General features: G+C 36.6%; 3 protein-coding genes across 11 annotated transcripts; all 3 read right to left on the reverse strand.

Moving 5' to 3' along the window:
- Nucleotides 1-16387: 16387 nt before the first annotated feature.
- Nucleotides 16388-34007, reverse strand: LOC142225882 (uncharacterized). Of its 9 annotated transcripts, XR_012719481.1 has the most exons (4): nucleotides 33160-33970; nucleotides 27995-28163; nucleotides 27892-27935; nucleotides 23866-27788 (listed from the first exon to the last, which is right to left on the reverse strand). XR_012719481.1 is itself a non-coding variant. In XM_075295735.1 (3 exons), exons 1-3 carry the CDS (start codon nucleotides 33968-33970, stop codon nucleotides 17127-17129), a joined length of 843 nt encoding a protein of 280 aa, XP_075151850.1. In that variant the 5' UTR covers nucleotides 33971-34007; the 3' UTR covers nucleotides 16388-17126. The 9 variants fall into 9 exon arrangements, 3 of the variants coding, with proteins under 3 accessions (XP_075151850.1, XP_075151847.1, XP_075151848.1); XM_075295735.1 differs by lacking the exons at nucleotides 23866-27788; nucleotides 27892-27935; nucleotides 27995-28163 and adding an exon at nucleotides 16388-17227 and having other exon boundaries at nucleotides 33160-33819; nucleotides 33889-34007; XR_012719480.1 differs by having other exon boundaries at nucleotides 23866-27935.
- LOC142225881 (uncharacterized) lies at nucleotides 18295-21327 on the reverse strand. Its single transcript, XM_075295731.1, has 2 exons — nucleotides 21037-21327; nucleotides 18295-20861 (listed from the first exon to the last, which is right to left on the reverse strand). Exons 1-2 carry the CDS (start codon nucleotides 21325-21327, stop codon nucleotides 20733-20735), a joined length of 420 nt encoding a protein of 139 aa, XP_075151846.1. The 3' UTR covers nucleotides 18295-20732.
- A 3522-nt stretch (nucleotides 34008-37529) lies between the features above and the next one.
- LOC142225883 (uncharacterized) lies at nucleotides 37530-39687 on the reverse strand. The gene is made up of 3 exons (XM_075295736.1): nucleotides 39601-39687; nucleotides 39212-39437; nucleotides 37530-39155 (listed from the first exon to the last, which is right to left on the reverse strand). Exon 3 carries the CDS (start codon nucleotides 38698-38700, stop codon nucleotides 38191-38193), a length of 510 nt encoding a protein of 169 aa, XP_075151851.1. The 5' UTR covers nucleotides 38701-39155; nucleotides 39212-39437; nucleotides 39601-39687; the 3' UTR covers nucleotides 37530-38190.
- Nucleotides 39688-72089: the final 32402 nt, after the last annotated feature.

A 72089-nucleotide genomic window follows, 5' to 3' on the forward strand; every position in this document is an offset into this window, starting at 1 on the left:
GTACATTGAGAATAGAGGACGCTCAGATAAAACAATTTTGCATTTTGACATATACGCCGAGGTGGAAATGAGCCTCATTTGTTGTTTGTTATTGTTATTGCTAGAAAAGTACGTGGAAATGAGCCTCATTTGTTGTTTGTTATTGTTATTGCTAGAAAAGTACGCGAACAGACCTATTGTTGGTTTTGACAAAGGTCAACGTCGATATGTCAAACGCCAACGCCGTCAAAGCATCACTTTTAAACGAAAACACGAGACAAGCCGGGAAAATGGAAAAATTTTATAATTTTTTTATTTTATTATATTATATTTGGTAAGCATTGTTATGTATAATATTGTATTCCTTTTAAAGTCCTTTTGTTTTTAACAATTTGGTTTAATAATTTTTAGATTGGAAAATTACTATTATACATTGATATATGGGAGCAACCGTTGTACAATGGTTCATACCCGCTGTGCAGACAAACGGTTATGGATTCAATCCTAGTTTCGACCAAACACCATAAAGTTTTGTAATGCTGGTGACATTTCTGAGTGTTTCAAAGCTACTCTAAAATTTTCGTCGCAATGGGAAATTATGTTCAGGCTCAGCTATAAAAAGGAGATTCCTTGTCTTTGAGCTTCCTACATGGAATCGGGTGGCACTCAGTGACAAGAAAGAAGTTTCGCACTGCTGTATCATAATGGACTAAATAGTCAAAGGGAACCTGAAATAACAGGCTACCACTATAGCTAACATAAACTGTACCCGAATGTATCACAATTGGCAAAGTTCACCTTAAATGTGAGTATTAAAACCAGGATAACATTACAACGTTGCTATTTTAGCTAAATAATGCCACGGCCTTAAGAGAATAATGTATGCTTTTAGTATGAATCAATTTGATTTTTTGCTAAAAGCACCTATGCTATTGGCCAACTTTCATGACATCGTTCAACATAATTCCTATAAATAACAAGTATATACGGCTGTAAGTTCGGCCAGGCCGAAGCTTATGTACCCTCATTCATCTAAACACTGCCATTCATAATCGAATTATTTAAGGTGCGGTAACGCTTGCCGATGGCAAGGTATCTTAAAACCTCCTAACACCATCTTCTAAATTGTATGTAAGTCCATACGTGATATATATTAAATCAAAAACGATCGGTCCAATACGTATATAATTCAGTTTGACAAAGTAGACATAAAATTTTGACAAAATTTTATACAGAAATAAAATTTTAACAAAATTTTCTATAGAAATAAAATTTTGACAAAATTTTCTAAAGAAATAAAAATTTGGTAGATTATTTTTGGCTCTAGTGGCAACCATGTTTATGAACCGATATGGACCAATTTTTGTGTGATTGGACCAATTTTGGTATGGTTGTTAGCGACCATATACTAACACCACGTGCCTAATTTGAACCGGATCGGATGAATTTTGCTCCTCCAAGAGGCTCCGGAGGTCAAATCTGGAGAATGTTTTATATGGGGGCTATATATAATTATGGACCGACCTGGCACGGTTGTTAAAGATCATATACTAAAACAACCGGATTGGATGAAATTTGCTTCTCTTTGAGGCTCCGCAACCAAAATCTGGGGATCGGTTTATATGGGCGCCATATATAATTATGGACCGATGTGGACCAATTTTTGCACGGTTGTTAGAGACCATATACCAATACCATGTACTAAATTTCAGCCGGATCGGATGCAATTTGCTCCTCTTTGAGGCTTCGCAAGCCAAATCTGGAGAATGTTTTATATGGGGGCTATATATAATTATGGACCGATATGGACCAATTCTGGCACGGTTGTTAAAGATCATATACTAACACCATGTTCCAAATTACAACCGGATTGGATGAAATTTGCTTCTCTTGGAGACTTCGCAAGCCAAATCTGGGGATCGTTTTATATGGGGGCCATATATAATTATGAACCGATGTGGACCAATTTGTGCATGGTTGTTAGATACCATATACCAATATCATGTACCAAATTTCAGGCGGATCGGATGAAATTTGCTCCTCTTTGAGGCTTCGCAAGCCAAATCTGGAGATCGGTTTATATGGGGTCTATATATAATTATGGACCGATGTGAACCAATTTTTGCATGGTTGTTAGAGACCATATACCAACATCATGTACCAAATTTCAGCCGGATCGGATGAAATTTTCTTCTCTTTGAGGCTCCGCAAGCCAAATCTGGGGATCGGTTTATATGGGGGCTATATATAATTATGGACCGATGTGAACCAATTTTTGCATGGTTGTTAGAGACCATATACCCACACCATGTACCAAATTTCAGCCGGATCGAATGAAATTTGCTTCTTTTTTAGGCTCCGCAAGCCAAATCTGGAGATCGGTTTATATGGGTGCTATATATAATTATGGACCGATGTGGACCAATTTTTGCATGATTGTTAGAGACCATATACCAACACCATATACCAAATTTCAGCCGGATCGGATTAAATATGCTTCTGTTAGAGGCTCCACAAGCCAAATCTGAGGGTCCCTTTATATGGGGGCTATACGTAAAAGTGGACCGATATGGCCCATTTTCAATACCATCCGACCTACATCGATAACAACTACTTGTGCCAAGTTTCAAGTCGATAGCTTGTTTCGTTCGGAAGTTAGCGTGATTTCAACAGACGGACGGACGGACGGACGGACATGCTTTGATCGACTCAGAATTTCACCACGACCTAGAATATATATTCTTTATGGGGTCTTAGAGCAATATTTCGATGTGTTACAAACGGAATGACAAAGTTAATATACCCCCATCCTATGATGGAGGGTATAAAAATAGTTTACAAAATAATTTTTTTTTATATAAAAATATAAGGATATCTCAGAAACTGCTTTATTAAAAAATCTTTAACCTCTATTTTCGAATTCAGGAGATGAAAATACGTAAGATGCAAACTCTCATCAAATGTAAATTTTAGTGTAACCTAGTGTAATTGAGTTGTTATTCAACCGTCGAACTGAACGGACGTGTTTTCTAATAGCGGAGTATTTCATCGTAATAAGTACTTATTACGAATTTCACGTGTGGTGGAAATAATAAACCACCATGCAGCGAAATTCAAAGTCATCCACTGGGTTGCTAACTTCAGGGCCCAGTGGACGGGTAATGACTGAAGTTATAAATTTGGGCAGCGACCAAGAGTCAGGCCCAATTAGTCGACCTGTAGACGGGTCGACTGGCGGTGACACTTTGACAAGTCGAACCTTTTCTAAGGTGACGACATCAAAAGGAGGCAATCCCTCTCGAAAGAGATTCAAGGAACGAAGAAATGCTTTGTTTATCCTAAAGAAATTAGGATCAGTCCACCCAAGCACGTTGTCGGCTAAGCAAAGCGATTCCTTAAAATGGGCTCAAGGAATTCTTGAAGCTGGAAAAAGGGAACGATCACCGGATGAGCTGCCATCGTCTAAACGGGATCAAAGATCGTTTGCCTCAGTTGCAAAAGACAGCCTTGTGATGGCTATTATTAATAAAGGAGCATTGGATGGTATGATTCCAAGGCAAAAATGGGGGGAAATTGAGAACGCGATGTCTGGTGTCTACTCAGAGGTGCGAAAAAAGTTTCCCGGACCAAGTCCTTGACGGCAAGATGCTGGATGGTATCAAGGACGATATAAGTTAATAGCTTTTGCAGATCAGAGGTCTATGGATTGCTTTAAAGCTGCATTGATGCTAATTGGTGAAGTTTGGGAAGGAGCCGCTTTGGAGTTAGTCGATAAAAAAGACATACCGGCTAAACCTAGAGCACATGCATGGATACCGACAAACCCTCCTGATCCTGAGTCAATACTAGAGAGACTAAAAGAATGTAACCCAGATCTTCCAACCGCCGATTGGAAGGTTGGTCGTTTGGATGAGGTGGATGGACCAAGACGACATGCGCTGTTTATATTAAACATAGAGTCGCTGCCACATCTAGCCCAGACCCAAGGACGCGTAAGTTATGGCTTTCATGATATCCATATGAAGGTATACAACATGCGGTGTTTATATTAAACATACGGTGTTTATATTAAACATAAACATATAATTGCTAAAAACGAACTAAACATGTTTCTGCTTCCTTCATTGAGCAATGCAGACACTGTCGTAGCCAGTCTAGAGATATCCACATGCAAATATTGGGTATCTTCGGTCTACATGGGACATGATAAGGAGATGCCACCCTGTGCCGTTAAGACCTTAGTTGAGGAGTCACTAAAAACAAAGACAAAACTCATTATGGGATGCGATGCAAATGCACATCATAGTATTTGGGGAAGTAGTGATACTAATGCAAGGGGAGAGTCGCTAATAGAGTTTATTTTGCGTACTAACCTGGTAGTTTGCAATAAGGGAGATGCACCAACCTTCGTCACCAGGAACAGACAAGAGGTATTGGACGTAACGTTGACCTCTCCGGAACTGAATGATAAGATATCTGAGTGGCAAGTTTTGAGGGAACATAGCTTCTCAGATCATCGCTACATCAGTTTCAGATTGGCTGTTCGTACTTCAAAGACCATATTTCCGCCAAATGTTAGGAAAGCTGATTGGAATAGGTATAGGGAATCGTTCAATTTGATGATACCGGAAATGCCGGAGACAAATATGAGCACTGTGCAAGATATCGAACACGCAGTGGAGCGGATTACGAATGCCTTCAACATTTCACTGAAAGCTGCTTGCCCTAGAGGAAATCCAAGGGGAAAAATCGGCCGCCATGGTGGACTACGGAGTTAAGTAATATGAGGAAATCCTGCAGGAAGTTCTTTAACAAAGCAAAGTCCACAAGAGCTCCGGAGGATTGGGACACTTACAAGATGAATCTGAGAGAATATAAACAAGAACTGAGAAGGTCTCAACAAAACTCTTGGGATGATTACTGTAGCAGTATTGAGAATACGTCAGAGGCTTCCAGACTACGGAAGGTACTAGCATCCACTAACACCGCTCCAGGTTTCATTAAAACATCGGAGGGAAATTGGACAACGTCCAGTGAGGAGACGTTGGAGGTACTTTCGGACACACACTTCCCTGGAAATCAGACGGTTGAACCATGTTCCGGCGGTGTAACAGAGGCTCGGCGATCATTTCCTATCGAGGAAATTGTGTCGGAATCTAGAATAAAATGGGCTTTAAATAGCTTTGGACCATTCAAATCCCCCGGACCTGATGGAATTACTCCGGCGGAGTTACAGGCAGTGGTTGAAAGAATTATCCCCTGGTTGACGGTGATATATAAACAATGTGTAAACTTAGCATATATTCCAGAAAAGTGGACGGAAACAAAAGTCGTCTTCATACCTAAAGCAGGAAAAGCCTCTCACTCGAGTGCGAAGGATTTCCGACCAATCAGCTTATCCTCATTCCTACTTAAGACCCTGGAGAGGATGATAGACATGTATCTTAGAACTAGCGTGGATTCAAGTTTGCTCTCGAAACGACAGCATGCATACTCGAAGGGCAGGTCTACTGAGACCGCATTGCATGAACTGGTCAGCTTTATTGAAAGCTCACTATCTGTCAAAGAATACACTATCGTGGCGTTTCTAGACATCGAAGGGGCGTTCAATAATGTCCATCCGAGCTCGATATTAAATGGACTGACAACTCTGAATGTTGATCCAGGTATACTTAGGCTGTTAGACGAACTTCTAATAAAGAGACGTATTTCAGCCACACTAGGGCAAGCAAACATACAAAGGTATGTGAACAGAGGCACTCCCCAAGGAGGAGTTCTATCACCTCTTCTTTGGAATGTTGCTATAAACAACCTTCTGGTTTCTCTAGAAAAAGAAAGGATAAAAGTGGTGGCATACGCAGATGATGTGGCGCTAGCAGTCCCATCCACAATCAGAGATATTATACAGAGAGCTCTCCGGATGACTGAGGAATGGGCGAAAGTTAATGGTCTTGGTGTAAATCCAGCAAAGACAGAAATAGTCATGTACTGCAAAGATCGCAAAACTCCCACGGTTAGGCCCATTTCCTTAGGGGGTACTGAAATTCCCTTTGGTGAGTGTGCAAAATACCTTGGCGTTATTTTGGATAGGAAGCTGAATTTTAGGCTTAATAATGAAGAGAGGACGAGAAAAGCCACGGTAGCTTTGTACTCGTGCAAAAAGGCAATAGGGAATAAGTGGGGACTAAGACCAAAAATTGTGCATTGGCTATACACGGCAGTGGTTAGACCTATAATGCTATATGGTGTTGTAGTCTGGTGGCCGGCACTTCAGAAACCGACTTGTTTAGATAAAGTTCAGCGTATGGCGAGCTTATGTATCTCAGGCGCATTTAGTAAGACAGGAACAGACTCCCTTAATGTCATGCTACATCTATTGCCTTTAGACATTTTGGCCAAACAGTCAGCTGCAACAACGGCTGTGCGGTTGCGCGAGCTATCGCTGTGGTCGGAAAAAATGTACGGTCATAGTTCGGTCCTCAAAGTAATGCCAGATGTGCCTAACGTAGTGGATTACACCCTGGCAAAACCACTTTTCGACAAAAAGTTTGAAACTCTAATTCCCAACAGTGAGGCGTGGTGTACACAGACCCCGGGGAATAAAAGATATATAGATTTCTATACTGATGGCTCCAAATTGAATGGACAAGTGGGGTTCGGAGTATATTCTAAAGATCTGGAAATTCGAATAGCGAAAAGATTACCTAATCACTGTAGTGTTTTTCAGGCTGAAATATTGGCAATAAGAGAGGTGGTGAATTGGCTGAGAAGTAATGTTCCAACAAATATTGGCATTAATATATACTCAGACAGTCAACCTGCAATAAAATCCTTGGACTCTGTGTTCCTTAACTCAAAAACGGCCATAGACTGCCGCAAATTTCCCAACGAGATGGCTGATCAGTACAATATTCACCTAATATGGGTGCCTGGTCATAGGAACATACCGGGGAACTGTGAAGCAGATGTGTTAGCAAGGCTAGGAACTACCTTACATATTCCAGGGGAACTAGAATCTGTTGGTATGCCTCTGGCCACCTGCAAGCTCTTACTGCGTGAGAAGGCTGTTATGATGGCATTTAAACTTAAACCGCACACTAGATATGCTAGTGTTCTCAAGGCGTCAGATAGCACTCCTAATATCTGCTATAACGGGTCGCTGCCTGATAGGCGAATTTGCAAAAACTATAGGTGCGAAGTATAATGACTATTTTATAAGCTGTCATGACGTGGAGGAAAAGGAATCAATTAAACACCTCTTGTGTGAGTGTCCTGATTTTTGTGTAAGGCGTAAGCGAATTTTAGGAGCATACAGCTTTAGATTACTGGCTGACCTGGAAAACGTTAACTTAAGCAGTTTGTTAATGTTTTTGGAGCAATCTGGTTGGTTCCACAAAAGTAAATAATAGAGAAGGTTCAGTGGTTAAGACTAGAAGTGCCCATATGTAACAGGTACTTTTAGTTAAATGTGGTATCACAATGGACTGAATAGTCTAAGTGAGCCTGAAATTTAATCGGGCTTCCACTTTAACCTAACCTAGCATTAGGAAGGAAATCGAATTATCAATGCAAAAGTGTTTACTAATAATGTTTAAGATATTTAAAATTTTGTTGTTTGTTTTTTTTTTTTTTGTTCTTATTTGTTGATATGTTTAATAAGATTATTATTTATCAATTGGTATTGTAATGTATTATGTAGTGTAGTGTATTATTATATATTTTATTTTGATGAAAATGAATAAATTATACAAAATGCATAGAATTTTGGCTTTGACTTTCAATTTTAAGTGGGGATATCATTCATACAAATTTAGGTTGAAAAGTATTTGCAAAGATGTTAATTTTGAATTTGACTCGCATCGAAAATTGTTTGACAAATTATTGAGTAGCGATGCATTTCAATTTGAGGATAACACTTGAGATATTATTGCTAATGTGTTGAATTTCACAGTTGAGGGTAATGTCTGTTTTTTGTTGAGAACGCGATTTTCTCAACAATTTCTCAACTTGAATATTACCCTAATCCTTTGAAAAAATGTTTGAAAAATTGTTGAAACTTAGCATTTTTCAAACGTTTGTGTTTATTGGGTTTGCGGCGTGGGCTTTTGACATATCGAGGTTGACATTTGTCAAAACCAACACTAGGTCTGTTCGCGTACTTTTATAGCAATAATTATCCAATAAAAACTTGCAAAAGTGTAAAGGCGCATTTTACTCTCTTTGCTGAAAAGTACGCCAATGCAATCCAGTAACTAGAGAAAACCCATCTTAAAATGTAAATTAATAAAAAGGGTAGCTTGTTCAAAAATGTTTTTGCATAATCCAAAAATATTAATTGTTTTTAACGTTTCAAGTTTTATAATGTGTACGATTTTACTATTGTCCATTTGACTGGAGAGACTTTATAATTTTATTCGGATCAGCAGAAAATTTCTGCAAACTACTGACTTTTCTGCAGTATGTCTGCTGTTCCAAAATAACCGATTGTTTGCTGTTTTAGCAAAAAAACTGTCGATGCATCAATGATGGCAAACGTAAGGGAGAACAACATCCATTCTTATTCTTTCACGCCGAAAGAACTGAAACAGACTTCAATAGTAATTAAAGGTCTCACATCTAACACTGATATTGGTGAAATTGTATCTGAACTGAATACTATTGTTCCGGACACTGTGGCAAGCGTAGCCAAATTCACTACCTCAAATTCCATTAAGAACAATATTGATACCGGACTTTTTCTTGTATCACTACTTCCTACAAACATTGAGTGACGTTTTTAAAATAAGCGCACTACAAAATCAAATAATTTAATGGGAGAAACCTAAACAAGTATATACGGCCGTAAGTTCGGCCAGGCCGAAGCTTATGTACCGTCCATCATGGATTGCGTAGAAACTTCATCTAAACACTGCCATCCACAATCGAATTACTTAAGTTGCGGTAACCCTTGCCAAGGTAACGCTTGGCAAGGTATCCTAAAACCTCCTAACACCATCTTCTAAATTGTATGTAAGTCCATACGTGGTATATATTAAATCAAAACAGATCGAACCAATACGTATATAATTCAGTTTGACAAAGTAGACATAAACTTTTGACAAAATTTTCTATAGAAATAAAATCTTGGTAGGTTATTTTTGGCTCGAGTGGCAACCATTATTATGAACCGAATAAAATTTGAACAAAATTTTCTATAGAAATAAAATTTTGACAATGATGAAAATTTTATTATGAACCGAATAAAATTTTAACAAAATTTTCTCTAGAACTAAAATTTTGACAAAACTTTCTATAGAAATAAAATTTTGACAACATTTTCTATAGAAATAAAATTTTGGTAGATTATTTTTGGCTCTAGTGGCAACCATTATTATGAACCGATATGGACCAATTTTTGTGTGATTGGACCAATTTTGGTATGGTTGTTAGCGACCATATACTAACATCACGTTCCTAATTTGAACCGGATCGAATGAATTTTGCTCCTCCAAGAGGCTCCGGAGGTCAAATCTGGAGAATGTTTTATATGGGGGATATATATAATTATGGACCGATATGGACCAATTCTGGCACGGTTGTTACAGATCATATACTAACACCATGTTCCTAATTACAACCGGATTGGATGAAATTTGCTTCTCTTGGAGACTTCGCAAGCCAAATCTGGGGATCGGTTTATATGGGGGCTATATAAAGGGTGATTCTTTTGAGGTTAGGATTTTCATGCATTAGTATTTGACAGATCACGTGGGATTTCAGACATGGTGTCAAAGAGAAAGATGCTCAGTATGCTTTGACATTTCATCATGAATAGCCGAACGATCTGCCACAACGTCGAATTTTCAGTGAATGGGCCCTAGAAAAGTTGGCAGAAAATCCGCTTTTTTATCGACAAATTTTGTTCAGCGATGAGGCTCATTTCTGGTTGAATGGCTACGTAAATAAGCAAAATTGCCGCATTTGGAGTGAAGAGCAACCAGAAGCCGTTCAAGAACTGCCCATGCATCCCGAAAAATGCACTGTTTGGTGTGGTTTGTACGCTGGTGGAATCATTGGACCGTATTTTTTCAAAGATGCTGTTGGACGCAACGTTACGGTGAATGGCGATCGCTATCGTTCGATGCTAACAAACTTTTTGTTGCCAAAAATGGAAGAACTGAACTTGGTTGACATGTGGTTTCAACAAGATGGCGCTACATGCCACACAGCTCGCGATTCTATGGCCATTTTGAGGGAAAACTTCGGAGAACAATTTATCTCAAGAAATGGACCGGTAAGTTGGCCACCAAGATCATGCGATTTGACGCCTTTAGACTATTTTTTGTGGGGCTACGTCAAGTCTAAAGTCTACAGAAATAAGCCAGCAACTATTCCAGCTTTGGAAGACAACATTTCCGAAGAAATTCGGGCTATTCCGGCCGAAATGCTCGAAAAAGTTGCCCAAAATTGGACTTTCCGAATGGACCACCTAAGACGCAGCCGCGGTCAACATTTAAATGAAATTATCTTCAAAAAGTAAATGTCATGGACCAATCTAACGTTTCAAATAAAGAACCGATGAGATTTTGCAAATTTTATGCGTTTTTTTAAAAAAAAAAGTTATCAAGCTCTTAACAAATCACCCTTTATAATTATGAACCGATGTGGACCAATTTTTGCATGGTTATTTGAGACCATATACCGATATCATGTACCAAATTTCAGGCGGATCGGATGAAATTTGCTTCTCTTTGAGACTCCGCAACCCAAATCTGGGGATCGGTTTATGTGGGCGTTATATAATTATGGACCGATGTGGACCAATTTTTGCACGGTTGTTAGAGACCATATACCAATACCATGTACCAAATTTCAGCCGGATCGGATGCAATTTGCTCCTCTTTGAGGCTTCGCAAGCCAAATCTGGAGATCGGTTATATGGGGGCTATATATAATTATGGAGCGATGTGAACCAATTTTTGCATGGTTGTTAGAGACCATATACCAAATTTCAGCCGGATCGGATGAAATATGCTTCTGTTAGAGGCTCCACAAGCCAAATCTGAGGGTCCCTTTATATGGGGGCTATACGTAAAAGTGGACCGATATGGCCCATTTTCAATACCATCCGACCTACATCGATAACAACTACTTGTGCCAAGTTTCACGTCGATAGCTTGTTTCGTTCGGAAGTTAGCGTGATTTCAACAGACGGACGGACGGATATGCTTAGATCGACTCAGAATTTCACCACGACCCAGAATATATACTTTATGGTGTCTGAGAGCAATATTTCGATGTGTTACAAACGGAATGACAAAGTTAATATACCCCCATCCTATGATGGAGGGTATAAAAAAAGAACTGCAATTCTGGGTACAGATGAGTGAAATGCGACCAAAATCATAACCCAGGTGAATGTCAGAGAAAAAGAGAGGATGATAAAGAACCGTTTTGAATTAACTGCAAGGAATCGGGACATCCCGCAAACTGGGGAGCCTGCCCCACTTACAAGAAATACACGGCAGCCAGAAAACATAGGATTGCTAAAGCGATAGAAGAACATTCTATCGCAATGTCCAAAATGCAGTTGGTGCATCAAAAATCATCCCTGAGCAAAGTTTTACAAGTCTTTCCAATTCACGTACTATGCAAAGTCATACGACACATAAACCCTCTATTATTGAGCAATTCATGAAACTGAGTTCACTTTTCCTCGAACCAGAAGAATTAACAATTGGACACGAAGTAAACATATTCCTTTCCGAATACCCAAAAATGCAGAAAGCTGAAGCCAAAACTGAATTCATTCGTATTCTTAACAAAATTAAGACTATATATGGACAGATTGACCTTAAGAATACCCTATTACACAACAAACTTGACACTGGTTGCATTCAGGAATGCCATCTGAAAAGAAATTGAAGAGTACAATTAAATGGATATAATTTTATATATGATAATTAACCATTGGGTGCTGCTATTGTAGTAAAGAATACATTTCACTATGAGAAAGTTTATTTGAATGATTTTGGTTTCAAAACCACCTTCAGAAAAGTTGAATCATCATGCAATAGTATGAAGAAAATATATCTGCTTGGGTCTGTATATATTCCCTGTAATCACCCAGTTCAGGCGTTAGAATCTGATTTGGAAAAATTATTCAATTTTTGCCAGAATTTTGATTCATTTATTCTTGGCGGTGATCTTAATTCAAAAAATCCCGCGTGGGGCGATGCCGTCGAGAACTCAAATGGTAAAATTCTGCTCAACTGGCTGGAAAATCACACATTGGATGTCGTTAGATTATGTGATTCTTCGCCCTCATATCCGAATGGTCCGCCTTATCTTGATCATTTTTCAGTTAGTTCTCATCTGATCAGTGGAAATGGAGCAAATTATCAAATTTCAACCCTAAATATCATCATTCTCAGATCATTTTCCACTTAAACTTACCCTAATACTGGAGCATAATGGTCTTCTATTAGAGCTCCAATTACCATTAACTCTTATAAAAATACAAACAGGGACAATTTTCGCCGAGATATGGATCTTTCTCCTATTCAATTAATGCCTCAACAGAATAACAATTTGAATAATGCCGAAAGTGATAACTTAAATAATTGAAGAATTCAATGAAAGTTACAAAAAAATACATAATTCTCACTCTCAACAAATTCAAATCACTAACAATAAATTCCCGTAGTCGGAAGGAACAAGAAAACTTTTCAAAATTAAACATAACTGGCAGAAACAATTGGAAAATATTTTTCACCGCACTGGAAACAGATTGAGTAGTGAGTATACCATTCTCTCGAAAAAAAAATCCAGCTATTAGAAATAATAATAAAGGAATCAGTTAATATTGAACAAGCTGAAAAATTTAACAAAAAACTACAAAATATCAAACCGTCCGTCTGTTTCAAGGAAATCTACCAAATAACGGGAAAAATAAAATCCCCCTTTTGCAATCAAATTGTTAGCAATAACAATATTTCCACAAATCATAGGTTAGGTCAGGCAGCACGATTAAGTTTCAGGCTCACTTAAGCTGAGTACTATGTTCAGTTTTCAAGCTGAGAACCAGCTTTTTTTCACGGTTACTTTTCTTAATTAATTTAGAAATATAAAATGATTATCAATCAATTCATTGATCTTTTCCATCCATTATTTGGTAAGACTTGATAAAAATATAATAGTCTTCATAAATATTTTTGTACATTTAATTTAGTGTTTTGGTGAAAAAACCGAACATAGTACTCACAAAGTACCTATTACATATGGGAACTTCTAGTTTTAACCACTCAACCTTCTCTATTATTTCCTTCTGTTGAACCAACCAGATTGTTCCAAAAACATTAGCAGACTGCTTAAGTTAACGTTTTCCAGGTCCGCCAGTAATCTAAAGCTATATGCTCCTAAAATTCGCTTATGCCTTACACAAAATGCAGGACACTCACACAAGAGGTCATACAGTAGTGATTATACTTCGCACCAATAGGTTTTGCAAATTCGCCTATCAGGCAGCGACCCGTTATAGCAGATATCAGAAGTGATATCTGACGTCTTGAGAACACTAGCATATCTTTTGTGCGGTTTGACGGTGGTTGAAAATTTGGATGGTTCTACGGTTCCTCCAGATAAATCTTCACCATTGTAAGGCCGCTTGTGCTGCCTTAAAAGTTCTCCTGATGAAAGAAGACATTGATATAGTTCTTATTCAAGAACCATAAATATATAAGAAGAAGATCTGTGAATTAAGCACTCTGGGTTTCAAACTTTTGCATAATACCGGTAACGATATAAATCGAGCATGTATAATTGCTAGAAACGAACTAAACTTATTTCTGCTTCCTTCATTGAGCAATGCAGACACTGTCGTAGCCAGTCTAGAGATATCCAAATGCAAATATTGGGTATCTTCGGTCTACATGGGACATGATAGGGAGATGCCTCCATGTGCCGTTAACACCTTAGTTGAGGAGTCATTGAAAACAAAGACAAAACTCATTATGGGATGCGATGCAAATGCACATCATAGCATATGGGGAAGTGGTGACATTAATACATGAGGAGAGTCACTCCTAGAGTTTATTTTGCGTACTAATTTGGTAGTTTGCAATAAGGGAGATGCCCCAACTTTTGTTACTAAAAACAGGCAAGAGGTTTTGAACGTCACCTTGGCCTCGCAAGAACTGAATGATAAGATATCTGAGTGGCAAGTTTTGAGGGAACATAGCTTCTCAGATCATCGCTACATCAGTTTCAGATTGGCTGTTCGTACTTCAAAGACCATATTTCCGCCAAATGTTAGGAAAGCTGATTGGAATAGGTATAGGGAATCGTTCAATTTGATGATACCGGAAATGCCAGAGACATATATGAGCACTGTGCAAGATATTGAACACGCAGTGGAGCGGATCACTAAGGCCTTCAACATGTCACTGAAAGCTGCTTGCCCTAGAGGAAATCCAAGGGGAAAAATCGGCCGCCATGGTGGACTACGGAGTTAAGTAATATGAGGAAATCCTGCAGGAAGTTCTTTAACAAAGCAAAGTCCACAAGAGCTCCGGAGGATTGGGACACTTACAAGATGAATCTGAGAGAATATAAACAAGAACTGAGAAGGTCTCAACAAAACTCTTGGGATGATTACTGTAGCAGTATTGAGAATACGTCAGAGGCTTCCAGACTACGGAAGGTACTAGCATCCACTAACACCGCTCCAGGTTTCATTAAAACATCGGAGGGAAATTGGACAACGTCCAGTGAGGAGACGTTGGAGGTACTTTTGGACACACACTTCCCTGGAAATCAGACGTTTGAACCATGTTCTGGCGGTGTAACAGAGGCTCAGCGGTCATTTCCTATCGAGGAAATTGTGTCGGAATCTAGAATAAAATGGGCTTTAAATAGCTTTGGACCATTCAAATCCCCCGGACCTGATGGAATTACTCCGGCGGAGTTACAGGCAGTGGCTGAAAGAATTATCCCCTGGTTGACGGTGATATATAAACGATGTGTAAACTTAGCATATATTCCAGAAAAGTGGAGGGAAACAAAAGTCGTCTTCATACCTAAAGCAGGAAAAGCCTCTCACTCGAGTGCGAAGGATTTTCGACCAATCAGTTTATCCTCATTCCTACTTAAGACCCTGGAGAGGATGATAGACATGTATCTTAGAACTAGCATGGATTCAAGTTTGCTCTCGAAACGACAGCATGCATACTCGAAGGGCAGGTCTACTGAGACCGCATTGCATGAACTGGTCAAAGAATACACAATCGTGGCGTTTCTAGACATCGAAGGGGCGTTCAATAATGTCCATCCGAGCTCGATATTAAATGGACTGACAACTCTGAATGTTGATCCAGGTATACTTAGGCTGTTAGACGAACTTCTAATAAAGAGACGTATTTCAGCCACACTAGGGCAAGCAAACATACAAAGGTATGTGAACAGAGGCACTCCCCAAGGAGGAGTTCTATCACCTCTTCTTTGGAATGTTGCTATAAACAACCTTCTGGTTTCTCTAGAAAAAGAAAGGATAAAAGTGGTGGCATACGCAGATGATGTGGCGCTAGCAGTCAGGGGAAAATTCCCATCCACAATCAGAGATATTATATTCCCCTGGAATATGTAAGGTAGTTCCTAGCCTTGCTAACTCATCTGCTTCGCAGTTCCTCGGTATGTTCCTATGGCCAGGCACCCATATTAGGTGAATATTGTACTGATCAGCCATCTCGTTGGGAAATTTGCGGCAGTCGATGGCCGTTTTCGAGTTAAGGAACACAGAGTCCAAGGATTTTATTGCAGGTTGACTGTCTGAGTATATATTAATGCCCACATTTTTTGGAACATTACTTCTCAGCCAATTCGCCACCTCTCTTTTTGCTAATATTTCAGCCTGAAAAACACGACAGTGATTAGGTAATCTTTTCGCTATTCGAAGTTCCAGATCATTAGAATATACTCCGAAACCCAATTGTCCATCCAATTTGGAGCCATCAGTGTAGAAATCTATATATCTTTTATTCCCCGGGTTCTGTGTACACCACGCCTCACTGTTGGGAATTAGAGTTTCAAACTACGTTAGGCACATCTGGTATTATTTTGAGGACCGAACTGTGACCGTACATTTTGTCCGACCACAGCGATAGCTCGCGCAACCGCACATCCGTTGTTGCAGCTGACTGTTTGGCCAAAATGTCTAAAGGCAATAGATGCAGCATGAATCTGTTCATGTCTTACTGAATGCGCCTGAGATACACAAGCACTGTCAGTCACTGCTTGTAACTCCGCCAGAGTAATTCCATCAGGTCCTGGGGATTTGAATGGCCCAAAGCTATTGTTAGCTCTGGTCGTGAACCAAGGGCTAATAATATTTAAAGAGGTTTTCCAAAACGATAAAGGAAAACAACAAAAAAAATTCCACTTGAATTCATACAATTATTTGCGACTTTATTGGTCGAGGTGAATATTTGAATATTTGATGTGAGATTTATGCGCTTTACAGATTATCAGTTATTCCGGACGACAGTGCTCGTGTCGGACATATCCCATATATTGTGCACATTATAAGTCCGAAGGCATAATCGATACTGCTGCATATTTATGGGATCGATAACACATTAACCGATTATTTAGTCATCGCCGACAAGTCGTACCGATGCGACACACTGTAAGATTCTTTACAAACAACGACATCCCGTCCGGAATAACTGATAGTCTGTAAAGCGCATTAGGGCACAGTTTTATTGATTATAAAATTCACATCAATAAATCGATTTCCTACACGTAAACGGCAAAGAGCAACTGGAGCCAGTATAGGGGTTCCATCTGCTAAGGGGCCTCTTGGTATAGGTTCTGATATGTACTTTTTCAGAAGAGATTTAGTAGCAGGAGCCAAGGGGGCGACGTCATTATTGCAAACAGCATCCGTTTCATTGTTGGCATGTTAGGAGTTAGAAGCGTCATTCTTTGAGCTGTCCACTGTTTCACATACAGGTGGTTGATGTGTTTTTTCTGCCATAATAAAACTTTCTGAGCAGGGGCAGAAAGGGGGCAATGGATCATTGTATAGTGTGCACCAGAGCACACATTACAGCGATTTGTTGAAGCGCAGCATTTGCGTCGGTGGCGGTCTGAGACGCAATAGTTGAATCGCTCTATGACTGCTCGCCGTTCATCTTTGTACATCCATCGAAAATGTGTGCAATATTTAATTGGGTGGTTGAAGCCGCAAACGAAACTTCTACCCATGGTGGACCTAAGGGAGAAAGAAAAGAAAGAGAGAAAAAGAGAGATAGGCACGATGAGAAATTAACATTCTAAAAAAACGATCATTTGTCGATGAATCAATTCGCTTTTTATGCGAAGAGTATGATGTTGTGAGTAACAAGCAAAGTTTCGCGATCGGTCTCACGATTGTGCTATTTTGGGGTTTAATTGCTGCAACGCGTACATTGTTGTCATTTCCGCGAATAACTTTAACAATACGTGCGAGTCTCCACTCCGTGGGAGGCAAGTGGTCACCCTTGATTATGACAAAGTCATCAACTTTGATATTATTTCTTGTGGTTTTCCACTTGAAACGACGTTGAAAGTCAGTAATATATTCCGACTTCCAACATTGACTAAATGCATGTAGAATACTTTCAACAGTTTCCATCTGGACAAATGTGAAATTTCAGTTTCGTTTGGCTCAATTAAAGACTCGGGGGGAGCGGTAAGATGAGCTCCTCTGAGCAGATGACCTGGAGTAAGTGGTAATAATTCGTCTGGATTTTCCGAGATAGGTGAAATCGGTCTGGATTTCAGCACAGTTTCAATTCTAATCAGAAATGTCGTAAACTCTTCAAATGTGAACGATAGATTATTTGTTACTTTCTTCAGATGGGACTTCATACTTTTTACGGCGGCCTCCCATAGGCCGCCCATATGTGGAGCGTAGGGGGTATGAAAGACCAAGAGAAGCCATGGAGAGCGTATTTATCTTGGATACATTTTTCTGCGTTTTTCAAAAACTTATTGTGTTCCTGCAATAGTTTAAAATTTGCACCAACGAAGTTTCGACCGTTGTCGGAGAACATGGTTTTCGGTAAACCACGACGTCCAATAAATCTCGAAAACGATGCCAGGAATGAATCAGCTGAGAGATCGGAACAAACTTCAATATGGACCGCTCTTGTTGAGAAACACACAAAGATGGCGGCGTAACCCTTAATAATCTTTGCATTTCTTAAACTTAATGACTTAATGGGATCCAAGAACATTAACAAACTCAAAAAATATATATGTATATGTTATATAACATTATTGATATAAGATTGCTGGTTCAATTTTTTATATAAGATTGTTGTTTATTTTTATTAATTGATATTTAATATTTTTATATAATATTGTAATGTCCGTTAGAGTAGTACATTGAAATTCGTTAAATTGGCCCTGTAAAGGCTTTGAATTGCTTAAATAAATGGAAATAAATAAATAAATAATATTAAACGGGCTAGCAAAGTCCACACCCGCATAAATGAATGGTAGCGAAAAGTTAACACGTTCAGGGAAAAGGGCCGCCATCAATTGATTTTTGAAATTTTTGTTTATATATGGTGCAAGTCTTGCACTCCCTTATACGTTTTCTTATACAAGTTTTAAGACGGGGAATATAAAATCCTTGACTATCCTTACATATTTTTTGTGTCCAGCAGAAAGGGACAAATCAAGGCCTGAAGGGCTTTTATATGAAAAAAGGGGACGCAAAAATTTACTAATACAAATAAACATATTTAGTGTATATAAGGAACTGCCATAAAATTATTGTTCAGTTGTTGCGGTTCGAACCCCATCGAACCCACTCGCATTGCCAACGGTAGTGCTGCCATCTTTCGGGTTGCCATCGACAACATCCTCACCCCCGTGAATTGACCCGGACGGGGAGGCTTCACAAGAATCATGCCCAAGTACATCAAGCACTGCAAGTTTAGATATTGGTCTTCGATATTGGCCTGAGACGGTTGATACCAACGCGGACCGAGCCACTCCATCTTTACCCACAAACAATTCGGTTACTCTTCCACATTTCCACTGTGACCTCGGCATGTCAGGGTCGCATATAAAAACCAAACATCCAACACTAATTGGATTTGAAGGGAGACACCACTTCGACCTCCTTGTCATCTCCGGCAAGTATTCGGACATCCATTGACGCCACATTCCATTTTTCAGATTTTGTAGAACTCGCCACTGTTTCCTTAAACACATAAGCCTTGGCTCGAAGGGGGCTGGCGTCTGGGTAGAATTCAAACATCCTAACAAGAAATGATTTGGTGTGAGGGGGTCCGGATCACTTGGAGTCACAGGTAGATGTGTCAGGGGGCGTGAGTTGACCATGTTTTCTGACTCAATCAAAAAACTGTTCAGAGTTGCTTCTCGGGGGGCCTGCTCTTTTAACATCATGAAAAGAGCCTTCTTGACAGAGCGCACGAGTCGTTCCCAGACACCACCTTCGCGGTTGATAGTTCTAAGTGCACGGCTCGTACTGTCAAGCAGGTGAATAAACAGACACACCTCTTTTCCCGCCGGCGACGCACTGTGACATTTAAAGGCCCAAAATAGTCCACTCCTGTATACGTGAACGGTCGAACATAATCACTCTATCGATTGGAAGAGGGGCCATTTGAGGTTGACTTGGCTTGGCACGATGAAGGCGGCAAACACGGCAAGCAGACTGGACGCTATTCAAGAGACGGCGAAGAGATGGTACCCAAAAACGCTGACGAATTTCGTTCATGACTGTAGATGTATTGATATGTTGAAATTTGGTATGGTATGATTCCACTAATAAACGAGTGAACGGGTGCTTCGTTGGAAGAATTATAGGATTTTTTGCTTCTATAGACAAATTCGGTGCATTAGCCAGACGACCATTACCACGAAGTAAGCCATCAATTCCAATGAACGGATTGAGTGATTTTATTGAACTGGTGTAAGCGACTGATTTATTTTTCTGGATACATGTAATTTCATTAGCAAAACAAGATTTTTGTACTTCTTGACATAGATGGTTTTCCGCCCAAACTTCTTCTTCTACCGTCAGTTCACCTTTGATGCAGTCGATGCCTTTTAATTTATATAACAAATTAAGTATGTACCGCCTTACCCAAGCCATGGTTCTTCTGAGTCTGGAATATTTAGAAAAGCGATTAAACTCAGGAATTTCAGGTCGTACCTGGTTTGTAGAAAGAATGATATGTTTTGAACGGAGCTTGGTACCGCTGTCATCAGAACAATTTTTCATTTGGGTTTCCAATGGGAGCCACCGTGGTGCAATGGTTAGCATGCCCGCCTTGCATACACAAGGTCGTGGGTTCGATTCCTGCTACGACCGAACACCAAAAAGTTTTTTCAGCGGTGGATTATCCCACCTCAGTAATGCTGGTGACATTTCTGAGGGTTTCAAAGCTTCTCTAAGTGGTTTCACTGGAATGTGGAACGCCGTTCGGACTCGGCTATAAAAAGGAGGTCCCTTGTCATTGAGTTTAACATGGAATCGGGCAGCACTCAGTGATAAGAGAGAAGTTCACCACTGTGGTATCACAATGGACTGAATAGTCTAAGTGAGCCCGATACATCGGGCTGCCACATAACCTAACCTAACCTAACCAATGGCCAGTGTGACTCATCCATACGAAGAAAATCGGGTCCATTTTTCCACCATCCGTCTATCTCATAATTAATGGGAAATTTGGCTCTAGTCCCATAATCAACTGGATTTATATTTCCGGGGCACCATTTCCAGTCACTGATTTAGCTGCTTTCCAAAATTTCTCCATCCCTGTTGGCGACAAACTGTTTGTAGATATGATGATCAGAACGAATCCATTGCACCACGGTTCTTGAATCTGTCCAAAAATAATATTTATTAATATTTTTTAAATGGTTTTTTATAATCAACTCTTTTAAACGAACGCCCATTGTTGCTGCTTGTAACTCTAATTTGGGAATGGTGTGATACCGTGTTGGTGCGCAGGCAGTTTTTCCCATAACAAAAACAATATTGATTCCATCCACACTTACCGTTCTCCAGTACGCTACCACCGCCATTGCCTCTTCACTAGCATCTGCAAATATATGCAACTCCACATGGCAATTAAGAAAATATTTTCCATAACAACGTGGCACTTTATACTGTTCCAATTTATATAACTCCTGCAGCCACATCTTCCAACATTCATAAATTTGTACTGGCAGTTCTTCGTCCCATTGGATTCCAGCTTTCCAAACATGCTGCATCAAAATTTTTGAACCAATCATAAAATCGCATACAAAACCATAGGGATCGTAAATAGACATATTCGATGATAGCATTTCCCTTTTTGTAGGTACTTTTCTACCTTCCAAAATAGATTTTTCAATTTTGTGCAAATTTAATCGGAAACAAAATATGTCATTTTCTGGCAACCAATGAATTCCCAAAATTCTTTCAATGTTATCTTTTAATAAAAACTCACCACCATTGTTTTTTCCATTGGCCGAATGCCCACAAGCTGTTCTGACTTTCTCGGAATTTGAGACTATATTCCTCAATTCGAATCCTCCAGCAACTTTAAAATAATAGAAATAAGTGAATTGTTTATATCTGGTCCAGAAAGAAGACACTTATTCAATGATACATTGTTCACTACCGCAGCAGCATCAAAGACAATTCGAACACCCTTTTTATTTACATTTTAACACCAAAATGTGGTAAGTAAAATACTCGATTATTTTGAATTTCCTTTTCAGCATCACTCAATTTTCTGGCATAACCCTTTGCAATGTAGTCACTAATTTTTTGACAATATTCAGTTGCATATTCATTATCTCGTTTCATTTTATTTTCCACACTGCACAATCTTCTTAGGGCCATAGGATAAGTATCAGGAACTTCATACTTTTTACGGCGGCCTCCCATAGGCCGCCCATATGTGGAGCGTAAGGGGGTATGAAAGACCAAGAGAAGCCATGGAGAGCGTATTTATCTTGGATACATTTTTCTGCGTTTTTCAAAAACTTATTGTGTTCCTGCAATAGTTTAAAATTTGCACCAACGAAGTTTCGACCGTTGTCGGAGAACATGGTTTTCGGTAAACCACGACGTCCAATAAATCTCGAAAACGCTGCCAGGAATGAATCAGCTGAGAGATCGGAACAAACTTCAATATGGACCGCTCTTGTTGAGAAACACACAAAGATGGCGGCGTAACCCTTAATAATCTTTGCATTTCTTAAACTTAATGACTTAATGGGATCCAAGAACATTAACAAACTCAAAAAATATATATGTATATGTTATATAACATTATTGATATAAGATTGCTGGTTCAATTTTTTATATAAGATTGTTGTTTATTTTTATTAATTGATATTTAATATTTTTATATAATATTGTAATGTCCGTTAGAGTAGTACATTGAAATTCGTTAAATTGGCCCTGTAAAGGCTTTGAATTGCTTAAATAAATGGAAATAAATAAATAAATAATATTAAACGGGCTAGCAAAGTCCACACCCGCATAAATGAATGGTAGCGAAAAGTTAACACGTTCAGGGAAAAGGGCCGCCATCAATTGATTTTTGAAATTTTTGTTTATATATGGTGCAAGTCTTGCACTCCCTTATACGTTTTCTTATACAAGTTTTAAGACGGGGAATATAAAATCCTTGACTATCCTTACATATTTTTTGTGTCCAGCAGAAAGGGACAAATCAAGGCCTGAAGGGCTTTTATATGAAAAAAGGGGACGCAAAAATTTACTAATACAAATAAACATATTTAGTGTATATAAGGAACTGCCATAAAATTATTGTTCAGTTGTTGCGGTTCGAACCCCATCGAACCCACTCGCATTGCCAACGGTAGTGCTGCCATCTACCTTCTTTCGGTAGGTACTTTTCTACCTTCCAAAATAGATTTTTCAATTTTGTGCAAATTTAATCGGAAACAAAATATGTCATTTTCTGGCAACCAATAATTCCCAAAATTCTTTCAATGTTATCTTTTAATAAAAACTCACCACCATTGTTTTTTCCATTGGCCGAATGCCCACAAGCTGTTCTGACTTTCTCGGAATTTGAGACTATATTCCTCAATTCGAATCCTCCAGCAACTTTAAAATAATAGAAATAAGTGAATTGTTTATATCTGGTCCAGAAAGAAGACACTTATTCAATGATACATTGTTCACTACCGCAGCAGCATCAAAGACAATTCGAACACCCTTTTTATTTACATTTTAACACCAAAATGTGGTAAGTAAAATACTCGATTATTTTGAATTTCCTTTTCAGCATCACTCAATTTTCTGGCATAACCCTTTGCAATGTAGTCACTAATTTTTTGACAATATTCAGTTGCATATTCATTATCTCGTTTCATTTTATTTTCCACACTGCACAATCTTCTTAGGGCCATAGGATAAGTATCAGGAACTTCATACTTTTTACGGCGGCCTCCCATAGGCCGCCCATATGTGGAGCGTAAGGGGGTATGAAAGACCAAGAGAAGCCATGGAGAGCGTATTTATCTTGGATACATTTTTCTGCGTTTTTCAAAAACTTATTGTGTTCCTGCAATAGTTTAAAATTTGCACCAACGAAGTTTCGACCGTTGTCGGAGAACATGGTTTTCGGTAAACCACGACGTCCAATAAATCTCGAAAACGCTGCCAGGAATGAATCAGCTGAGAGATCGGAACAAACTTCAATATGGACCGCTCTTGTTGAGAAACACACAAAGATGGCGGCGTAACCCTTAATAATCTTTGCATTTCTTAAACTTAATGACTTAATGGGATCCAAGAACATTAACAAACTCAAAAAATATATATGTATATGTTATATAACATTATTGATATAAGATTGCTGGTTCAATTTTTTATATAAGATTGTTGTTTATTTTTATTAATTGATATTTAATATTTTTATATAATATTGTAATGTCCGTTAGAGTAGTACATTGAAATTCGTTAAATTGGCCCTGTAAAGGCTTTGAATTGCTTAAATAAATGGAAATAAATAAATAAATAATATTAAACGGGCTAGCAAAGTCCACACCCGCATAAATGAATGGTAGCGAAAAGTTAACACGTTCAGGGAAAAGGGCCGCCATCAATTGATTTTTGAAATTTTTGTTTATATATGGTGCAAGTCTTGCACTCCCTTATACGTTTTCTTATACAAGTTTTAAGACGGGGAATATAAAATCCTTGACTATCCTTACATATTTTTTGTGTCCAGCAGAAAGGGACAAATCAAGGCCTGAAGGGCTTTTATATGAAAAAAGGGGACGCAAAAATTTACTAATACAAATAAACATATTTAGTGTATATAAGGAACTGCCATAAAATTATTGTTCAGTTGTTGCGGTTCGAACCCCATCGAACCCACTCGCATTGCCAACGGTAGTGCTGCCATCTTTCGGGTTGCCATCGACAACATCCTCACCCCCGTGAATTGACCCGGACGGGGAGGCTTCACAAGAATCATGCCCAAGTACATCAAGCACTGCAAGTTTAGATATTGGTCTTCGATATTGGCCTGAGACGGTTGATACCAACGCGGACCGAGCCACTCCATCTTTACCCACAAACAATTCGGTTACTCTTCCACATTTCCACTGTGACCTCGGCATGTCAGGGTCGCATATAAAAACCAAACATCCAACACTAATTGGATTTGAAGGGAGACACCACTTCGACCTCCTTGTCATCTCCGGCAAGTATTCGGACATCCATTGACGCCACATTCCATTTTTCAGATTTTGTAGAACTCGCCACTGTTTCCTTAAACACATAAGCCTTGGCTCGAAGGGGGCTGGCGTCTGGGTAGAATTCAAACATCCTAACAAGAAATGATTTGGTGTGAGGGGGTCCGGATCACTTGGAGTCACAGGTAGATGTGTCAGGGGGCGTGAGTTGACCATGTTTTCTGACTCAATCAAAAAACTGTTCAGAGTTGCTTCTCGGGGGGCCTGCTCTTTTAACATCATGAAAAGAGCCTTCTTGACAGAGCGCACGAGTCGTTCCCAGACACCACCTTCGCGGTTGATAGTTCTAAGTGCACGGCTCGTACTGTCAAGCAGGTGAATAAACAGACACACCTCTTTTCCCGCCGGCGACGCACTGTGACATTTAAAGGCCCAAAATAGTCCACTCCTGTATACGTGAACGGTCGAACATAATCACTCTATCGATTGGAAGAGGGGCCATTTGAGGTTGACTTGGCTTGGCACGATGAAGGCGGCAAACACGGCAAGCAGACTGGACGCTATTCAAGAGACGGCGAAGAGATGGTACCCAAAAACGCTGACGAATTTCGTTCATGACTGTAGATGTATTGATATGTTGAAATTTGGTATGGTATGATTCCACTAATAAACGAGTGAACGGGTGCTTCGTTGGAAGAATTATAGGATTTTTTGCTTCTATAGACAAATTCGGTGCATTAGCCAGACGACCATTACCACGAAGTAAGCCATCAATTCCAATGAACGGATTGAGTGATTTTATTGAACTGGTGTAAGCGACTGATTTATTTTTCTGGATACATGTAATTTCATTAGCAAAACAAGATTTTTGTACTTCTTGACATAGATGGTTTTCCGCCCAAACTTCTTCTTCTACCGTCAGTTCACCTTTGATGCAGTCGATGCCTTTTAATTTATATAACAAATTAAGTATGTACCGCCTTACCCAAGCCATGGTTCTTCTGAGTCTGGAATATTTAGAAAAGCGATTAAACTCAGGAATTTCAGGTCGTACCTGGTTTGTAGAAAGAATGATATGTTTTGAACGGAGCTTGGTACCGCTGTCATCAGAACAATTTTTCATTTGGGTTTCCAATGGGAGCCACCGTGGTGCAATGGTTAGCATGCCCGCCTTGCATACACAAGGTCGTGGGTTCGATTCCTGCTACGACCGAACACCAAAAAGTTTTTTCAGCGGTGGATTATCCCACCTCAGTAATGCTGGTGACATTTCTGAGGGTTTCAAAGCTTCTCTAAGTGGTTTCACTGGAATGTGGAACGCCGTTCGGACTCGGCTATAAAAAGGAGGTCCCTTGTCATTGAGTTTAACATGGAATCGGGCAGCACTCAGTGATAAGAGAGAAGTTCACCACTGTGGTATCACAATGGACTGAATAGTCTAAGTGAGCCCGATACATCGGGCTGCCACATAACCTAACCTAACCTAACCAATGGCCAGTGTGACTCATCCATACGAAGAAAATCGGGTCCATTTTTCCACCATCCGTCTATCTCATAATTAATGGGAAATTTGGCTCTAGTCCCATAATCAACTGGATTTATATTTCCGGGGCACCATTTCCAGTCACTGATTTAGCTGCTTTCCAAAATTTCTCCATCCCTGTTGGCGACAAACTGTTTGTAGATATGATGATCAGAACGAATCCATTGCACCACGGTTCTTGAATCTGTCCAAAAATAATATTTATTAATATTTTTTAAATGGTTTTTTATAATCAACTCTTTTAAACGAACGCCCATTGTTGCTGCTTGTAACTCTAATTTGGGAATGGTGTGATACCGTGTTGGTGCGCAGGCAGTTTTTCCCATAACAAAAACAATATTGATTCCATCCACACTTACCGTTCTCCAGTACGCTACCACCGCCATTGCCTCTTCACTAGCATCTGCAAATATATGCAACTCCACATGGCAATTAAGAAAATATTTTCCATAACAACGTGGCACTTTATACTGTTCCAATTTATATAACTCCTGCAGCCACATCTTCCAACATTCATAAATTTGTACTGGCAGTTCTTCGTCCCATTGGATTCCAGCTTTCCAAACATGCTGCATCAAAATTTTTGAACCAATCATAAAATCGCATACAAAACCATAGGGATCGTAAATAGACATATTCGATGATAGCATTTCCCTTTTTGTAGGTACTTTTCTACCTTCCAAAATAGATTTTTCAATTTTGTGCAAATTTAATCGGAAACAAAATATGTCATTTTCTGGCAACCAATGAATTCCCAAAATTCTTTCAATGTTATCTTTTAATAAAAACTCACCACCATTGTTTTTTCCATTGGCCGAATGCCCACAAGCTGTTCTGACTTTCTCGGAATTTGAGACTATATTCCTCAATTCGAATCCTCCAGCAACTTTAAAATAATAGAAATAAGTGAATTGTTTATATCTGGTCCAGAAAGAAGACACTTATTCAATGATACATTGTTCACTACCGCAGCAGCATCAAAGACAATTCGAACACCCTTTTTATTTACATTTTAACACCAAAATGTGGTAAGTAAAATACTCGATTATTTTGAATTTCCTTTTCAGCATCACTCAATTTTCTGGCATAACCCTTTGCAATGTAGTCACTAATTTTTTGACAATATTCAGTTGCATATTCATTATCTCGTTTCATTTTATTTTCCACACTGCACAATCTTCTTAGGGCCATAGGATAAGTATCAGGAAACGGTTTTACATTTTCTTTCCACAAGAATCGACTTTCGTCTACTTTCTTGTTGATCCATTCAAAATATTCAATGCACGTTCATTTTCATTTGAAAATAAAGGTTGTATATTTACTTTTATTCCAAAAGATTCCACATCAAAATAATTCTTCATAAGATTTTCCATAACTGTGTAATTTTCTACTTTTGTATTGGTTGACTTGCGTATGTGCAACGCCCGATTATTACTTACAACATCTTCTTCTGGCAATGGTCCATAAATGACGACTCCGAGTCTTGTGGTGGTGACAATCGGCCCAACGGTTGACAAATGGCGTGGTACGTCAAGAGGAACTGTTAAATAACAATGATTAAGGCTTAATATTAGTTTCGGTTGTACGTTGATGTATTCGCTGAAATTGATATTTGAGAAATCATAATCTCCATTCAACTTTACCAAACTTTCCCATTTACAACTTTGTACTGGCAACGATAAATTGTCTGAAATGTAGAATGTAGCTTTTGCAAAATTGACCAACTCCACTTATTGTTAATACCACCTTTTCCGTCGTTTGCATCATACTATGGTCGTTCAACCATTGCAAAGATAACATTTCGCTTTTTTTCATCACCAAGTGCTTAGTCTAGCATCGAAACATTGGCACCGTCATCGATAAAGGCGTATGTTGTTATGGTCTTATGCTTTCCATAAAGCTTCACGGGGACAATCTGGAATAAAATATTGGTAGTGTTGTTTAAAGCGTGACAATTTCTTGTGTTTGATTGCATTGGATTTTGGGTGGGTTGCTGCGAAAGATCAACACTTTGGGAAGTGGTAGTTTTGTGCAGCAAAACATGATGAAACTTTCCACACTAACTTTTATCACACTTTACACTATTTCTGCACTGGGAAATTTGATGCCCTTTTTTTAGATTAGATTAGATTAGATTTTATTTTGTTTTCATCAAAATTTACAATTCATTGTTAGTAATTACATTTTGACTTAGAGATAACAAAATTATAATATAATATTATTGACAATAACTTTCAAAGTTGTCTGTCTTTAACATAAAGAATTCTTTACTTTGCTGTTAAATAGATATAAATCAACTTAGTATATTTGCTTTCCTGGATTACATGTATCTAGAAATGTTCTGTGATTATATTCTTTCTATATTTTAACGCATTGTTCACATAGTTAAACAATCTTTCCACACCATCATCGAGATCTCCATTTAAGATATAAATTAACTCTCTTTCAGATATGTATGTACTTCCTAGATATCTCCGCCTTAACTCTTGTAACATTGGACATCTGGCTAAGAAATGTTGTAAGTTTTCAGTTTCCCTCATATTACAGAGCGTACATTGGACGTTTGTTTGAGTCCTGTAGTCATTTCCATTTAACGGTATAACATCCGCTCTGGTTTTAATCAAAATTGAGATTTTTTCAATATTCCAAATGTTGCTAAAATAGTCTATTCCTTTGTCCGGATTTAATAATCGATAAAATCTTCCTTCGCTTTCACTGGCCCTTTCCGACTTTTCCATATAACTTTGAGTTTTTAGATGGCTGAGAAATATATTAGATTTTGCTTTCCAATTCTCCTCAGTTGTTAACCAATTTCCTACCAGGAAATTTGCACTTTCAGCTAAACGATTTAACTCTGCTGCCCAGAAAATTCTTTTGCTCCATATTTTCATTGATAGCTTATGCGGCAACCTTGTATTTCCGTATTTGAATATTGTGTTATAAATATAATCTATATGTAGTTTCAATGTATAAAAGTGGTTCTCAGGTACATCAGATTCTAGAGATAATATATAATTTGGTATATGTTTTGGTAGCTTTAATATTTTTTTAGAAAGTATCTTTGTAGCTTGTCTACTTCTTCGAACCAACCAAATCCCCATACTTGAGCACCATATGATTGTGTAGTTCTGCATACGCTTTGGAAAATTTTCCATTTATCTATAAGCGACACAAGGGGTTTATCAATGAGATTCTTCCATGTTGCGTTTATACAAATCTTAGCCTTTTGGTTCCTAAGTTCTAAGTGCTTGGTGAATGTCATTTTTGGTGTTAGTAACACGCCAAGGTAGCAGTACTCATTTACTATCTCAATTTCCCGATTCATATAGTTCCATTTTTCGTTAGAGGACAACCGACCTCCATTTCGAAAAACCATTATTTTTGATTTATCCAAATTAACCACCATATTCCATTGTTTACAATATTTTTCTAGATTGGATATCATTATTTGTAACACGTCTCTTTGATCAGCTAGTATGACAATATCATCAGCGTATAATAAAATTCGAACATTTATATCATCTATCATCAGACCTCCTTCTAACCAATCATGAAGATCATTTAAGTATAATGTGAACAATAATGGCGACAATAAACATCCTTGTCGTACTCCTGTGTATGTGTAAAAGTATTGTGAAACCTCGTCCCCTGTCCATACCATGGATTTAGTAGTTCGATAAAGTTTTGCAATGATATTAACTATCTTAGTTGACATTCCAATTTCATGTAACTTATAGATTAGCAATTGCCTTGGTATCACATCAAATGCGGCTGAGAAATCAACAAAAAATCCATATACTTTCTTTTTCTCTGCCAGTTTGTAGTGCACAATTGAGGCCAAATTGTAAATCTTGTCTATAGTCGAGTATCCTGTTCTGAATCCCGTTTGGAATTCATTTAATATGTTGTTATCGTTTACCCATTTCTTCAGCCTATTATTTAGAACTCCCATAAATACTTTTGCTATCGTATTCATAAACGAAATCCCTCTGTAATTATTTGGTGTATTTAAATCGCCCTTTTTGTGAATTGGGAATATTACAGACTCTTCCATAATTTTATCCAATTGTCCTGATTCATATATTCGATTAAATTGACTTGCCAACTCTGTAAGAAATTCATATGATGCGTATTTCAAAAACTCGTACGGCACCCTATCGATTCCAGGACCTTTATTTTCCTTAGTTTTGCGCAAGACTTCTCGAATTTCAGAAACCTCAATTTCTCTGTCCAACTCTGCATTAGCTCTATAGCATAGAGCGTAGGAAACTTCATTTGCGAATTGTGGTTTATTTAATAAGTCGTTAAAATAGGCTCTGAAATCCTCAGCTGAAATGTTGGTACCAATCTCTAGATCTCGACCCCTAATTTGCCTTGCGATTTTCCACCATTCCTTTGCGTCTATCGATTTGCTGATTTTTATTTGTAACTCTCTGGCATATTCTATTTTTCTCTCCCGACATAATATCTTATATGTTTTAACTGCATCCAAATATTTTTCTCTATCATTTTGTGTATTACTTTCTCTAAACTTATTAAGGCATTTAAAGGACTTTGTTCTAGCCCTTTCACAGCGACTGTTATACCAACAGGTTTTGTATCTGTTTTGTTTATTTTGTTTACCTGCATTTATGGACGACATTTGAACTATTTTTGATAGATCATTCAAATTATTTATACCATTGCTTCTTTTATATAGAGTTAAATTTTGACTCAATCTGTTTTCATATCTGTCGGCGATTTCATGTTTCCATAATAATTTTGGAAGTAGATTTAACTGTTTTTGACTGTCTTGAGTTTGTTGAACTTGGATTTCTATGTTAAGGGGTAGATGATCGGACCAAATTTTTTCTTCAACTTCTAATCTCTTTACCATTTTCAATCCATCATATGAGATAGCTGCCAAATCGTTGACTGAATTCCCATTCGTGCTTACGTATGTAAACTGGCCTTCCTCATCTCCTTTGGTTCTACCGTTTAAAATAAGAAGACTATTGTCTTCACATAACTCCAAAAATTGCTTGCCTTTCCCATTTACAATATTGTCTTTTGACGATCTGGCTTGCAATCCTACTGTGAACTCTGTTTCCAAACAACATCCCTCAAGATTTTGCTGAAGCCTACCAATTCTCACATTCATATCTCCTGCCAATATTATGGGGTCTCCTTCTATCTTTTTGACTATTTCCTTCATTCTCTCGAATTCATTGGGCCAATTTTCACCTCGTATATAAAACGGAAAAAATGTAAAGTTTGATTCTGGAGCTATTATTTTAATTAAATTCGACCCGACCCCACACATGAAACAATGTCTAATTCCTCTTTCTTGAAGATCTTTTTTAATGCCACATACTAATCCTCCACTTGCTCTTCCATATGTATTTGACCTTTCTGCTTTCTGCCATTTTAAATTATAGTCATTGAAATATTTGGACCAACCATTCATTTGGTGTTCTTCGACATGTGTCTCCATTAATGCAAACATTTCAAAACCTCCAATGTACTCGAAGAATTCAGGATAAAGACGTTTATTTTTTAGACCATTTACATTATAAGATAATATTTTAAAATTGATTTTTGAAACATTACTAAATTCTACGCTTGTTAAATTTTTATTTTGTTTTAGTTTTTTAAATTTAGTTCAGCTTTTAAGATATTATATTTAATGTTCAAATCAAATTCCTCACCATACAACTCTTTCAGGATAGTTATAGCATTAAGTGAACCACACATTAAGTTTTTATCATAACTCCATTTAAACCATTTGTTTTCAATTTTCATTATATCATCTTGTACTTTTACTTTATACTTTTTGCTGAAACCCATCAAATTCCTCCGTAGTTTAAGCATAATAATCTTATCCAGCCTTCGTTCAGCATTGAGGTCTCTTTCAATATAAATTGTCGTGCCCTTAAGGTTTTTAGTTTTGCCCAATATACTTTCCACGTCATTTTCTGTTTCAAATTGAGCAAGTACTGCAGCAGTTCCGTTCCTTTTGAATAAAATTCTTGTTGATTTGACGCATATTGTTGATTCCACATTTAGGACTTCCTGGCATAACTTTTGAATTGCCTGTGTATTTGTTTGTTGAATAGATAATCCTCTAATAACCAAATTCTTTCCTTTGATGCTTGCTTCCACTTCTCTTAAACGGGCCTTTAGCATGTCATTTTCTTCTTTAAGCAGTCCCATCTCTAGTACCAGTCCATCGTTAACTGTCTTCAAATTAGCCACTTCTTCCGATAGTGATGCAAGACGTGCTAATACATCTTCATTACATTATTTTATTATTGATTTAAGACTAGCCACGCTAATATTCGATACTAGTTGTTCGTTATGCAACTGAAATTGCTTTGTTGAACTTTTAATTTCCCCTTCTGGAGATAAGTTACTGGCTTTCCTCTTTTCCAGTTTGCAAAATATTTGTTTTTTCGCTGTGGACCACTGTACAATTCAAAAGTAACGGTCAGATCGGCTATTGTGAATTATGCGTTGGGTGAATTAGCACTTGATCTCACAGTCGTGTAAACACGGCTTGGAACCCAAAAAGGCAACTATGACTTCATCAGCTGGTTTTTGTTATTTGAGTATTTATCATTTATCCACTGTCTTCCACCGGCCAACACAATTTCCAATGAAAGTGTTAAAATATAATAGTTCCAACAAAAATGCAAAAAATGCGAATTGAAATGAATATCTTTTTTGCAAAAAACAAGCGTTTTTACGCCGTCGCGACCACCAACCTCACTCCACACGATGCATTCACCAGCATACCGTGACAACCCCTTGGAAACCCCAATGTCCCCCGGCCACCAAAAATAATTATTTGACGGAGCTCAAACAAAAGCGTGTCTCCCACTCAACAGCAACCACAAACTGCCCTTTTTTCAAACAACAAAAACACGACTTACTATCTGATATTATCTTCCATTTATTTTCGACGGACATATCCAAGAATTGTTTACAATTTATTAATGACGGGCAGAGTCCCTTGCACACTAAACAATTCTTGACGGCGGCAAAAGCAAACTTACGACTTTGATGGCTAGAGTTAGTACGACGACTATTAGATGGTAACGTATCGTAGACGACATTGGCGATGCGTCTTAAATTTTGCAACCAATCACTGAAGTCAACAATGGTGGGCATTCTTTCCAAAGACAAGCATTTTTCACCCCATTGCATTTGTCGGTTAATAGGTAATTTTGCAACTAACTCACTCAGTAAAGACGGGTTTGCCAAATGATGTTCTTCTTTAACATTTTTTAGGAATGTAGACATATTGGTGATTTTTGTGGAGAACGTGGCCAAAGAGTCCAAGTTGTCATTTTGTAATGGTACCTTCTCAATTTGGCTACGTATAAGTTGCTCTGGGCGGCCAAAGGTTTCACGAAGTGTAGACATGATGTGGCTGACGTTGGAAGAATTTCCTAGGAGACACTCCACTACTTCACGGGCACGGCCATTCAATGACTCTCTTAACCTCATTATGTTGTGTAGATCGGAATATGAAAATTCTGCTGTGGTAGAATAAAATGACTCTGAAAATGTTTGCCATTCTTCCGGATAACCTGAAAATGAGGGAAGAGGGTATATTTTTTTTTGAGGCATATTTACATAATTTATGCTTGGAGTACTACATCCACTACAGGACGTTACGTTTGTTCCATACGTTAACGGCGGTAAAGTCTCACGTGGTTGCTGAGAAGACGTTGGCGGCATTGGCTGTGAGGGAGGCAGCGGCGTTAACACTGGTAGAACTGGCTGAGAATTTTCAAGTAAGTAAGTAAGTATTTTTTTATTGAGTCTTCTTCTTGATTGTGATACAATGAGTAAGGAGCGAATGTATATTTTTAATACTTAGAACTATTGTTGTCTTATTCTAATACACGATGGTTAAGTACGTTAGCTACTTGCTTGCAATGGCTACTAGTGAACGTATAAAGAAAATACGTAGCAAAACAAATGTAGGGAAAGGCTGGCTCGCGGCCTATATCGATTGATAGTAATGCAAGAGGGATTACCGATAATAAATAAATAACAAAAATAAATGAATAACTTACAACGAGATAACAATTAGACTGTTAAATATATGACTAACAGTGTGTAAAATATGCAGAATGATATCACAGTGGTATTTGTGTTGGGTAAGTATGTTATAAAACGGATGCTCAATTGAAGCTTTTATAAGTTGAAGGTTTTTACTTGGATAAAAATCACAGTTTCGAATGCAAGTGTAAATGGCTTGCTACGGAGAAAATATCAGGTACATTTTGTGCGATTTTAGGTGACGTATAGATTATTATACATAATTATAACAATATGCTACAATGAATTATAGTAATAATGACATACGGGTAAGAGTAGTATGAATTATGTAGAATATAAAAAAAGTGTACAAATAATGTAAGAATTTAACCTCTGTGCGTTCTAGGAATCTTGTGATAGAATCGCTGCGTATTGGGATGGTCTGGATTATCAAATGTGTTCTCATTGATTATGGCGATTGATGACAAGTAGGTCGAACCAGACCAATGTGTATGATTTTCCAAGTTGTAGATTTCTTTTAAAAGGTCATTTTCATGAGTGGCAAGTTTCTGCACGAACGTCGTATGAAGGTTAAACACATATTCACTGAAAGGCTTAACTTCCGAGACCTCGTATATGTGTTTATTGGAGAATTTTTTGTTCCGTGAAGCATAGTGTTTATTTATGCATCTCCGCAGTATTTTACGTTCAAAGATTTTCAATTCTTTAATCACTATCGGTGAGATGGTGAACCAAATTGGAAATCCATAAGTAAGCAGCGGTCTGATGGCCACTTTATACAGCAGTAATTTAGTCTTTTGTGGTAAGTATCTGCTATTCATGATGTATGAAAATGATCCTAAAACTCGTTTTGCCTTTTGTAGTTAATTTCGGCCGCGTTCATTGAATTTAAGAAGATTGTTGAAATTGACCCCGAGATATTTTATAGTCTCCATAAATGGGATTTCAGTGTCCTCAAGAAACAATTGCAGTATTTTACTTTGCGGGACGACTGATCTATGACATTTTCCTGAAGCATTCCTGATGCAGATAGCTTGTGATTTGGCTGCGTTTATTTTGATGCCCCATGTTTGGTAGAATTCATTTATGAGGCTAAGATGTGACTCAGCTTTATGTAAGGCATCAATCGGTGACAGACTATGCGCGTATATCAAGCAATCGTCAGCGTAAAGGATAGCCTGAGAGTCAGCTGTGATATGAGGGAAGTCATTGAGGAAAATGTTGAATAGATAGGGTGCTAGGACACTGCCCTGGGGACTCCACTATTGATAGAACCCATTGCGGATGATTCATTTTCGATGAATACTGAAAATTGGCGATCTGTTAAAAAACTCTCAATTAATTTGACCAGGTGAGGTGGTGTTCCCAGTTCTACCAGTTTATACAGGATGCCTTTATGACATGCTGAGTCGAATGCCTTTTCAATATCCAAGGATATTGCTACGGTGCAAGTTTTGTTTCGCAAGTTAGCGACAATGTCGTTGTGAAACTTGATAAGAGCGTGTTGCGTTCCGTGCGTCTTTTTGAAACCAAATTGGAAATCAGAGATGGGTTCTACAATGAAATTGTTTTCCAGTTTTTCTTTTATGACATTTTCAAAAATTTTTCCCCACGTTAGACAATAACGATATTGGACGGAAATCGCAGAGGTTGATACTATCTGGTTTTTTCTTTATCGGTAGTATTTTAGCTTTTTTCCAGTCATTAGGGAAATAGCAATTATTTATGCAGTTGTTGAAAATGACCGCCAACAGGTTTGCTGTCGATTCGGGAAATTTTTTAAGAATGTAATTTGAAATTCCATCCATGCCAGATGATTTTTTGTTGTTTATGAATTGGATAATGTTTTTAATCTTTTCAGAGGTTGTAAAATTTTGCGAATCCGTATTAGAAAGTGCTGTAAAGCTTTCATTGAACGAGTATATATGGCGTGGAATGGGCTCGATGCATGAAGTCACTCTAGAAACAAGGTCAGGAACCGGGTGTTGCGGAATTGTTTCCCGGAAAACTTCGGAATAAAAATTTTTGAAGTGATCAGCTATATCAATGGCGTTGGTAATGGTGCAATCATTGTGCGTTATCTTATTGCAGAAGGGGTGTTTATTTTTCTCAATTACTTGGTAAATTTGTTTGAAGGCGGAAGGACCAGGGTTTATTTTTCCCAGTGTATTTTTGAATTTGTTAGCTTGTTCAATAGCTACTGACTCTTTTATTATTATTTTCAGTAATTGAATTTGTTTGGGCAAAATTTTATACTCACTGGATGTCCTGTTTCCAGCACGATGAAACATTTTTTTAAGGTCTTTCTGCCAGGAGTACTTCAATCTAAAGAGTTTTTTGTCCTTTCGGAGAGGGGAAATTTTCCATCCTTAACTTCAATTTGCTGTGAATGGGTATTATGGGTATTATAATTCATCAATTTCATGATTTTGGAGGTTATTATTTGTTATAGGAGTTAGCCTGCAGATGGCGTCATCAATATCGTGACGAAAATTGTCCCAGTTTGTGGCAGCGTATGAAGTAACAATTCTAGGTGATCTCATAAGCGGTCCGGCCTGATGAAGCTGCAAATCCATTTTGATCGGGAAATGATCAGAAAATGTTGGGAGAGTTTGAATTTTGTAGTTTTGGTTTATGATGTCTATGAGCTGTGTGCTGACAAGGAAATGATCAAGAAATGAGCTGCCATTTGGATAAGATGGAGATGTATCACAAATGCGTATAATATCGAGCACATTATTACCAAGCCAAGAATGAAGTGTCCTGCCGTTTGAGTTCTCGTTAGAGTCACCCCAAGATGTATTTTTTGAGTTTAAGTCACCCCCTAGGACGAAGGCATCAAAAGTTTTGCAAAATTGCAAAAGTTTTTCAAGGTCAGATTCTAATGTTTGTGAGGGATGGTTACATGGGATATAAACGGAGCCAAAGAGATATCGCTTGCGTATTCCAGATGTTATGTAATCAATTTGAACAAGGCTAGTATTCATTCCAATGTTGTTGAGATATACTCTACTGAAATTAATGCAATTTTTGATAACAACAGCTGTGCCAACAGGTGAGTTATCGGTTATTATATTGTATCCATTGATTCTAATTTTTCTATTTCTTCGCAGGTGACACTCCTGGATGAATCCGATGTCTATCTTGTTATGGAGCAACAAGCTTGCCAGGTCTAACTGTCGACTAGTGTCATTAAGAGACCTTACGTTGAATGTTATTAATTTAATGTATCTATGGATCATTATTAATATGTTTAATTTTATTAAATAGACGCTTAAACTCAGTTTTTGCGTCAGACTTTGACATACTTTTGTAGTTTTTTAAGAATAAGTTTATTTCCTGTTCCAGCGTAAGTTCTTCAGGATCCATAAAGTAACTTGCTAGTTCCATGAATTGATCTATGATGCTTTTTGGTGCATATTGGATGGGGTGCATTTTAGTGGATTGTTGTTGAAAAAGATTAGAAAAAGTTCGTCCAGGAGATACTAGTGACGAAGTTATGGCACGGTTTACGTTGTTTCTGACAGCTGCCTTTTCTGGCCACATACTTTTTGTATGTAGGACAACCTCTCCAATTGGCTGGGTGACCAGCTTCACCACAATTATTACAGAAAGGGTCTGTCTGATCCTCTCTGGTACGGAGACACTCACCTGGTTCATGGTCGAGATTACATTTGACGCACCTGTAAGGGGAATTGCAATTCTTCGAGATATGACCCCACCTTTGGCATCTGCGGCATTGAATGTCCGTTTCTTTTTTCTTGGGGACTTCCCATTTAATAATTTGATTTAGAATGCCTCTGATGTTGGAAATATGAGAAATGTCCTTTCCTGGGATCAGAGTTACCAGAAATAGGCCAGTGTCGAAATTTTTTTTGATGGAACTAGATGTTTTAAATTCTCATTTGAGAATTTTCAACTGAGAATTGTTGCTGCGAAGTCTGCTGACCATGAGATTGTTGGACGGACGGTGTTGTATGCTGCGAGATTACTTTTTCATCCAAATCTTTTCGCAGTTTTTGAATCTCTGTCTGCTGCACTTTAAACTGATCTTGCAGCAACTTCTGCATTTGCATCATTTGTTTCTGCATTGTTACCATTTGCTTTTGCAACTCACCCTCTACGTCCATTGTTGTTGTCTTTGAGTGTTGAACTGGTGTTAAATTCTGCTTTTCGGCTTCTATGCGGTCACTACTGGCAGATGACGTAGACGGTTGATTTGTTGGTTTTTCTTGCAGTTTATTGGTTGGCGTACATACTTTTTCTCCAATTTGTATAGATGTTTTTGATGTGGGCGAATGTTGTAGGCTCATGTCGATGAGGTATGCGTCGAAGCGGGCTGGGGTTTTACCTTGTGTTGATCGTTTGCTTCTCTGCTGCGAAGGTTCGGGCTTTTCTGACATGAAATTATCAAAGGCAGTTATAAAAATTTTAACATAAATAATTTGACGGCATAAATAAATGTAACACAGACGGCATCAATAATTAGACGGCAGTGATTCTTTGCTAGGAATATGACAAATTTCTCCACTATAAAAAAAACACAGAATCACTTGTCAACAAATTAAAAACGGCAAATATAACAGCGACTGTTGTTATGGCAGTTAGGCATCGATAAATTTGGCAGCATCCATAACAAATTAAATTCGTCAGTAGGCTTGAAGTTAATTGGTTTCTTGAAACATCCAATATATAGTCAATTAGAACTTCTAATAAACATCACATAAAAATGTCCTCTCTGCGTCTTGACACGAAAATAAACCACCTAAAGCATTCCAATCTTGGCAGTAATACAATTTCCAATGAGACTCGAATTGTTCAAAGGTTGGATGTACAAAAGATGTATAGTGTTTATTTGCTAAAAAAATAATTAAATAAAATACAATGAAATTGAAAAATTATGACTATCCTTACATGTTTTTTGTGTCCAGCAGAAAGGGCCAAATCAAGGCCTGAAGGGCCTTCTTTATATGAAAAAAGGGGACGCAAAAATTTACTATTACAAATAAACATATATAATGTATATAAGGAACTGCCATAAAATTATTGTTCAGTTGTTGCGGTTTGAACCCCATCGAACCCACTCGCATTGCCAACGGTATTGCTGTCATCTTTCGGGTTGCCATCAACAACAGTATATCTTACAAAGAGCATGGCGAAATGAGATTTGTTCGCCGATTGCGAAAAATATGGAAAATATAAAGAAAAATAAAAACACGATAGTTTAGTATTTTCAATATATAATAAAAGCAGGAGGCTTTATTGAGGTTTTTAAATAAATACAAAATGGTAAACAATATTACCTATAATTTCCAACGATATGGATAAATTTGCAACCGCACCAATTGGCTTATCGATAACAAGTAAAGTGAGAGATGCTCTCAACCAAGATGGCGGAAGGCGGGGGCTTTTGACAAGATAAAATAATATTGGAATTATGACATTTCTACTCTGGCAGGGATGTACCAAAAAGTCGTATACAAATTCTAACGAACACTATTAAACCCAATTAATCTTTATTTTAACTTAAACATTGCCGGCCGCCTTGCAACATCAAGGTATGTTGTAACTAAAACTAAACTTAAAATACAAAATGAGGCTAAGTGCAGTGCAAAGTGAGTTTCTTTCAGTTCATTTACCATAAATCCAATTTATTCATTCATTTATCTTTTCAAATTCAACTTAAGACTAGATTACAAAAAAAAAAACTAATAAAAATAAGTTCGTAAGGTCAGAAGGGGACCTGGTAGAACCCAAAAGGGGGGCTCTCGCGACAAGGTAGCGATGGGTCAAAAGGGGACCCGGTAGGACCCCAAAAAAGGGGCTCTCGTGAATAGAGATACAATAAAACGATGGCCAAAAGGGGGCCGTTAGAACCCAAAAGGGGGGCTCTCGCGTATTTACCCTAACAGTTACACAACCCGGACAGAACCCAATTGAAAATTGTATAATGAGCCACCGGGAGACCGGGCGACGTATACACCCTATGTGTTATAATTCGCCCATATACCTCAGGACCAAAAACGATCGCAACCCGTCCCACTCTGTAAAATTGTGGATCTGCCAAAGGTAATCCCAAAAAAGATTCCTTGATCCGTTCTGGCACGGCTTCGACGGGAGTCAACACACGACCTAGATCGTGCACACGACCAGTAAACGTCAATCGCTGCTCTGGATCATAAGCGGACGAAACTGTCAACCGGCAAAATTGGACCCCCTCAATATTTGTAACCGGGAGCCCTAAGTTCTCAACCATAGAGCGACAGATTTGGCTTTGTCGCGCGCAGTTGTCGATTACTGCACGGACCGGAACGGATACACCATGGGGGGACACGCGGACTACGAGGCTGGGCGCCAGAGTAACGACATTCTGCAGGGGCAGAACTCCGACGCCGCCAAAATCGGAATATGGCCGTGCCACAGCAAGATCGGACGGACGATTCGTATGGCTCTTTCTGGTATTATGACGGGATGTCGTTCGGAGTAGCTCAAGCCAGCATTTTGAAGTCTTTCACCAACTCTAAGTAGACTTTCCTTGTCTAAAAACGGATTTAGAGTCAAAATATGTATTTTATTGTTGATTTGCTTTTTATCTTGAATATTTTCATATTCTCTAGGATAGTGAATGCGTTGAGCTAAAATAATTAAACGATTCTTTGTTGAATTTTCTTGCGACATAACTTAACAAATCGAAACATATAACAAACGACACGTAGTGCCCTGTTTAAAGATGAAAATCGCGAAGTTATGTCCTCTTGCAGTTCAAGATGAAATGTTGACACCTTCTTTATTTCAAGATCCGTAGGATCGAATGTTCTTGGCCAAACTTCAATCGGTTGTTGCAGCCAGGATGGCCCATGCCACCACAGTGAATTATTTACCAAATCTTGAGAAGAACACACTCGTGTGCCCAAATCGGCAGGATTGTCCTCCGTTTTTACATGTTTCTACTGTGATTCTCGTGGACGACGACGCGTCGCAAAATCCGTGTATTTGGATCGGAGCTCCTGGAGAAAAATTCACGTATCGGGGGATTTTTATTTCGGCGATATTCGGCAAACTTTCGATAAACGATTTTCATTCCATTAATAAATGGGGTGGTATGCCTTCATCCCAATCTATCTTATCTTCCCACAACTTCTGCATGAGAAGTTTTGCTGTAATAACAATTGGTCCCAACCAAACAAGTGGGTCGAAAAGTCGAGCAATTATAGAGAGAACTTGTCGCTTTGTTGCTCCTGATATGGGACTAATAGGTTCGACAACATAGTAAAAAATATCATGTATTGCATTCTAGCGGATGCCTAATGTTTTAATCTGTATATCACCTGTTAAGACATATTTATAGTATCGCCAACTGAGTACAATTTGCATTAAATCTGCTTGCAAAATTGGTCCAGCATATAACACATCATTCAAGGAGAACCCACTGTCTGTCTTTTTTGAGCCTTTAAATACAACTCGCAATTTGGTTGATTTGTGGTGAGGTAGAAAAAATAGAAATGTTTTTTCAGCGTAAATTTCGAAACTATAGCATGGCTCCATGTTATCCATGTCTTCTTGAAGAATTTTCTGGTAAGAAATTTTGAGATCAGGAATTTTCTCTAACGTTTTTTTCCATGCGATGGAATTGGGCAAGTGCCATATTTCTAGAATGTCCTAAATGAACTTGCTCTGGAAACTCTGCCTTAAAAGGAAGATGTATGACAAAACGGCCATCAGTTCGGCGAAAGGTTATCTGCCGAAAAAAGTCTTGACAAAATTTATCCTCGTCTGATATAGGATTCGATCTTTTAGCTTCTTCGATCTCCCAAAATTTTCGTATTTGTTCATGTAGAAGAAAATCATCTGAACTTGATACAAGGGTTGAAAAAGTATGAACATCCGCGGGTGGTAAAGGACCGGACAAATACCACCCAAAATAAGATTCTCGAGCTTCAAGGCCGCTCTCGATAATAGATCGAACACCATTTAAATTAATAGTAATCACTTCCGATTATCATGTCAATAGGTCCCGGCTTAAAGAAATGTGTGTCTGCTAACTTAAAATCATTTAGATCAGGGAGATTTTCAATTCCAGCTTGATTTGACGGCAAAAAATGTGTAAAATTCGATATCTTTGATTTTATATTAACGCAGCATAATGATTTTGAGTTACAACAACCGTCCCACCGAGCCCAGAAATTTGAAAGTTACTCGTTACTATAGGGAGGTTTAATGTTTGTTGAACTCGTCTTGATATAAACGTTCTCTCCGACCCTGCATCTAGAAGAACACGTAACGTAAACAATTCTCCTGCATGGTCAATGTCAATAATAGCCGTAGGTAAAATAGTTGTCCCGCCATTTTGAGTGAAATGTGCTTGAACATTAGTTGACTGAGAACTGGTGCTGGGTATTTCTGAAGGCGCTGAAGAGGAAGCTGGTTGTTGTCAAGATGAAGCATGGTATGATGCTTCTTATTACATTTTGAGCATGATCTGTCACTCGTGCAATTTGATTTAAAGAAAGACAGTTCGAGCAGTATTTGTTTGAATATACATATTTGAGACGATCGTTGACCGAAAGTGATTTAAAATAATTGCAATTGCGCAATGGATGATTACGATTACATTTCTTATATAAGTATTTTTGTTTATCCGATTCTATGATGGATACGAAAGATTGAGATTTTTGCTGTTGTCCATGATTTTCTCTCGAGTTGGATTTTCGAAAATCGGAGATTGTTTCTATTATTTCAATTTGTTTGGACAGAAAAGAACTCATTTGCAACAAAGTTGGCAACTCTTTAGGATTGCAGAGAGAATCTTCCCAGGCACGTAAAGTATCCTCTGGAAGTTTTGTGGAACAGAGGTGGACCAATATGGGGTTCCAATTATCCGTATTGATTTTGTAGGATTTAAAAATTGGAAAACTGTCATTGATACCACTTTGTATCTGGCGAATAGATTTTGGAGTCTCTAATTGAAGTGATGGTAAACCGAAAAGTTGTTTCATCTTTTGATGAATTAAAAATCTTGGATTTTCATAGCGCGTTACTAGCGCATCCCATGCCAGCTGAAAATTTTCAACTACCAGATCAAACTTTTTAACGATTTGGTAGGCCTCCCCCTCGTGGAATTCGTTCGTAACAGTGATGAGTGATAGACGTGTCGTAGACATCAGGCATCGCAATAAGAACGGATTTATATATATTGTGGTATTCGGTCTTCATATACCAAATAAAAGCTCACTAGCAGTGAGTCTCATATCTATCAATCTGAAAAGTGTCTCAACAAATAAAAATATAAAAGTAATCATTGAAATTATAATATTGAAATGACCGAGCAATGTGCTCCCATTTCAAAAAACAATAACAACAATGTAAACATTACACCACGTGGTGTACCAATAGCCGCAGAGCAACATGCTCTCATGCCAACAAACAATATAAACATTACACGATGTGGTGATCTAAAAACCCCCCATCAAAGAAAAAGACAAAATAAGAAGGGAGTAGGTGCCCAAAGTGACGAAAAACAACTACTTTGCTCTCTCGCGACTGCGATGCAGAAATACTTCAAAGTTTCACACAACACGTGAGCCAATTTAAAGAGCAAAATCAAATAGTCAATACAACAACAAGAAAAGATCAAAACAATACAACAACTGTTCATAATACAATCTCTCAGCCACTTGTCAACCCATTAGCAATTAATGATAACAACAAAAATAAAAAGAATACCCCCAATAAACATGTATGACATAGACTCAAAGGAATTAATAAACTTTATTAAAAATGGTTTAAAAATTAACAATTTTCAAATAAAACAATTTCGCAATAAACGAGCCTTATACCTAAATTCTCTTAATGACCACATTAGAGTAAAAGCTTACTTAGAAAAAACTAATTTGAAATTTGTAACTTTCACACCAAAAAGTCTTAAATACAAAACATTTATTCTTAAAGGTTTAGAATACGACACTGATCCAAATACCATTCATAATGAACTATTGACCTACGAATCTGAGGATTTGAAGTTTGTTAAAGTTGACCAATTCACTACTAAGAAGTCTGTTACAGAAGGGTATAAGCTTCCAATATTCATAGTGCAGATTAGTCCCGACAGCAATCCCAGCAATCTTAAATCAATAAAAAGTATTGATCATCGAGTTGTTAGCTGCGAGCCGTTGAATCGACCAGTGATAACCCAATGCAGAAATTGTCAGGGATTCTTCCACAGTTCGTCCAACTGTTTTCTCCCACCCAAATGCGTCAAGAGCAACGTCAGCCACGAGAGAGGGAAATGCGAAGTTAAAGATGTTCCCAAAGAGAATCTTTATTGCGTTTTATGTAAATCATATGGACATCCTGCATCATACAAGGGTTGCCAAGTTTACAAAAAAACTTCAAGAAAAATTGAGGTCCAAAAAGGAAACAATAAAAGAAAAAAAAAACAATAGTCATTTATACCGAAACTACACCAATCCAAATATAAGCTTTTCCAATGTTCTAAGGAATAATGTAAATGAGTCTCCATTACTAACAAATAATCCAAATAACAATTTTCTAGTAGAAATGAAAAAGATGATGACAAATTTGTCAAATCAACTAATTAATATGCAACAGCAACTGCAAATGCAGTCCGCAAAAATTGAAACTATTTTTTCTATGCTTGGTGTGTAATATGACCAATCAACCTAATGTAGTAATGTCTAGAAACCTTAAGATTATTCAAATCAATGTAAATTCCATAATATCTATAAGTAAACGATACAATCTAAATAAATTCATCGAATTACATAAACCTGATATAGTACTATTAAGTGAAACTAAATTAAATAAAAGACACAAACTATGTATCACAGATTATAATATCATTAGAAATGACTGACCTAACTCCAGAGGGGGAGGTACAGCAATATTAATTAAAAATTATATCTCACATAAAGAAATTGTAAGACATTCTCTTCAAGATTCCCAATTCCTGGACACATCTATAATCTCCATACCAATAGGCAACAACAAAACATTATTTACGATTTCAGCTTATTACCCCACGGGTAATAATAATTCAGGTTTTCAATCCGATCTTACTCAATTATTTGTTGATCTTAACATTCAAAATTTAGATAATTTTTTTATACTAGGGGGAGACCTAAACAGCAAAAGAACTGAATGGGGAAACACGGATAATAATCCTAAAGGAAATGCACTGAAAAACTGGTTGTCCGGGAATGAAATGGCTTTTAGATGTAAACTATATGCTTCTTCTACTGCATCATATCCCAAAACAGAATCATTTTTGGATCTATTTATTATCGATAGTAGAATTAGAATCAATCCTGAGAATGACACACTTAACTGTATAAGGACACTTCCATATGATAGCGATCATGACGCTCTTATTACAACGGCATCCATGAGCAATAACCAACTCTTCGATCTCTTTAAGGTCATACCAGAGGCTAGATACAATTACAAATCCACCAACTGGAATAAATTTCAAAAAAGCGTTACTAGCAGAACTGACGACAAGCTTATTGTACCGAACTACTATAATCTAGCCAACAGCGAAATATACCACTGCTTAGAACTAACTAATTCCATTATAATAAATTCTATTGAAGAAATCGTCCCAACATTCAGGAGTAATAGATACCCTATTTCGAATAGAATAATCGAAAAATTACATAAGAAGAAAAGTCGATTATTAACGATTATACAGAGAAACAATCGATTAGAAAATCCCGTTCCGGAACCTGAACTGGTGGTAATAAAAGCAACTCTTAAAAGAATTAGGAAACTAATCAAAGACAACCTCTTAATAGCTATGAACAGGAGTTTTGAAAAAAATTTATCAGCAATAAATTCTAAACAATCGGCTGATATGTTTACCAAACAATCGGCTGATATGTTTACCAACAGGAGGAACTTTAGGAGAATAGATGAGGTAGATATATCTGAGCTTAGAATTCCTGTGAATAGAAGGGACATAATTCAAAAGGCAAACGTTGATCACAGTGTACTACAACTCGACAATGATCAGAATTACGTTATTCGTAATGGGAAGGATATAGCGAAAACTATCGGTACTTACTTTCAATCCATTCAAGGTTATAGACGAGATGAACTCTTCACAAGTATGGGTTATAAATACTTTCAACGAATTTTTATACTCCAAAAATACATATGAGTGTAACAACTCAACAATTACAACTTTCACAGAATGCAAAAGGGCCAATGCTCTTACAATAGAGCGGACGGGTTCACTTTTTGTTACCTGCCTGTGAACGAAACAAGACTACAGCACAATTGTCAATAATATTATTAACAACTCATTATCATACGACATGGAAAAAGGCCAAGGTTATCGTCATACCCAAAAAGGACAAAGACACAGCGAATCCGAAGAATTTTAGACCGATTAGTTTATTGCCTAATATCAGCAAAGTATTTGAAATGTGCATAAACAATGTCTTGAATACTAAATGTGGGAGAAAAATCTGATAAGTGAGCGTCAATTTGGTTTTAAACACATACATTCGACTATCAATGCGATTAATATTTTGGTATCTGATATAAATTGGAATTGGAACAGGAAATTTTGTACGGGGGCATGCCTAATAGATATGGAGAAAGCTTTTGATACCATATGGTTGCATGGGATGGTTTACAACTTGATTACATACCAATTTCCACTACATCTTGTCATTCTGATTTTCGAGATGAGTTCTAACAAAACGTTCGTTGTTAATTTTAGGAACCTATTCAGTCGTGAATTCAAAATGTTTAATGGATTGCAACAAGGCACCGTGAATGCACCCATTCTTTTCAATCTCTACATTTTCGCCCTTATAGCAAGCCTAGATAATATTATAGCATTCGCAGATGATATAGTCATCTATCAACCCGGGGACACTATTGAGTCCACAAACAACGATCTACAAACATCTTTTAATGTTATCGAAACTTACGCTAAAAACTGGCATATGAAAATAAATACTGGTAAATGTAAGGCAATTCTATTTAGCTCATCAGTTAACAAATGCAATGCCAATATAAGGAAAAATTGGAGGAAATTTCGAGTTAGATTAGAATTAGAAGATATGGATATTCAAAATTCTGAATGTGTTAAATACCTAGGTGTAGAGCTAGACAAATTCTTATACTACAACCAACATGTTGACGATTCAATTGATAAGGCCAGAAGAGCGTTTTTTGCACACAGTAAATTGTTTTTCTCTAAACACGTCACAAAAAATGTTAAAATAATTATGTATCAGTCATTTGTGAGACCAATATTAACATATGGTTGCCCCATATGGTTTAACATTTCGCCGTCATACATGGAAAGGATTCGATTATTCGAACGGAAGTGTTTAAGAGCATGTACATCGCTTTTCCGAACACCACAAAGCGACTTCGTAAAGTTTTATTCCAATCGAACATTGTACCAGTCAGAAAATATCAATAGAATTGACAACTTAATAATAAAACTGATAAGAAATCACATTGCGAGATGCTGTATGAGTTTCGATTTGAACTTGATTATGGCCCCATTTGGGAGCCACCGTGGTGCAATGGTTGCCCGCCTTGCATACACAAGGTCGTGGGTTCGATTCCTGCTACGACCGTACACCAAAAAGTTTTTCAGCGGTGGATTATCCCACCTCAGTAATGCTGGTGACATTTCTGAGGGTTTCAAAGCTTCTCTAAGTGGTTTCACTGGAATGTGGAACGCCGTTCGGACTCGGCTATAAAAAGGAGGTCCCTTGTCATTGAGCTTAACATGGAATCGGGCAGCACTCAGTGATAAGAGAGAAGTTCACCACTGTGGTATCACAATGGACTGAATAGTTTAAGTGAGCCTGATACATCGGGCTGCCACATAACCTAACCTAACCTATGGCCCCATTTCACACAGACGAGAACTACATAAGATCTTAAATTTTGAATGGGTTTGTTCCACCAGAGTCTTTTATATTCCTCGACAAGAATAGACATATTCAGGACATGAATGGTTTGCCCATCTTTTACCACCTATATAGATGGGCTACCAACAAATCCATCGACATCAGTAGGTGAGATTTAAGTAACATTCGGTTTGATGTCAGTATCTCGGATGTAGATAGACAAATTTCAAATACTTTAAATTATAACAAATATTGGTGGCTTCAGTCGCAGTAAACTGCTCCTCTGTTGTTTTACTTACCGACCTCTAGATTTTATACAACCCTAAATTATGTAATGTAATGTTTTTAACAATTTTTATTACAAGCATCTATTATAATTATTCCAAAAGGAAATGAAAAATTTAATTACGTATATTTAAAATAATTTTAATATAGATATAAGATATACTAGAGTTATTCATAATTGGGTCTTTGAATATAAAAAAATTATTGTTTATTGTAGTATTATAAATATGAATATACTTAACAAAATAAATAAACAAAAAAGCCTCCCCCATCGTTTTGCTTCGCAAGTGGTAAAGCTTTTGCGCTGTAAAAATATCCCGAAACGCAGGCCATTTCGAATAGCCCCCTTCGAATGGGTGGGTATCGGAAGATGGGAGCTTAAGAAAAGAAAACCCAGGTTGGATGTCTCCTTTCTGAGAGACTCATCTGCTTTTAACTGTGATTTTCTTTTTCGCATTTCGATCATTTTAGTTTTACATTTTCTGTAAGCTAAACTTGCCTCTTCATATTTTGTGGTAGCTGTTCCACCAAATTCGTTCGTTAAAGCCTCATCCTCACCTATCATTATTTCTTCGAATGAAACAGTGAGCTTGGAAATATTGATGTCATCTTTTGCAAATTTAAAGTTATTAGAAAATTGTATTACTTGACCGTGATTGAAGAGATATTTTCTACGTGCTGCCATTTTTTATTATTTTTGTATTTATTTTAGAAAAATCGACCATTGTGATACCACATTTAACTAAAAGTACCTATTCCATAGTTTTAACCACTGAAACTTCATTATTATTTTCTTTTGTTGAACCAAACAGATTGTTCCAAAAACATTAACAGACTGCTTAAGTTAACGTTTTCCAGATTCGGCAGTAATCTGAAGCTATATGCTCCTAAAAGATGCTTGCGCTTTACACAAAATGCAGGACACTCACACAAGAGGTGTTTAATTGATTCCTTTTCTCCGCATCATGACAGCTCATACATACATGACATACATTCCAAAACTGCTCATGATTCGCTTGAACGGTTAACAGCAGCGAGGTTGTTAGTCTTCGTAAATTAGCTACACTGCCTGAAAATAAACAAGACATTTTTTGTTATTAATATTCAAATTAATAAAAATTCGCTTCTTGTACCATCTTTCAAGAGAATCGGATACAAGAGCTTCATTGCAGAAATAAATGCTAGCACATATTTCATCAAATCATATCAAATAGTGCTATTGTCGTTCCATCCAAGATATTAAGAAGCATTGGATTATTTGCGAAATGTTTGTTCTTTTTTAACGTTAGATTTGACAACAACGCCTTTTTAAAACAGAGAAACAAAAATATTGCTAGGCTTTGAACCAGTCTACATGCAAACAAATATACATATAACATATATATAAACATACATACATACATCATATCACATTTTTCAATTATTGGTAGGTGAGCAATCGTCTTTAGAATTCTCTTTTTTTGTTTGAAAATATTGCAGAATTCAATACTATCACGTATTGCATCAAGTCATTGATTTGTAGAAATAATATATGTAATTCGGCAACATCGCCTTACAAAAAACAAACATCAATAGTTTTGGACGTTGACGGAGGAATTTAATTTCATTGTGTGTTCCATTTTGTTGCCCGGTTTTGTAAATTAAAATACATATATTCTGCACATGTTGTAAAGTTCCAAAATTTGCTTGAAAATAAAGCAAATGTGGCATATGCAATTGTGTTTAACTCTTTCAACCGACGTCGTCGAATTATATTTGTATGTATTTGTGAAATGATTGTCTAGGATTTAATTTTACAGTATGCCCTTTGATTTCCACAAAAATGTAAAATTCGGCAACATCGCCTAATAAAAATAGTTAAACATGTACAGTAATCCCTCGATTTACGACGTAAAACGAATTAAAACTTGCTCATACTTACTCCTAAGTCCATTTAATTATGTATGTATATGGGTGTACATAATAAACAACTTGAAGAATAAAAGTAATTCAGTCTTTTATCCATAAAAAATAAATAATTAAATATATATCCATAAAGCAAACATAAAAAACAATTCATTATTCCAAAATATCAGGGTTTAAAACTTAAGTTCATAAACAAATGAAAACCCGTTACGTTGTATACATATAAAAAACATCGTCACTTCGACAATTGCGTATATATACAATGTCAATCAGAGTTTGACGAATTTCGGTAAGAATTTCAGTAATAAATGTTGCAATATCATCATCGTTGGTACTTATTTCACTAATGGAAGGAGTCTCTGATAAAGCTGGCAAAAAAATCGAGGACGTAAATCGAATGGCAAATCGATGTTGGATGGAACAAAAAACTTGACGACGTAAATCGAAACAACGTAAACCGGGACAACGTAAATCGAGGGATTACTGTACATTTGCATACATATGTCAACCACACATTTCCGATCAATTTATTTTCAAGAAAACTTTGAAACTTGGCAACATATACGTTTCAATTTGGATTATCCAATGCCTTTAAATGGCAAAATCGAGCCACAAAATGGAATAGTTTTTAAATGTTGGCTGTACTAGGCGATGTTGCCGAATTACATATATTATTTGTACAAATCAATGACTTGATGCAATACGTGATAGTATTGAATTCTGCAATATTTTCAAACAAAAAAAGAGAATTCTAAAGACGATTGCTCACCTACCAATAATTGAAAAATGTGATGTGATAACTATATATGTATGTATGTATGTTTATATATATGTTATATGTATATTTGTTTGCATGTAGACTGGTTCAAAGCCTAGCAATATTTTTGTTTCTCCCCAATAAACACAAGATGAGTGTTTTTCAAATGCAACAACTTTTCAGTTTGAGGGTAATATAATTTTCAACATAAATTCAACTTGACTTGAAATAGCTCATCTTCAATACATCTTCAAATTGTTTGCGAATTACTTCCAATTTGCCAAAATGTTGACGAAATCTTTGAAAAGGTGTTGAAGATAATATGAGAAAACTTTGACAAAACACTACCCTAAAATGCAACGAAAAAACCATGTGGTTTTCAATACTTATTTGTGCAACGAAGTTCGTGGTCAATTGCAAGAAATAAAAAAAAAATGGAAAATTTTAGACAAATAACCAAACAGTTTATAAAAATAGGTAAGTGAAAATAATAAATGAAATAAAACTTTAAGGACGTCACTAAATGTATATCTCTTTGCAGAAAACTAAAATTATGGATTCTACGTTCTTGAAAACATTAAAACGCTGACCGATGAAAAAATGGTGGACAATTAACTGGAACTGCTTCAAATAGTTTATAATAATTGGTACGTCAATATGAAAAATTAAATCAACACTTTAGAGAAGTCACTAAATTTAAATCTCTTTGCAGAAAACTAAAATCTTTGGATGCTACATTCTTGCAAACATTAAGAAGCTGACCAATGAAAAATGAGTGGCTTATCGACATGAAAAATTTTCCAGAAACATTACAAGTGCAACCAATTAAAATGGTTAAAAACAACAAATTGTTGAAATCAACAACTTCTGGATGAAAATGTGCATCACATCGTCAGTTTAATTCATATGCTATTATCAGTTTAAAATGGATATTTTGTGAATTCCTTCTGCTGGAAATCAATTCTAACACGCGGTCCAGTACGTTCCTAATTTCAAATTGCCCCCATGTTAATAAATTTTAATGCTGTTTTATGACACCAAAAGGAAGGAAATCGAATTATCAATGCAAAAGTGTTTACTAATAATGTTTAAGATATTTAAAGTTTTGTTGTTTGTTTTTTTTTGTTCCTATTTGTTGATATGTTTAATAAGATTATTATTTAACAATTGATATTGTAGTGTATTATGTAGTGTAGTGTATTATTATATATTTTATTTTGATAAAAATGAATAAATTATATAAAATTCATAGAATTTTGGCTTTGACTTTCAATTTGAAGTGGGGATATCATTCATACAAATTTAGGTTGAAAAGTATTTGCAAAGATGTTAATTTTGAATTTGACGCATCGAAAATTGTTTGACAAATTATTGAGTAGCGATGCATTTCAATTTGAGGATAACACTTGAGATATTATTGCTAATGTGTTGAATTTCACTGTTGAGGGTAATGTCTGTTTTTTGTTGAGAACGCGATTTTCTCAACAATTTCTCAACTTGAATATTACCCTAATCCTTTGAAAAAATGTTTGAAAAATTGTTGAAATTTAGCATTTTTCAAACGTTTGTGTTTATTGGGTCTGTTTTAAAAAGGCGTTGTTGTCAAATCTAACGTTAAAAAAAGAACAAACATTTCGCAAATAATCCAATGCTTCTTAATATCTTGGATGGAACGACAATATTTATATATGATTTGATATGATTTGATGAAATATGTGCCAGCATTTATTTCTGCAATGAAGCCCTTGTATCCGATTCTCTTTAAAGATGGTACAAGAATCGAATTTTTTATTAATTTGAATATTAATAACAAAAAATGTCTTGTTTATTTTCAGGCGGTGTAGCTAATTTACGAAGACTAACAACCTCGCTGTTGTTAACCGTTCAAGCGAATCATGAGCAGTTTTGGGATGTGTTCCGAATTTCAACTATGACAACAACACTACAGATTTTTGACCTGTAGTCTTTGGAATGGAGAGGATCACAGAAAATTGATTTAGATTAAGATATTTTGATTTAGATATTTAAATTGAACTATATTTACACTCATAGAAAAAAGTCTGCTAAAAAGCGCAGTCGATGTCTGCTGTTATATTTTTGTACTTCAGGGCCTAATGAACAACAATTTATAAAATTTTTAGGTTATACAAATTTCCCCAAAGCCTATTTAAGAAACAAAAGTAGTTTTTGGTATATTTTTTACACTGTAATATACATAGAAGCTCCTAAATACGATCAGCAAACATTTTGTTTGCTGTTATGCCTCAATTCGATGAATATTCACATTTTTGGTCAAACACATAGATATTCATAAAATATTATTTTAATTATGTTCGGATAGTTCTCAAGTTAACATTTTTATTTGTTTCAGCCAAAATAAAATATGTTTTAGTGTAATCGAGCTTAAAAAACAGCAGAAAATAATTGCTATTTCAGCAAACAGTGGCTGCTGTCCCTTTTTCATCAGACTTTCTGCTGTTTTAGCAGACTTTTCTGCTGTCCCTACTAACAAATTTCTTTGGGTGTAATTAAAAATCGTCTTACTTAAAGGCACTGTATTGAAGCCTAGGGTAATGTCACATTGACGAGAGTAAGTTATTGAATGGTATTTTGGGAACACTCCATTTTCATTTTTTATATTCAATGCGAGCTAAATTTGTTTGTTGGAATGATTATGGCAACGACTTTTGATATCTGTCAAATATTTGTTAAATATGACCATATCCTAAATTTCGATTTTATTTAAGCTTCTTCCACCAAATAAAATAATTGACATGTGATTAAATAATCCAAACCAGGACTAATTATTTGCTAATAGTATTACGACATAAGAAAATGACGCAATTGGTCCTGAGGGAAAACACCTTTTTAAGAGTTATTCTCAATAAGTTATTTATATTATTTGTGAAATATAATGGAAAGGCTGTGAATTTATTTAGAAAACAGTGTTTCATACCAATCTTGTACAAAGCAGTTAAAGAGTTCAAATCAAATCACACTGGTAAAAACAAATATATTACTAAGGAACAATAATCCTTAAAAAATATGATTTTTGCACTAAAACAAGCAAGTTCTCCAACTTGAGGACAATATCTCAACAATAATTATGATTCCAACGAACTATTTGTAACGCTTCGTTGGTCTAGGAACAAATTAAAAATTCCATAAAAATTATGATGATATGCTCAAGTATAAAATCAAGGTATTGAGATGATGATCATATTTAAATTTACCAACAACAATTGAGGGTTAAATTTAATTAATATACATTGTTGTAATTCGAAAAATTATTTTTTATTTAATGGTTTTTATTATAGTTGTAATAAAAATGAAAATAAATACACAAACATTAAAGTCGTTCTGTTTTAGTTAATATAGAAAGTTACATTGAAAATCATTTGTACTTGTGAATATAAAATTCGAATATTGTTGTCGTATTCTTATTTTGTTTTTTAATTAATTTAAATTAATTAGCCACCATCCTAAATAATTATTAAAATATTTATAAACATGAAGTCTTACAATATATTTTTGTAATTTATTTTATATATTCTGTAACACGATGAGATGTACACTGAAAAAACAGTGAACCCACCAGGAAAGATAACTTTCGATTAATTTTAGAAAATTTGGAACTTTTTTAGAAAATTTTAACTAAACGGTATTACAAGCGCTGGCATCACTCCGATATGGCAAAAATAAGTAAATATTTTCCGACAAATTCAAAAAAATTTATTAAACATAACTAATTTTTTTCAGTAGTTAAAGAAAATTTTGTAGTTTTAAGGCCGGTATGCACCTCTAGCGAAAAATTTCATTCCCATAAGAAATGCATTGCTATTTATGCTAACGAAATTTTCGGTAGCGTTCAATTTCGTAAGCTAGTACGCACCTTTAATGAAAATAACAGGGTTGTCAAAAGCATATTTTGGCAGCAAACATTTAATTTATTACAATCATTGTGTGCGTAAAAGTTTTAAAAGGTCTGTAAATAATAAACAATTTATTTGAGGAATATTTGGAACATATATTAACAATTTTTAAAAGCGATTAGCTGGTTTAAAATGTGTGTACACAGCCCTGTTTTTTTTTGTTGTAGACTTAAATAATTTTTTGCTACCGAAAATTTCGCTAGAGGTGCATACCGGCCTTCAAGAGAAATCTTGGAGTTCAAAATTGCAAGAAGTTCACGATGGACACATTTTTGGTAAAATTTACAAATTTAAAGAAATAATAAACTATTTTGTAAGAAATACGAAATTAGGAAATCTTTATGCTTTATCTGTGTATAACTTTTTCCCGTTTTTTAGTTCATTTAACTAACATACGCAAAAAATTATTTGACTAAAATAAACTTTTTCCAAACATAATGATTCTATGAACTAATATAAAGTTAATATGGCTTTAGTGAAATAGAGAGTTCACTTTTTTTTTGAGTGTAAGATGGCCAAATTAATTTGTTTTTTTTTTGTCTTTGTAGTCGTATATAAATTATGATATTTCAAACAAAGAAGAAACGGAAAGCAAATTAAAGAAAAGTTAAAAAAATTTTACAGAAGATTTTTTTTTATTTCTTAAACATACCACAACTGCTTAAGTATAATACTACGACTAGTCCTTAGTATATAAGACTAACTAGTAGTTTTTTTAAATATATGTTTAACTATGAATGTGATGCAGCTTGTGATTCAATGTACAATTCGCTGGGCAAATCTGCTCTTCAGATCTAGAGGCTTATACCGACTTAGTCTTCGGGTTACATTGGCTTCTAAAAGTTTAGGAATTTCCGGATTTATGTGATGGTGCAGACGTGTTTCATAGTTGTCTGCTGCTTGCTGAATTTCTTCTCTTACAGTGTTGATTTTCAGATCCCTATGTAGATCACTGTTCCTTATATACCAAGGGGCATTTACAATATCTCTCAAGATTTTGTTTTGGAGTATTTGAATACCTTGAATAATACTTTCTTTAGCGCATCCCCAGAGCTGGATACCATACGCCCATATTGGCTTTAGGACTTGTTGGTATATCGTAAGTTTGTTTTCGATGGATAATGATGACTTTCTACCTATCAGCCATTTCAACTCCCGATATTTTAATTCAAGGGCTTTCGTTTTATATGATACATGGGGTTTCCAGTTTAATTTGCTATCTAGTGTCATTCCAAGGTATTTTGCAGAGTCAGCTACAGGTACTTGTTGGCCTTTTATGAAAATGGGTTTATATTGTATTTGTCTTTGCGTGAAATCAACGTGAACAGATTTCGAACTGTTTAAGTTAAGTCCTCATTTGTTCGTCCATGCATCTACTTCCACCAGGACGTTTTGTAGTTTCAATGTTGACGCTTCATTGCAATTTCCTCTAGCTATTAAGACCGTATCGTCGGCGAATGTCCCTATCGTATATTGTGAATGTGATGGAAGGTCATATGTATATAACAAGTATAAAACTGGGCCCAATATACTGCCTTGTGGGACTCCAGAGTGAACTGGAAAGATTTCCGAATAGTCATTTCCGTGCTTGACCCGAAAACATCTATCATTTGATACGAATCTAATAAGTTACAGTAACTTTTCGGTAGAATTGTTTTTAGTTTTTGTTTTAGCAAAGCATGCCCTACTCCATCAAAAGCCTGGGATATATCCAAAAATACTGCTGAATATACTTCCTTTTTTTCGAAGGTTTCTTCAATATCAAAAGTTATCCTATGGAGTTGCTCGACTGTAGAATGTCCCTTTCGAAAACCAAATTGATGGCTTGGTATGATATTTCTTTTTTCAATGTATTCGTTGAGACGCTTGCATACAATCTTCTCAAAAAGTTTTCCAATCATTGGTAAGAGAGAAATTGGTCTATATGAACTGACTTCATTCAGATCTTTACCGGGCTTTGGAACCATAATTACTTCTGCGACCTTCCAGGTGGTTGGTATGTACTTTATACGAATAGCTGTATTGAATAATTTTGTTATTTTGGCTAGTGCTTTAATTGGAAGTTTTTTTAGAACTTCGGCATTAATCAAATCAAAGCCAGGAGACTTTTTATTTTTAAGATTTTTTATTTCGATAAGGATTTCCCCTAAAGTAACTTTTGGAATCTGTTCCTCGCATGCAGTATAGCTTTTAATAATATTTGAGGTTGACTTTTTTGAAAAAAATTGAAGATAAAAAATTTGCGAAAACGCTAGCCTTTTCTCGGTCAGTTCTTGCCCATGTATTTTGCATGGTTCGAATTGGCTGGTTAAGAGTTTTTGGCCGGTTTAGTTTTTTTGTGGCTTTCCATAGGGAATAATTAGTTTTACTGTCGTAACTCAGTTTAGATATGAACTGAGAAAACTTCACATTGTTGATTTTCTTAATTTCCTTCCTCACTTTTTTGTCAAATCATTCAACAGTTTTCTATCATGAGGAGATCTGCTTTTTTGCCATTTCTTTCTTTGTTTTCTTTTTTGTTTCACCAGGTTTCTTATGTGCAAGGGATACGAGTTACATGAAGTTGGTTTTTGGTATGTCGGTGTACTAATCCAACAAGCATTTTGAATTACGATTGTGAGTTTATTGGTTTCATTTTCAAGATCATCTGGAGTTTCGATTGGTGTATATGAATTTAGGCCTTTATTAACAAGAGTATTAAATAATTCCCAGTCTGTGTCTGAGCTTATTAATTGTGGCTTTTCAACGTTAACAGTTTTTTTGTTTTTATACGTTAAGTATATTGGCGAGTGATCTGAGTTTAATTCAAACCCCTCCTCAACTTTCATTTGGTTTTGAGAGATCTTCTTTGTTATGAAAAAGTCAATGAGATCAGGACTTTTTCTTAAGTCTGCTGGCCAATATGTTGGTAAGCCAGTAGATATTACTTTGCATCCACACTGTTTTACTGCTTTTATTAGTTCTCTTCCTTTCGTTGTGGTCAATCTTGATCCCCATTGAATATGTTTAGCATTAAAATCACCTCCTATTATGATTTTTTGTTTATGAGATTCTAGAAGTCTCACATACTCAGCATGTTTAATATTGTGCCTTGGCGGGCTATATAACGATGTGATTGTTAAGTATTCTTTATTTTCCATAACGGTAACAGTTGTAGCCTGAAATTGTTCGAGTTTAATCTTTTCTTCCTCCCAATGAGTTATTTTGTCTTTAATAATAATTGCACTGCCTCCTCTGGCTTTATTACTCGGGTGTATGGTGTGATATATTTTGTAATTTTCAAATGAAATAAACGACTCTCTTGTGAAGTGGGTCTCGCTTATGAGACAGATGTCAATGTTTTTGGACTGTAGGATATAAAGCAGATCAGTTTTGTGCTTTAGAAGACCATTTGCATTCCAGAGCATAATTCGTATTTCTGATTTCATTCAAATACGGAACTGAAATTTTCCTCTAGTGAGAGTAAACGACTCTCAAATGTCTTGTTTTGAGATTCAATGTTTTCCAGTTTTATTAGTATTTGTGTTAAAATGTTTTGGTTTGTTTGCTCGTTAGTTTGGATGCGTTGTTGTACTACTTGAGAGTACAATTTGGAATTTGTCTTTGAATTTGAAGGTGCTGATAAATTTTTATTCAGTGTTGATTTTTTATTTACAAGAACTACTGTTTCTTTAGGTTTTAGAATTTGAATTTTGGTGGGTTTTTTAGTTTTCTAAACTTGCTGGGTGCTCCCTCACCACGTTAACACATTTGGGGTTAGAATCTACAGGTTTGTCACAATTTTTAGATTCGTGTTTTCCAGCACAACGGACACATCTCGGTTCTTTTGAACAATAGTTTTTTGTATGATTATAACTTTGGCATTTTGCGCATTGAGGAATAAGTTTTGGAAGCCTCAAACCTTCGATAGAGACTTTTGTGTCGAGAATGACATTAATATTATATATTTTGTTTATATCCTCTGTATTTTCAAATGATAACACGAACATATCGAGCGGTTCCTTTGATTTGAATTTGGTCTTATTGAAAGCATTAATAATTTTGTATCCCCTTAACTTTAGGTCTGCGATAATATCTTTTGGATCGCATGTGTGAGACAAACTTTTTGCCATGACTCTTATCGGTCTATGCTGTTTGTCTTCGTAGGTATACCAAGTAATTTGTGAATCATTAAATGATTTTGTAGTATTTCGGTAGTCCTCGACTTCCACAGTATTTATCTTGTAAGACTTGTTGTTGAGTAGCTTGATCGTAAAATCATTTTTTACAGTTTTTTTAACAAGACTGTGTAACTCGTTGTAATTTTTATCAAAAGAAATTATTATCGGTGGTGGCCTGTTTAGTTGTGCATTTCTTTCTCTCTCTTTTTTACGCATTTCTTCCGCTTCGTTGTGGATGGCTCTGTTGATAGCATAAACCCTTGGTTCCTGTTTGCTTTTTTGTGTCTCTGGACGATCCAGTCCGTTTCACGATTGAGTTCTTCCTCGTCAGTGAAGTACTCACCATTCATGGTTTTATCAGCTGTTGGGTCATCGCCCGTTTGTTGTTGGTTTTGTGTTTCAACAATTTCTTCAGAATTCAAATTGATTTCCTCTCTGAGCGAATTGTTTTCATCTTTCAATTTATTGTTTTCCTGGAGAAGGTTATGAACATAAGCTTCGAGTTCATTGACTCTCTTTATTAAATTGACATTAATTGCTTCCAATTCTTTTACCCGATTTACCCTGAATTCGGATAAACTATTTCTTGGTGTGTCTTGGTGAGAGTTCGGAAAACTCATTGTTTGTTTGTTCTTAATGGGTTGTTTCTACTATCTGTTCCTACTGGGTTAGTTGTAATCAGCTGGTTGGTCTACTAACCAACCGCTGTGTAAGTGTGGCTTAGATAAAACTTCGTTTTTATCTAAGCCTTGCTGCCAGAATAAGGTTTTTCACATGTTTCAAATCTCAATTGAAACATTAATAATTATTCCAGCCATTATGCGGGCATTTTTGCAGCAAATACACATTGTGGTAAAGTTCTTGCCTCGTATTCATAAAAGTTATCGTAAACTTTAAATCTACTATTATCATGCAAATTCCTTATAAACTGTCAGTAAATTATTAGGAATATTAGCATTTGACTCGTTTATCCTTTTTATGTTATTTTAATATTCTAAAGTTATTATAATATTACTAAATTAAAATAGTAGATGTGAATTGCTTTGTACACTGAAAAAATATTGTCGTGAGGCCAAAGATATCATGTCCTTAAAATACGAACGCGAATTTTGGTTAAAATAGCATTTGTGAATTTCACTTATATAAACTGTTTTCCTTGTCTAAAAGCCGATAAAGTCGTTTTGTCCTTATAGTTAAGTGATTCAACTTAAAAATGGGTATATTTTCATGAAAGAAGGCTAGGGTCAATTCTAAAAAATTCTTTAAATTAATAGTCTTTAAATTTGTGGAGTTTTTGTATCTTGACCACAAACCAAAATAACGTTAAAAAATAGAAGAGGTTTTTAAACATTTTATTTTAAAAACGTATACATAAAATAATTTCTACTTAAAGTCGAGTCTGAATTTGAAAATTTAAGTTTTTGTTAGCACGTTTTTAAAGCACTGTGATAGCTCATGAAGAAAAAGCTGAGAAAACGAATAAATTCAATTTTGACTCGGAATCAATACAAAAATCATTGGTGTACAAAATCTTTGGAACCGAACATAGAAATAATTAAGGAAATAAAGTTTTGAATGTGGTATTATTTTTTTAACACCAAAAAATGCAATAAAAATTCGTAGTGGTAGGATCAAAACAAATCTGCTATTTATTAATGGGATGGATTTACATTTACGAAAATTGGACAACAATAGGTTTGGGAAATTTTCGAATAAAAGTTATTCATTATAAACTTGCAAGACAGTTAGAATGGGGTTTATTCTCTTGGGTAAAATTAAGAGAAGTGTACACGTTCACGAATTTATCATTAATTCGGTTAAAACAAAATATATAGATATTTTCTAATGCATGATTAACCAGCTGACAATTGCAAGTTCACTGGGAAAAATGTTTTTACAAGGAAATATAAACGAAGGACTTCCAGTAAAAATTTGTGATAGTAATCAAAATGTATCGAGTACGCCAACAGAGCTAATATGATTTAGATTTTCTTACAGTCTCACAGTGATATATCCTGTATCTCAGTAACCTTTGTGTTAAAATATTTATGGCATCGAATTACCTTTGAATTGATATAGAAAATTATTTTCCATTTTTTATTATTTGATTTGAATTGAATAAACAAAGACACATTAATTGGCGACGAGGATAAAAATATAATGGAGCAAGCGTTTGAACAAATTTTGGAACGTCAGCAAGCTTGGGCACAACAAATGCTGACACAACAACAGGAATTCTTTGCAAGTGTATTGAACCAGCGTATAGCTAGTCCAGCTGTTAGTACATTGCCAGGAAGTATATCAGTGCCGAAATTTCATCACTTTGAGGAAGAAGTGACCGAATTTGATTCCTATAAGAGACAACTATAGGAACATTTTAAAGCTTATGGAGTTGTGACGGTCGCAAAAGATCCTTTTTATTATCTTGGATTGGAGATAAAACATTTTGCGTTCTACAGAAACTTGTTGGGAAGGAGAGACTACAGTTATTGTCCTACACAGAGTTGATCAGCAGCTTACAAACACACTACAAAAGTAAGACACATGTAATCAAAGTAAGATATGAGTTTTATAAGAGATTGAAACGAGAAGGAGAAACTTACAATCAGTGGGTTACTGAATTGAGAGGTATGGCCAGAGAGTGTAATTTTGTATGTAGAAATGCAACCTGTTCTACTGAATATTCTGATGAACTTATTCGATATATAGTGATCTTATATACACCGGATGAACCGGTTAGAACTGCTGCACTACATAAGGAGGAACCAACACTTAAGGAAGTGATGCAGATTGCTGAGACATTTGAAACTACCCAGAAAACAATTAATAGTATAAAAGCTAATAATACTGGCGATTCAGAGATTTTAGTGGTAAGAAATAGTTCCAGGAAAACATACGACCAAAGCTCGAATCAAGACTATAGGAAACTGAAATCGAGTCAGCAGTGGCCATCATGCACGGGCTGTTTTAAGACACATGAGAAATAACAATGTAAATATCGTAGAGCCCAATGTTATATATGCAAGAAAATCGGTCATATTGCCCCGGTATGCAAGTCAAATCAGAATACTAATACTGACATACGAACGGTAGAAGACGAATTTGCAATGCTTTCATGTGATGTTGATGATAGTATCATTACAAGAACAGGCAACAAATTAGTTCTGAACGTGGAAATTAACGGTAAGGAAATGGAGTTTCAATTTGATACAGGAGCTATGAAATCTGTTATTGGAATCAGAGGGTACAACCAGCTAGGAAGCCCCAACTGCAATACACAGACGTTAAGCTCTTCGGATATGGTAAGACCGAAATTCCCGTATTGGGTTTACTGAAAGTTGAAGTAAAAATTGAAGGGGAAATAAAAAACTTGGAGCTTATTGTTGCGGACTCAGTAGAGTGTTCAAATATATTCGGACTCAATTGGTACGATGAATTTAAAAGAGTTCGTATTTTTAAGATTGAGGACAACGTACATATATTCAGCACGTATTCTGTCCCATTGTTGAAGGGACAGTAATAATACCAATGAACACCCAGAATCAATACCACTTCCACAACAGATCCACACTCCAGATGTTGGTGACGCTGTATATAGTAGGGAAAATCCAATACCACGTAATGAACACCCAGAATCAATACCACTTCCACAACAGGTCAACACTCCAGATGTTGGAGACGCTGTATATAGTAGGGAAAATCCAATACCACGTTTGAGGAAATCGGAGAGGGTTAAACGCAAACCTATTCGCTACTCTCCGATGATGGCAAACAAATTGGCACGGAGGATGTGATATATCCTGTATCTCAGTAACCTTTGTGTTAAAATATTTATGGCATCGAATTACCTTTGAATTGATATAGAAAATTATTTTCCATTTTTTATTATTTGATTTGAATTGAATAAACAAAGACACATTACACAGAAATGGAATTAAATAGAAATCTTCCTAATGACCTTAGGTCATTCTCGTTTTCATGCGAATCTTATAGAAAGAGGATTATGCAATATTTTAATAGTATTGAGTAGCTTATTATTATGATTTGCTGGCGTCATGGGATAATTTATCTATTACTTTTTTTGTACATATCTTGTATGAATTTCATGTGGCTGGGGAGCCATCCAAATTATAAATAATCTGAAATACTTTACTTTTTAAGCTTTTATTTCATATATTCTACACATAGATTTCTTACTACAATACATGTATAATAGGCCTTTATTGGCTTCCTTTGTATTGATGACTGAATAAATAAATAAATAAATAAATAAATAAATAAATAAATAAATAAATAAATAAATAAATAAATAAATAAATTGAATACAATTAAAATAATATCCATTTTAAGTGAAATAAAGCCTAAAAGTTTGTTAAATTTCAATCAAAAATGTGACATTTGATACAAAAAAATTTAGCTTATTTTCTAGCTATTTTTTTAAATTTTTTAGCTTTTTTTGGCTAGTTTTTTGGACAAATCTAGCGGTTTTTGGTGAAACAATTCTGGCAACGCTGGTGCCAATCCAAATTCGTAAAAAACAAACGACATTAATTTTCTCTAAACCCAAAATACAACACTGTACCCAAAAAGTTACGGGATCCAATGTTGGACTGAGCTCGCAAACTTCGAATTTTCGATTCGAACTTGATGCAATCTCTTTCTAAATATATACTCTTTGGTTTGCTTTGATTACACTGCCGTGTATAGACAATACACAATTTACGGTTTTAGTCCCCACTTTTTTCCTATTGCCTTTTTGCACGAGTACACTCACCAAAAGGAATTTCAATACCCCCTAAGGATATGGGCTTAACCGTGGGGGTTTTGCGATCTTTGCAGTACATGACTAGTTCTGTCTTTGCAGGATTTACTCCAAGACCATTCTCTTTCGTCCATTTCTCAGTCATCCGGTGGGCTCTCTGTATAACATCTCTGATTGTGTATAACATCTCTGATTGTAGCAGTCCCCTGACTGCTAAAGCCACATCATCTGCGTATGCCACCACTTTTATCCTTTCTTTTTCTGGGGTAACTAGAAGGTTATTTCTAGCAACATTCCAAAGAAGAACTGATAGAACTCCTCCTTGGGGAGTGCCTCTGTTCACATACCTTTGTATGTTTGCTTGTCCTAGTGTGGCTGAAATACGTCTCTTCATTAGAAGTTCGTCTAACTGCCTAAGTATTCATGGATCAACATACAGAGTTGTCAGTCCATGTAATATCGAGCTCGGATGGTCATTATTGAACGCCCCTTCGATGTCTAGAAACGCTACGATTGTGTATTCTTTGACAGATAGAGAGCTTTCAATAAAGCTGACTAGTTCATGCAAAGCGGTCTCAGTAGATCTGCCCTTCGAGTATGCATGCTGTCGTTTCGAGAGCAAACTTGAATCGTCGCTAGTTCTAAGATAAATATCTATCATCCTCTTCAAAGTCTTAAGTAGGAATGAGGATAAGCTGATTGGTCGGAAACCCTTCGCACTCGAGTGAGAGGCTTTTTCCGCTTTCGGTATGAAAACGACTTTTGTTTCCGTCCACTTTTCTGGAATATATGCTAAGTTTATACATCCTTTATATTTATATCACCGTCAACCAGGGGATAATTCTTTCAGTCACTGCTTGTAACTCCGCCGGAGTAATTCCATCAGGTCCGGGGGATTTGAATGGCCCAAAGCTATTTAACGCCCATTTTATTCTAGATTCCGATACAATTTCCTCGATAGGAAATGACCGCTGAGCCAATGTGGCACCGCCAGAACATGGTTCAACCGTCTGATTTCCAGCGTCTCCCCACTGGACGTTGTCCAATTGCCCTCCGATGTTTTAATGAAACCTGGAGCGGAGTTAGTGGATGCTAGTACCTTCCGTAGTCTGGAAGCCTCGGTAATTATTCCAAGAGTTAGGCTGAGCCTTTCTCAGTTCTCGCTTGTATCCTCTCAGATCTTGTAAGCGTCCCAATCCTCAGGAGCTCCGGTGGACTTTGCTTTGTTAAAGAGCTTCCTGCAGGATTTCCTCATATTACTTAGCTTCGTAGACCACCGTGGTGGTCGGTGTTCCCCCTTGGCTTCCCTCTAGGGCATGCAGCTTTCAGTGAGATGTTGAAGGCCTTAGAAATCCTCTCCACTGCGTGTTCGATATCTTGCACATTTATCATATTTGTCTGTTATTTCCGGTATCATCATACCGAACGATTCCCTATACCTATTCCAATCAGCTTTCCTTACATTTGGCGGAAACATGGCTATCTCTAGACTGGCTACGACAGTGTCTGCATTGCTCAATGAAGGAAGCAGATACATGTTTAGTTAGTTTTTAGCAATTATACACGCTCTTTACCGGTATTATGCAAAAGTTTGATATCCAGAGAGCTTAATACACAGATCTTGATCTTATATAGGTATGGTTCTTGAATAAGAACTATATCTATGTCTCCTTTCATCAGGAGAACTTTTAAGGCAGCACAAGCGGCTTTACAATGGTGAAGATTTATCTGGAGGAACCGTAGAACCATCCAAATTTTCAACCACTGATACATCAGCCGCTTCAATTGCTTCCTCTTCACAGATCTCGGTGACTATCGCAACAACCCGCGGTTCAGCTTTGGTGAGGTTTGAGCCTGTAGGGACTTCCCGCATACGATGTTCGTCAATGTCTGCAGTTTTTATGTCTCCTTCGGCTTCGCAAGATTTTTCTTCTTCTAACACTACCGGAGCCTTTTTCGTTTCGGAATCCTTTGGCTGAAAGTCATAACTTACACGTCCTTGGGTCTGGGCTAGATGTGGCAGCAACTCAATGTTCAATATATACACCGCAGGTCGTATTGTTCCATCCACCTCATCCAAACGACCAACCTTCTAATCGGCGGTTGGAAGATCTGGGTTACATTCCTTTAGTCCGTTTAGTATTGACTCAGGATCAGGAGAATTTGCAGGTATCCATGCATGTGCTCTAGGCTTAGCCGGTATGTCATTTCTATCGACTAACTCCAAAGCGGCTTCTTCCCAAACTTCACCAATTTGCATCAAAGCAGCTTCAAATCAATCCATAGACCTCTGGTCCGCAAATGCTATTAAGTTATATCGTCCTTGATACCATCCAGTATCTTACCGTCAAGGACTTGGTCCGGGAAAAAAATTTATCTAACAGCACATATTCAACTGGTTATCTTCATTGTCTACATCCATCTGGAATGTTCTACTAGTGTCCGGCAGATGTCGCACATAAATTGCTGATTATGTTCATAGTCTTGCCTACAATTATCTAATCATTTTGTCGTTTCTGTTCGTAGCCCTGCCTACAATTATCTAGAACAATCACTTTGTCGTTTCTGCCTATCTCGTAATTTAGCTGACAGAGGGTTGTGCTAATATTACTACAACAATAACAAAACAAAAGGGGTTACTACAATTATTGTGAAACTAAGAACACAAAAGATGTTTAGGAAAGTACTAGAAAATAAAGAAATGATTTTGAATGTGATGACGTAATTTGACCGTTACAATTTGAAATTTTAAATTAACGGAAACTAATTTTAATAAACTTAAATCTAGAAATATAAAATTCGTAACACTGCCTCCCGTTCGTCCCGAACGGGCACAGAACCCGTTCCGTATGAAGCCAAATGTTCCAGGTGAACGACTTTCATCTTTGACCTTGGGCTGTCGTCCTTTTGAATGCGGTATACAACATCATTGATCTTCTTGATGACTTTATATGGGCCTTCCCACTGTGTTTGTAGTTTAGGACATAATCCTTTCTTTCGTTGTGGGTTGAATAGCAGAACCAGTTTCCCTTTTTTAAAGCCCTCAATGTTCGCTGCACGATCATATCTCGCCTTCATCCTGTTGTTGACCATTTTTATTTTGTTTGATTCGTGAACTTTACCAAATGTGTTTGGTATGTCGTTACTGGTTTCTTCCATGGCGAGCTCATTGGGTGTAGCGCCGTATATCAAATCTCCGGGCAATTTCAATTCCGTTCCGAATAGGACCTTGGCCGGTGTTCGTGACGTAGAATCATGTATGGCTGATCTACACGACAGCAAAAACTTTGGTATATGCTCGTCCCAGTCCCGTTGGCCGTTAACTACCACCTTTCCAAGATGTTCTTCCAGAGTGCGATTAAACCTTTCTACCATGCCATCAGACTGTGGATGCAATGGCGTAGTCCTTGTTTTCTTGATACCAAGGGAGTCACACATTTCTTGGAATATGGCCGATTCAAAATTTCTTCCTTGGTCTGAGTGTATCTCGGACGGCACACCGTAGCGACATATCCAGTTCTTGTCGACTACGTCTACAATCGTCTTCGCCTCTTGGTTTGGAATGGCATAAACTTCTGGCCACTTGCTGGCCATCGGTTTCCAGAATCACTTACTGGGAAAGGGCCTGCAACGTCCATTGGTATTCTTTCAAATGGCGCTCCTGGCCTATACTCTTGCATAAGATCTCTACTTTTTCGTTTTGGCCCTTTCGCCTTTATGCACTTCTCACAATTTGCCACCCATTCAGCAATTGATTTCTGGCATCCAACCCAGTAGAATCGTTGCTTCACTTTCTCGGCTGTTTTGGTTATTCCCAAGTGACCTCCACTAGGTCCATTGTGGAATTCCGTCAAAACATCTCTTATTTTAGAATCGAGTACGATGATTAAATTTCGGCAGCTCTTACCATCTTCGCTTTCCCATTTACGTTGAAGGTTTCCATTGACCAGACATAGACTGTCCCATTGAGCCCAGTATGATTTCATAAGTGGGTTTCCGGCTGCGATGCCTTTCTTGCTGGGTTTCTTATCTTCTTCCTTCGCCGAAATAATTTTGCACTCCAGATTCGACGTGGAACAGCCGGATATCCACGATTTCTACCTTATGTTCAGCTTTCGAGCAGCGTTTGCACTCGATATTACAAGGGCGACGTGACAAAGCGTCCGCGTTGTCATATTTGCCACCTTTTCTATGTTCGATATTGAAATCATAGCTTTGAAGTCTTTCGATCCGGATTCTTGAATTGAAGCAACCATCGTAGAGCTGACCAGTTCTTAGCAAGAAATTCTGTCCATACAAGTATTTGTGGTAATGCTTTACGCTTTCTACGACAGCAAGCAACTCCCTTCTCGTTACGCAATAGTTCTTTTCGGACTTGGACAACGTTCGGCTAAAATATCCAATGACCTTCTCTTTACCATCTATCTGTTGGGACAACACACCTCCAATTCCGAACGCGCTAGCATCTGTATCCAAAACAAATTTTTCACCAGGAATCGGATATGCCAAAACAGGAGCAGAACATAAAAGTTCTTTTAGATGATAGAATGACTCCTCCTGTTCCTTGTTCAATTGGAACTTCGTACCTTTTTTCGTTAATTTATGGAGGCTTGCGGCGATGCTGGCAAAGTTTGGTACGAAACGCCTGTAGTATGTGCATATACCAACGAAGCTGCGCAACTCGTGGAGATTCCGTGGACGTGGCCGATCTTTTACTGCTTGAATTTTATCTTCATCGGTGGATATGCCCTCTGCTGTAACATGATGATCCAGGTACTTAACTTCTCGCTGGAAAAGCGAGCACTTCTTAGCGTTAAGTCGTAGACCAGCGCCTGACAGTTGCTGGATAATATCCTTCAAGTTCTTAAGGTGCTCGTCAAATGTCTTGCCCATTTATTGGCCTTTGCTCTGTAGTATTTATTTCATGCTTCACAACAGGTGTTCTTCCTTGATTTCTCTTCTCAAAAGCAAAGGCAAAGGCGTTTTTCGATAACAATTGCTTGGCCTTATTTTTCTCGGTCGGTGATAGATGACGTGTCCAAGCTTCGACATAACCTTCAAGATGTTTCTTCACTGTGCCATGTGCCTTCGATGAGTTGCTTTCCAAATTGACTATTGTGTACATTTGCCAATGTCAGAAAATTTTCCAATATGCTCTTGATTGTCGGACAAGTTCAAAACACGAACTGGTATTAGTCTCTCTCTATTCGCTGTTACCAGGGCATTTGCTATCAAGATGTTGTTGTTTTCTGCTGGTTCAACAGCTCTCAATTTGCCGACTTCACAATCTCCATTCATTGGCACCCATAATATCGCTTCAGAATGCGGTGTTATTAACTCTGGCTTGCTCGTAGTCAATTGTCTGATAGGGGTATTCTTGTCGTCCCACATTAACCGGTATTTCGGTATTGGACCAGGTCATGACACGACGTTTCATATCCAGGTTTAGACCGAAGGCCATCATGAAATCCGCACCAATTATAACATCATCAACTATATCGGCCACAATGAACTCATACTTAGCAATAGTTATGTTAGCAATAGTTAACTTCATGGCGACTTTCCCATATACTGTTGCGGGTTCCCCTGTGGCTGTGCGTAGTTTGACTCCAATCAATGGTGTAACTTTTTCTTTTACTATGTCTGATCTAATGATAACTTCGACGCACCCGTATTATTATTAGAATCATTAGAACCATTACATTGAATATGATGAGGGAGTATTTTGGACACGGTGGCATATCTGCTAGCTCGTCAGCTTGGGGAATGGGTACCTTGCACCGCTCATCATACCATTTGAAGCCACTTACATAATTCTTCGTGTCCAGAAGAAATAAAAAAAGAAACCTCTACAATAGATGTAACCACAATCACACAATTACAGGTCTTTTGTCCCGTCCGTTGTCAGAGCCTCCACCCCATCTACTGCCAAACAAGCCTGTAGCCTATGTTTTTCCGTTGGCTCAAATAATAACTCAGAAAAACCCTTCGTTAAATAAACTCACCGTCCGTCTAGTTAAGAGAGTCCATCTAGCCTGTCCGTCTACGTTATCGAATCTGTCCGCCTAATTGTCCGAGTCCAAACAGTCCATCTGTTCTTTTCCAATCAATTATCCCATACCTACGTTGAAAACAACACCTTAAAAAAAAACAAAGCTCTACTCCATTATGATTATATCAATGACGACATAAAACCAAAGAATTATTTCAAAATTTAACCAAAATTTATTAAAACACATTATCCTTATCTAGATACATTCTTAATCCTAATTTACTAAATGCTAAGACTATATACTTGTACAATTTGATTTTTTTTCTTTTTTTTTCATTAAAATTTATTATTTTTCTTTTTTTTTGTTTTTTTTTATTCATTAATTAAATTTAGCCTAAAAATACATACAATTTCCAATTCATAGTGGATTAAGTTTACAGGTTACCCCTGAGATTTTGAATTTCTGTTGATATAGATTTTTTTTTTATTTTTTTATTATTTTTCTTTTAATTATTTATTTATTTTTTTTTTCAATACAATGTGATAATGGATGCGAGTCTGATAATTCTGTATTCTGTGTCGATAACAGTGTCACCTGTTCACCATCAGCAGCATCTGTACTTTTATCAGTAGTTTGTTTTGATCAATTATTCTGTATTGACTTCGAATTTACGTCTTTTTCTTTTCACTGTTTTGGTTCTTTGTTTTTGTTTAAATTCCTCATTACATTTTGCAGATCGCCTATTCTTCGCTTCTTTGTTGATAACTCTAGACATTCATTCTTTTTATTTTGTTATACAATTCTTGCATATTTTCTTCTTCTCCACGTATTTGTTTTGATTTATATTTTTTTTTGTTTTTGTTTTGGTTTTTTGTTTGTTTTTTGCCTTACATTTCGTCTTATTATTTTGTGTTGTAATTCTTCTTTTTGGTGAATTCTTATTTTCTTAGTTTTGATGTTAGTAACATATCACAAATATTTAATGTTATTTCTTAACATGTTTTTCATTTCTCTCTGAGTTACTATGATGTTTATCCAGAGAATGACACTTTTATTATTTTGTAAAACTGGTTTGGCCTAACACTATGAAGGCTTAATCTACACATGTACAATGTACTTGGTGGGTGTAAAAAAAATATCCCCTTAGTTTTTACCATGTGATTAGCATAACACTAAAGTATATAACTTGTGTGAATGTTACGTAACATTCGTAACAAAAATTAAAAAAAAAAAATAAATAAATAAATCTTTACACAACATTAAATGATCATATATTATATATATTTTTATTTTCCAGTTTTTCCTGCTTTTGGCTTTATTTCTAACATGTATAAACTATGCACTTTTATAATTCATAGCATTCTTGTACATTTTTATTGCCAGTTAATATTTACTCATTTCTTTGTCTTTGGTTAAATTTTATAATTTTCTCTGGTTTAGTCACCATTTCTCGTTTTCTTTTTTTTATATTTCACGAGATTTTTAACTCATAATCATATACGCTGATATGTACTGGCCTTGCGAGCTATACGAATAACACCCACTGACTAAAAATCTTGTTTCTTTTCTTTTTTTTCTCTCTCCCAATGATATTGTGCAAGAGATAGAGTGGGGCATTCTTGCAGAGTTGGAATAAAAGGGAAGCTAGTCTTGATTAGTCCTCACGTAACAGGCTCGCTATCGTCGATACCAGGATTGGTATGGAACGGAAGCGTAAAATCATTACTCGATAAATTCAATCAAAATTGAAAACTAATTAAAAAAAAAATCAGCCGGCAAAAGAAAACGAGAACATGGTAAAAATTCAATTGATATAATTAACCAAAAAAACTAAAATTAAACACATGTCTAAAGATTTCTTAAAAGGTTATTAAGTCAGTTAATTTGCTAATTGAAATTAAATGATGTTTGAATCAAATCAATAATTGACATTTTTACTGTTTTCAATAAAGATAAAATATAGTTTCAGTTAATTTTCAATCAAGTTCTTACACATAATATCGAATTAACAATTTGAATATTTTACCGTGTAAAACATTATATTATACGGTAAAGGATATAAAAACATTATTTGATTCAATCACCCTTTTAATTAACATTGCC

Source organism: Haematobia irritans, chromosome 2, assembly GCF_050003625.1.
Source record: "Haematobia irritans isolate KBUSLIRL chromosome 2, ASM5000362v1, whole genome shotgun sequence".
Lineage (NCBI taxonomy): Eukaryota > Metazoa > Arthropoda > Insecta > Diptera > Muscidae > Haematobia > Haematobia irritans.

Bases quoted from the DNA above. Each gene is read 5' to 3' on its own strand.
- LOC142225881 (XM_075295731.1), bottom strand. From the start codon at position 21,327: ATGCTATCATCGAATATGTCTATTTACGATCCCTATGGTTTTGTATGC. The intron at 20,862-21,036 runs GTAAGTGTGGAT...ATTTTTGGACAG, and splicing joins TGGTAGCGTACTGGAGAACG to ATTCAAGAACCGTGGTGCAA.
- LOC142225882 (XM_075295732.1), bottom strand. From the start codon at position 33,970: ATGCCGCCAACGTCTTCTCAGCAACCACGTGAGACTTTACCGCCGTTA. The intron at 17,228-33,159 runs GTAAGTCGTGTT...TTTCTCCCTTAG, and splicing joins ATGGAAGATAATATCAGATA to GTCCACCATGGGTAGAAGTT.
- LOC142225883 (XM_075295736.1), bottom strand. From the start codon at position 38,700: ATGTCAGAAAAGCCCGAACCTTCGCAGCAGAGAAGCAAACGATCAACA.